General features: G+C 34.7%; 1 pseudogene; it reads right to left on the bottom strand.

Annotated features, from left to right (window-relative positions):
• Positions 1 to 18,704: 18,704 nt before the first annotated feature.
• Positions 18,705 to 65,457, bottom strand: LOC150021152 (ADP/ATP translocase 3 pseudogene; annotated as a pseudogene).
• Positions 65,458 to 72,089: the final 6,632 nt, after the last annotated feature.

Genomic DNA, 72,089 nt, shown 5'->3' with positions numbered 1-72,089 from the left:
TTAAATAAAGCATTAAAGCAAAGATTATGAAAAATAACTTTACACCAATGTAACCTTTTATGGCCTCATAAAGATTAAATTAGTGATCTTAAGAACCTACTGGAAAAAATCAATAAATTTAGTTTTGACTTAAATATGAAGCTTTTAATAATTCATTGTCTTCTCTCTTTAAATTCTTCTCTTTTGCGATTGAGAAGGGGATATTGTAGGAGGCCAGTGGCAAGAAAGCTATGGGACTGGATCCTGCTTGGACCCCGAATAGCAGCATACCATTTCTGCCTTCTATTAATTACAACACAATATCAGTAGTGCTGTGGAAAACAGAAAAAATGCACCAAGCTCAGAGAAGTCCAAAAATTGCACGTGAACAGGAGCTCTTGAGAGTGTCTTTGTGGTAACTTATGTTCATTGTAACAGTAAAAAACACACCCCTGAGTAGAGATTTACAATATTAATCAAGTATGCATTTGATTTTGGAGCGTGTAGCCAGCTCACCCAAGAGAGACCTGGAAGGACAACCAGGAAACAGGACTCCCCCAACACTATGTAAACGCAGCCCCAGCAGAGGCTAGGGAGTCATATCCATTTTCATTGTATGCTGCTTTGATGCATCAGGCTTTGGTCTCTTCCCTCTAACGCTTAATAAACGTTTTATGTTCTAACTCTTGTCTCCTCCTGTGGTTTCTGTCTGGGGAAAAACAAGAACCCACCCTTTGGTCTGTGACAACATGGCTCCCCTTGCCCTCTTCCAGTTATCAGGTGATATTTTAATTTTCAAGGCAGAAGTTACTGAGTGACTTTTTGTGGTACCTTTGAGTTGCTGATTTACTCTAACTGTTCACAGGGTACTTGCAATATACTTTTGAATCTTCTAAACAAGTTGTTAGCAGTTTCCAACAGGGTGGTATGCTCTACAGATTTATAATACTGTGCTCATTTTTATACTTTATTTCCTTCTAGGAGTTTTAAATGTTTTAGGAGTTGTTAGCATTATGTGTCTCTTTGTTCTTGTATTATGAACTAGATAAAGAGATGTGACCAGTGATGTTTTAACAACCTATGAATTATTGATTACACTGTTGAAATGAAGCATTTTCTCTCTCCTTTCAAGTTCTGGCTTATTTAGTTACTCCTAAGTTAAAGAGCTGTTTGAGAGGCTCTAATCACTCCCCATTTGGATAGTGTAGGGGAGGAAAAAATTTTAATCTGCTTCTTGTATCTTTCAGCTGATTTAATAATTAAATAAACATGAGAGAGTAACAGGAGAAAAAACAAAGTTAATTACATGCATATAGGGTCCCCATAAGAACATATGATGCAGAAAGGGCAATTTAGACTATTGAAGCTTATGTGCCAGCCTGAGCTAAGAAATTTGACAGGAACCTGAGATGTCAAAGGAGACGAGGGTAATGAACAAGAAAATAAGAAGAGCACATGTTTGGTAATTAGATGTTTTTTCCTGTTACACAAATTGATCATCCAGATAAAATGTTTCTCTGGTAATAGCCCCCTTTCTTGGCCAAACCTTCTGTCTAAATTGTTTAGGGAGTTAAGGGAGAGGTTAAAGTTTTTCTTAAATCTACTGGGTCTTGGTAGTGTTCAGCTCAAAAGTTCACTTGCCAAACTGCCATTTTGGGGAAGCTCATCCTGAAACCCTTCAATAGCTCATTTTTAGTTTTATAGAAATAAAACTCATTTTATTTCTATAAAATTACCTGTAAACTTATGTACAGGTATCAGCCATCTTTTGAAAATTTGCTTTATATTACTTCACTTACAAAGGATTTACATTTACAACTGTTTTTGCTAAGAAATTTGAAAAAAAATACTTTCATTTAAAAAAAGTGAAAATCAAAAATAACATTTGGCATTTGCTTTGCTGACTATAAGGGCAGCATACAGGGAGCTGTGAGAGTGGCATCGCCAACTCCCTCCAGAGAACCACACTCAGTATTTCAGCTTCAAGCCACTTTTCTTTGAACTTTGTTTGTGAGCATCTGTTCTTTTTCGCAATTTGTCTTGTGTATCTGTTAGTAAGATGTGTCCTAAGGTAATTGCTTCTTCACTATATGACATTTCAGCTTAGGAAAAGTTTCATAGAGATGCTCTAATTTTGGAGAGTGGAAGAAAACTATACCTAAAAATAAAAGAAAATTCTGAAGGTTAATACCAATCTGTTTCTTATATTTTTAGTTCTGAAATAATATTAAGATCACAGTTAATGATTAAGCAGTTTTTGTTTTCATAGGAGCAACCCTTAGTATTCCCAGTATCCATGTCAAAACATTTGCACCCTGTAATTTCCCTATGAGATTTCTTCTTTGGGATGTATTTTTTTTCACTTTTAGTTATTGAATATATTATTTTTATTAGTCTTCATTTTGGTAGATAGCTTTTGATGAGCCAAGTAAACCCTTCATATGATTGTGGATTATTGAGGAAGCTGCTGATATCAAAGATAGCATGTTAAAGTGTGCTTATACTGTTGTAGATGTAATGAAAAGTAAAAGAGATCACATAGTTCTTCACTGTATGCATTAGTAGGGGAAACAAAAAACAAAAACAAGAGTTTCTAGAGATTTAATCATCCTTCTGATCCTGGTATAGAGAAGGAGACACAAATGGAGATTTCCTTTATAAATGTAAAAGTACTTCCCCAAATGACAACTTTTTTGTTTTCAGAGATTCTCCTATGTCCCAGCCTCTGAAAAATAACCAGACAAAAATAATCTTTATAATAAAGTGGCATATTTTGGGATAGTATAGTCTATCTACTCCTCTTGTTTGTACACAGAAATCATTCAAAAAGATGAAAACTGAAATATTTTATAGTAAGATATGTGGATATCTTAGTTATAAACAGGCTGGATAAAAATACGATGCCCATGTTTCTGATTTTACTTTGATAATCCAGTCACATCATTGAGTTTTCTCTTGAAGAAGAGCCAGGAATGTGACTGGCTTCCCTTTGCTGACACCAGTAATGGCCATGCCATTGTTTTCAACTGACATATCTTACTAATCAACACTCTAAATGGCATAAGATACTTAAAAGTGTATCAGAGTTATTCTGAATCAGACAGGATTCATGCAGGATTGTTCTACGTGAGCTGCTTCAGAATCCTGACACACTACACCAAGTAAATTTTGATGTAAGAAATGTCCAAACCTGTAGAGAATTTTCATAAGAGTTTATTTGAGCCAAAACTGACAACATATGCCTGGGAGCAGAATCACAAATGATCGCTCAATAAGGTATTTTGATTAAGAGCACTAGTAATATTTCTGCTAAATTGACTTTCAATGACTTCCAAATCAACAGCATTAATTCCAAGCAAAAGGGATGGAGAGAGGTTTATATAACATACCTAAATGTGTTTTTTTTTTTTAATACTGTGTATATTGTTGGGAAAAGGGTAATATATCTTTTTAATCTTTCCTTTTCTAGAGTTATTAAGTTATTATATAGATTCCTAGTTAGTACTTTCTATAAATATTTTATATATGATATGTACAACCCAGTGGACTCCCATAGAATATTTTTAGAATCAGCATAAATCTTACTATTGTGATAATACATAGTTGAATAGAGTTGGACTACTGACTTAGTTTCTAGGTTCATAAAAACTAAATATATGTAGAATAAGTTGGTGTAAATGTAGCACCAGGGTTCAGGTTTTTTAATGAATACTTAAATTTCACTTTTTAAACAATTGCATTTTTAAGCCAGTAGAATCAACTCCTTTTAACATCCTACTGCATTGTATTATTCTGGTGGTCCTGGATCTACTCTACTATTAAAGTTGGTGTATAAATTATTCTTTTACTTGTTTATATTTTCTGTATTATTTTGTTCCTTAAAATTATATAATTAAATATCTTAATGAAAAAAAAGGAACCTGTAGAAATAATGAAAGGAACAATTTTGTTCCTAAATATAAAGAATAAGTTTTTCATTTATTCATTCTTTTGTTCACTCAAGTATTTTCTATTTATTTATTAACTCAATCCACAATTACTCACCATCTTCTATTTCTTTTTAGAAATTCATGGTTGGTTGGTATATTGCTACAAATATAAAGGAAATTCCCTGCTTAAAAAAATAAAGGTTGGCATTTTAATTTGTAAGTAGGTTGTTCTGGAAAGTAAGTAGTGGTTAAAAACATCGTTTTATTTGGAAAGAATAGACTATGACTGAACAATTTCAGAGTTCATAGGTTTCAGTACTAATGGAGAGTGTTGTTAACTAATCACAATGAAAAGTAAAATATTTCACTCAGAGAATACAGTTAGTTAACATGTGTAAAATTCCACTGTAGAGGCAAGTTTCTATCAGTGAATAGAGAACCCCAAAAACTGGCTAGGAAGCAAAATGAGTAAAATTAAGATGAACACTCAAAAACTGGTCTCCTTTTGTGTTCTTATGCCATGGTTACAGGGACACAGTTGAAACTGTGCCTAACCTCACTGTGAAATGTTCTGTGCATATTTGTATCTTTTTTCTCTGACTTAAAAAAAAATTATTCATTGTTTTTTCTATTACTGTTGTCCCACTTTTTGCCCTATTGTTTCCCCCCACCCCACCCGGCTCTTCTCTCACAGTCCATCCCGACCCTGTTACCCCATTGCCCATGTCCATGGGTCATTTATATTAGTTCCTTGAATAAACCCTTCCCCTTCTTTCGTCCCTTCTCCTCTCCCCCCACCCCGCTGGTCACTTTCAGTCGCTCCCTGTTTACTTGCCTCTGAGTCTATTTTTCTCATTTGTTTGTGTTCGTTATTGTCCCATGTTAGGTGATACCATATGGTATTTGTCTTTTGCTGCCTGGCTTATTTTACTAAGCTTAATACTCTCCAGTTCCATCCATGTTGTCACAAATGTAGGAGTTCCTTCTTTCTTTCTGCTGCATAGTATTCCATTTTGTAAACGTACCACAGTTTTTTAATCCCTCATCTATAGTCTGGTACTGGCATAAGAACAGACATATAGAGCAATGGAACAGAATAGAGAGCCCAGAAATAAACTCAGGTCTATATGGACAACTAATATTTGACAAAAGGGAAGGGACATAAAATGGCATGAAAATAGCCTCTTCAACAAATGGTGCTGGGAGAACTGGACAGGGACATGCAAAAAAATTAAACTAGACCACCAATTTACACCCTACACCAGAATAAACTCAAGATGGATAAAAGACTTAAATGTAAGCCGTGACACCATAAAAGTCCTAGAGGAAAACATAGGCAGGAAAATCTCACTTATCCCATGTAGCAATATTTTCACATATATATCTCCTAAAGCAAAGGAAATAAAAGGAAGAATAAACAAATGGGACTACATCAAACTAAAGAGCTTCTGTTCAGCAAAAGAAAACACCAGCAAGATGAAAAGGGAACCAACCATATGGGAAAACATTTTTGCCAATAATAACTCAGACAAGGTTTGATCTCTAAAATATATAAAGAACTTATAAGACTCAATACCAAGAAAACAGACAATCCAAATAAAAAGTGGGTGAAGGACCTGAACAAACCACTTACCAAGGAGCACAAACAGAAGGTCCAAAGATATATGAAAGAATGCTCAACATCGCTAGCCACCAGAGAGATGCAAGTTAAAGCCACAATGAGATACCACCTCACACCAGTCAGAATGGCCATCATAAACAAATCAACAAACAACAAGTGCTGGCGAGGATGTGAAGAAAAGGGAACCCTAGTGCACTGCTGGTGGGAATGCAGACTGGTGCAGTCACTATGGAAAACAGCATGGAATTTCCTCAAAAACTTAAAAATGGAGCTTCCTTTTGAACCAGCAAGTCCATTGCTAGGATTATACCCAAAGAATCCTCTCTGACTTTTGAGTCTAAGATAGCTCCTAACACATAATGATGCTCAGGAACTATTTGTTAATGAGTGAAATAAACTAAAATATTTTGTAAAATAACAAAATTTATGAAAACTAAAAATACTAAGAAATTCAATACTTTTAATAAATCCCAATATTTTCTGAGACATTTAGTAATAATTCTATACTAGATAGTGAACATTAAAATATTCTCTCAGACCTATGATATTTTGAAGAAGTCAAAAACTTTGATTATATTAGTCTAGTACCAATTTTAGGACACAAATACCTATAAGAAATCAATTTATTTAAAAGCCTGTTTTGTGGGGTGAATCCTTATAATACTAAAATGTTCTCAATACCTTTGAAGTTTTTAAAAATGCACTGGATATAATTCCTCCATTGAAAGTGACATTGCCTCAAACTTTCCGTTTCTGTTCAATATATTTAATATCTCCATTTCATTTTCTGTTCTTTTATTAAAAATTAAAAAAATGACATTTTGCAGTAGAAGGCAATCATTGCAAGATCAAAATAATAAGTATTACATTTAAAAACAAATTAGTTCAATGAAAACCTGTCCATATTAAGACTAGTACAAAGTCGATTGCAGCTGTATTCAAAATAACAAAAACTGATAAGCAATCAAAATACTTATGAAGAAGCAATAAAATGGGTTCAACTATTAAGCAATAACAAGCAGCATGCACAGATCCCAATGGCATTACATTAAATGAAAGAAACCAGTTACAAACCACTTCATGCTGTATGACAACATTTTCTTTTTTCATTCTAAGAAAAGAGAAAAACAACAGTGATGGCAGATCTGTGGGTCCCAGGATCTGGAGCTGAAAAAAGGAGACTTGACTACAAAGGAACACAGAAGGCAGATGTGATGACACTGTTGGAAAATACAGAGGTGAAAAATCAAACCCAATCAGGAAGGTTGCTGCCGGATCATCTGTCATTTTCCCAACAGGGTCTAAGCTCAAAGTGAACAAATGTTAAACAAGGAATGAGACATGCATCTCTCAACTTTTAGATCATGGGTAAAGAAAAACAGTGTAGAGAGGTGGCGTATGTCTTAAGGGGTCACTTAGTGGTCACTTGTAAACCTCCAAACTGAATTTTAGCAATGGCAGTAAAGAAAGAAAATGTTGTTATTAGAGGCATTGTTTACCCTAGCTAAACAATGGAATAACACAGTTCAGTTCAGTGGTTTACAAACTGTGGTCCAGGGTCAAAATTTGTAATAGTATAAAATCAGTATTATCAGTATGCTTTTCACTCTTATTCTCTTACAATGTATTGTGGGGAACTGAGAGACTACACAATGCAGTGACATCATTGCTTCAAAGGCTGTATAATCTTGGGTTTTAATTTTTTGTTTTAATTATTAATATGTTAATATTAGAATGAAAAACATAAGTAAAATTATGAAAATGACTCCTCAGATAAAAAGTTTGAAAATTGCTAGCATACTTAAATAAACACCAGTGGCCAAGACTGGGGCTGAATCAATCCTTCCCTCAAGTACAAAAAGCAGCATTTGTCATCATGTTCAAGCTGTGAAAACTACTTTATAACCACAACAAATTATTTTCATGGGGAGTTCATATGGTTGAAAAGCAGGATATAGCCATAGTCCATTGTCACTACAGACCTCTACAGGGGACATAGATGAAAAATTATAAAAACTGTATACTGCTTCTCATAGTGCTGCTCTCAAATATAAAAGCACAATAAAAGACTAACAAATGTTTGTGAAACAACATAAAAAATTTACTATGAAGAGTGAGGACAATTGGTCTAATCCAATGCTGAATCTATGAATCTGAAGACAGAAACATAATATTATGTAATCAGTATTAGGACAAAAAGCAAACACCTGTTATATTTAGAAAAAGTTATGAACTAACTTATCTGAAATGAGAGCAATCAGAAAATAAGAAATAATTATAGAGAAGTTACTATGTAATCTAGGCTAAGCAGAAGTCAGGTCTCTTTTTCATGGTGACTCAAAAGTGCTCAGCTACTTCAAGATGAAGCTGAACATCTCTTTCCCAGCCACGGGCTGGCAGAAACTCATTGGATGGGACAATGAATGCAAACTATGCATCTTTTATGAGAAACCTACAGCCACAGAAGTTGCTGCTGATGCTCTGAGTGAAGAATGGAAGTGTTATGTGGTTTAAGTCAGTAGTGGGAATGACAAACAAGTTTTCCCCATGAAGCATGGGGCTTGACCCATGGCCATGTCTGCCTGCTGCTGAGTGAAGGGTGTTCCTTTTACAGACCAAGGAGGACTGGTGGGAGAAAGTGAAAATCTGTCTGAGGTTGCCTGGAGGATGCTGATCTCAGTGTTCTCAACCTAGTCATTGTAAAAAAAAAAAGCAAAGGGGTTGGGAGTGGGGAGATATTCCTGGTTTCACTGATACTACTGTATCTTGTTGCTTAGTCCCAAAAGAGCTAGCAAAATCCTCAAACTTTTCAGTCTCTCTAAAAAGACAGTATCCACCAGCATGTTGTGAGAAAGCCCATAAACAGAGGAGGTAAAAAAACCTAAGACAGAGCACCCAAAATCCATGCGTCCTGCAACACAAATGTCAGCGTATTGCTCTGAAGAAACAATGTACTATGAAAAATAAGGAAAAGACTACAGAATATACTAAACTTTTGGCTAAGAGAATGGTGAAAGCTAAAGAGAAATGCTGGGAACAGGTTATCAAAAGACATAAGCTGTCCTCTCTGAGAGCTTCTTCTTCTAAATCTGAGTCCAGTCAAAAATAGGGTTTTATAAGAATAACAAATAAATAAGAACAAACATCAAAAATAGAAATAATTATAAATTAATATGTAATTCTATAGTTAAAACATCAAGAGAGTGCCTAGATGAGAGAATTCGTATGAGTGACTTGGAATTTAAAATTTGAAAATCTCCCAGAAATTTCAACAATAAATAAAAGAGATATTAAAATGTAACAGAAAATTTTAGAAATACTGTCAACAGGAGAAAGCAGAGAATACAGAGCAATAAACAGTAGTTGAAAATAATCCTGACTTGAATTAATCCTCACATTTAGATGGTCCACCCATTCAAGCAGAAAATTATTTTAAATAGACATATATGTGGACATATATTTATGGCATAACACAGAAATTAAGAGAAAAGCTACGATTTTTAACAGTAATAATTTAACCTCCAAATTAGCAGGAATACTGCCAGCATAAGATGTCTCAATAATATTTGAACATAATTAACTGACAGAGTACAAGTGCTGTGTCTTTTAAAAGTTTTGACTATTATTAATCCTAGAGTTAAATATGAAACATAGTCAAATATAAAGGCAAAATAAACATATTTTTATATATCTAACAACCCAATGGCTTATCTTCCTGATAGTCTCTAAAAAACTTCAATTTTTCTCATCAGTAGAATACATTGTTAAGATCTTTATTTTTCTAGTCAATAAAAATGGTTTCAAATGGGCCATTTGTGCTATGTTTGCTAACAAAACTAACACAAATATAAGTTAAGGAAACAAAAAAGATGATGAAGTTCACTGGAAAATGTAAAAGAGAGAGATATGATCTAAATATAACTGAGGAGTGCAATGGATAAATGTGCCATTAGACAAGAGTAACAGGCCAATAGTCTACAGGTTCAAATAGTGTTAGAACACATGAAAACTTTCTAGTGAAGTGACTAGAAATGACTCATGGTCCTGTACAATTGCACTGCATAACTGATAAGACCCATGCCTAAAATCTTATACTTAATCATTTATCTTCCAGGGTGCATGCACGGAGCAAACAAACCTGTGTGCATCTATTAGGAGAGTCTGTGATGTGCAAGAATAGCCCACTTCAGCAGTGGCTGGCAAAACCAACATGAGTATCTCACATGATAAATGTCACTGAGGGTTGGCTGGGAGCTCTGCTTTACTTTGTCTTCACCCAGGCAAAATAGGCTTCATCATTGAGCTTCTTTATTTGCTGAAGCAGGAGGGAGTACACATGGCTTCAACATTTTCAGGTGAAAGTAAACAAATTGTGTGTTTTAATTTTCAAAGCACAACTAGCTTTAGAAGCTGTATACAATAGTTCTGTGTCTAGAGGAGAAATAACCACACATTTTTGCTGAATAACGTTTATGACTATCATATCTCATGGAATTATACCTTTTGTTTTATTTTATCACAACACAATCTTTGACAAATGAAAATTAAATTTATTCTGTGAAAGAGAGGTATTGATATATTTAGTACACACAAGTGTGTCTGTATTTCTGTGTCATTGTCCAAGACTCATGTAATTAAGGGCAAATCTCCCTGTCTCTAAGATCTTCTATCTCTAAGATCTTTTAATTTCCTTATCAATAAAATTCTACATGGTTTTAAAGAGACTTTCTCTTCTTACTCAACATTTGCTTCTACTTCACGGATAAGAAAATAAAAAACTTAATGTATAGAAATGTTAGGTAAAAATGAATTTCACAGTGCATATTAGTGATCAATTTGAACTCTGTTACATTATTTATATATCTAATATTACATATATTTTATTTCAGGCACACACAGATAATCCCCACCCAGAAAAAGCAAATAAACAGCAAAAATAATCACAATCACAAAAACAAAATCTGTCAGGCCAAGGCCAACTTATCGACATTATTTTTCATATCTCCATTTGCATATCATATATTGGGCTTTTACAGGCTAATGTTAGTAATAGAATTAAAAAGAATAAGATGAATGTAAAATATGTCCTAAAAATATGTCATGTCATAGTCAGGACACTATCTAAGATGTATTACATAAAATATTTGTCAGTAACTTGCAATTTAATCTCTGCAACATTCTCTACACTTGAAAAAACAGATGTTCTTGTGTTTGATGGACTTCAGAACCACTGCCTTCATCAATGACAAAACAAACAGCAATGAAAGGAAATTGATATGTGGCAAAAGCAGCCACTTTGCAACAAATTTATGCCCTGACATTTCTGCCTTACTTGAATATTCTGTGAGGTTCTAGTAACAAAGCATCATGAAAATGTTCATTTGGTTGAATTTAAATTATGGATTTGCTTAATTTATTTTCCTCTTAAGATAGGAGACAGCATATTAAATATATGTGACAAAAATTTATATTTTTAATAATACAAATAATACATGAATGATTGCATCCTTCTTGTAAAAATGCAGGACTTGGAATAATAAATGTTAAAAATTAAAATTGTCTTTTATATTCTTCATCTCCCAGAATCAGTATGATTTTGACTTTTATATAAGTTTATAAGAAACAATGTGTGTTTACATGCCTGTTTGTAAATATGTAGATATATATGACATGTAAGTGAAAATGTTGGTGTTTATGTATGTTATATTCAGAATAGAAATAAACAGAATTACAGTGTGTTCATTTTTGGGGCACATTATATTATCTCTACAATAAAAAAGATATTTTTAGATCTGTTTAAAGTACAATACTAAGTTGATATTAAGTCAGTATGTTCTGGTATGATTAGACCGGTTCCTAAAGTGTAGGAATAATTCCCATACTAGTATGACAAGCAGCACCTACCTCAAGCCCTCCTACTTCCCCCAGGCAACTTGCCTCTCCCTAAGGAAACCCCTGATGCAGTAGCCAAAAGATTAACACTTGGCCAAACAAAAGGCCTTCAGACCTTGCTCCAGGACCCTGGGCAGCCAGCATCACTTCTGAATGGCCACAGCGAATAATTATTGTCAACATCGCCCCTGGATATTTTTAAATATAATTTGCCATTTCTCCATTGGTTACTTTTTCTCCCACTTTCTAATATTTCTTCTCTTTGTAACACTTATTACCGTCTAACAAATCATAAAATAAGAGGACATTAACTTCAGGAGGATGGCAATTATTTCTGTATTCTTTACTGCTGTATGTCAAATGCCAGGCATATAGTAGGCTCAATTAATGTTATTTAATTAATAATCTCATGCATACTGACATTAAAAAAATTATAATTTTTACTAATAAAGTGATTTGAAATCATCACATTGTTTTGTCAATTAATATTTCTTACATTACAGTGATATTAAACATCGCACTATTTATTTATTTACTTTTAGAGAGAGGGGGATGGAGGGAGAAAGAGAGGGAGAGAAATATTGACGTGTGAGACAAACATCAGTCACCTTATGCACACCTCCAACTGGGAACCTGGCCTGCAACCTCGTCAGGTACTCTGACCAGGAATCATACCCATGACCTTTTGGTTTCCTGGATGATGCCCAACCCACTGAACCACACCAGTCAGGCAACATCATATTTTCAAATGATTATTGTTTATATAAACATATATATTGTATAAATTTCCATATTACATATGATATCAGTTTATTATTAAGTGATCTATTGTTTTACATAATTTTCCAATAAATTTTTAAAAATCCTTATACTTTTTCTAAAGGCTACTTTGCATCAGGCATACTGTATTTCTTTATAAGTTATTACTTATTCCTTTTACTCATTTTAGTGTAATTTGAAGATTTAATGTGATTTTTTTTATAATTCTAAAATAGGCTTTTTAAAAGTTATATTTCAATTTTTTGCTTTTTTTCTTGTTAATGGCCTGTTATATGTCATTGCAGTAAGAAAAATGGGCTTGCATGATTCTTTATTTTTAAATGTATTTATACATTTTCAGTAAAAGATAATCATATTTAGACAGGCCAAGCAGGTTTGTACTCCTGTATTATACAACCTGCTCCTCCCCATCCCAAGTGACTCAGCATATGAACGTTTTTTATCACTCTTCTTTTCCACATGGTGGGTGTGGCGGTTCAGTTCCACACGGTCACTCAGAGACTTAGGCTTTTAGAGGCTCAGATAGTGGTAAGGAGAACTCAAATCACACATTTTGAGATATTGACTCAAGCTGTTTATCAAAAAACAAAAAACCCAGAAAGAACCTTTGACTTTCCCTTTCTGCCTGAAGGGATTTATGTAGAAAAACCAACTTCCAGAAGAGAACCATAGCATATTCACCTTAAAACATGAATTAGCACATGTGACAAACAGGACAATATCTAGTAAGACCTGTTTCCCTCTGTGTCCTATTGTTTCAGGATGGCCCAGCAAGAATGTTTGCTGTTTCTCTTTCTTGTGAAATACCTATGTCCCCTTGGAAATCCCAGACCTCTGTCCCTCCCTTTCTTTTATTGATAATGTCATATAAAACTTAACTGCTCACTGTTTCTTTGGGTTTCATATCTTATTACACCCACAGCATGTACATCTGTAATAAACTTTGTACATTTCTTCTGTTAATCTGTATTAGTTTGACCATTAGCCCAGCTAGTAGAATTTAGAAGGTGCAAGGAAAGTTATATACATATTTTTAGTTCCTGCATTGGCACCACAAGTAACATATAGTCTTCTCAAAACAGGGATAAAGTAGCTACAATGCCTGGCCTGGCATGCATATCTTCTACACATATATCATTGGTCAGAATTAGTAACACTATTTCTGTAGGTAGTTAGCTAACTATTAATAAGGAAGGAAGCAAAGGGAATTGGGCATTGTTAAGCATGACCAACTGGGAATACTTAGTCTGTTTGCTTCTCCAGGAAGCTATAACATTTACAGTCCAAGGGACTGCCTCCAAGGAAACTCAATCCTTGGAGTGGACAGGGATCTCCCCAAGCACACTGATGGCCTTCTGGTACCAGACTGGTCTGGATTGTTGTGGGAAGCAAGGGTGGGGGTAAGCTCAAATACAACAGAAGTCACAATGGTGCAGGGGCAGATGCTTCACCATAAAGTCTTGTCAGTCTAACTTGAAAAACGGATCAATTGGCTAGGGGTTGGATCCATCAGAAGCCTGCAAAAGCTTGGGAAATTGGTTATTTTGCAAAAGCTCCTGGTACTTCCCAAGGCCAAAATAATATAGTCCCATGGAAAAAGGAAGAACTCTCTCTCACTCAGGAATATGTGCCCGCCCCCTTTTGTTCACACATTCTCTCCATAGTAACCATGCCAGTCTATCAGCCCTGCAGCTGGAGTGAACTCTGAAGGCAGGCTCCAATCAGGAATCTGGGTACAGCAGTATAGCGCTACACTACCTGGGTGGGCACTGGGACCACTTTGTAGCCACCTGAAGGCTCTGATGAACTAAGCTTTAATATGAAACATGCTCTGGACACTGGTCTTTGTTTTGTCCTTGCTGAAGACACAGCTGAACTTTTCCCATGGCACAAGAGATGGAGATAGGAACAGGAAGAGCCTTCTACCCAGATAAATCTTGTCACACCACAGTCTCCTGTGCATGGGTCTGTGAAATGTTTTTCTTAGAATCTTGTGAAAGAGCCCCGCTATCCTGGGAACAACATGACCACGCCTCCCTATAAAGGGGCTGGCAACTGTGAGTGAACAGATGGAACACTAGGTGCATAAATTCCTTTCTTAGTGTTCTCTTCTGGTTTCCAAATATTGCTTTGCTCCTTTTTTTCTTAAATGAAGTAAAATCAAAACCTTCAAAAGAGAACAAGACACAAACTTTGACCACTCCAAATGTACAGTCTTTGGTTAATGGGTGGTAGTCCCTGCAGCATTTTGGAAATATCTCCTCTTTTTCTCTTCATATGTTTTATGCAATGATAAAAACCTTGAAGAGCCCGACTGCAATAAATATCTCCTTGTGGAAAGACAAAACAGAGGATAACATTTTTGATAACATTTTTGAAATTATAAGAATTGGTATTGTGAGGGCTCTTTTCCTGGGAATAATGTTTGTTTGTTTCTCTCTTTTTTTAATATATATATTTTTTAAATATCTTTTTTATTATTTTATTTTATTTATTTGTTTTTGGAGAGAGGGGAAAGGAGAACGAGAGGGAGAGAAACATCAGTGTATGGTTGCCTCACGTGCTCCCAACTGGGGACCTGGTGGGCAACCTAGGCATGTGCCTTGACTGGGAATCAAACCAGCAGCACTTGGTTCACAGGCCAACACTCAATCCACTGAACCACGCTAGCCAAGGCTTGTTTGTTTCTTAATTAGGCACTAATTCTGCTATTAGAAGAGACTTTTTCTTTATTTTCCTTTATGACCCCTGACTCTGTAGGAAGCTGTTATGGAGTGAACATTTTTGTGTCTTCCAAATTCATATGTTGAAGCCCTAACCACCAGTGTAGCTGGATATGGAGGAACCTTTAATAAGTAGTTTCAGTTAAATTAAATTATAAATGTAAAGTCCTGATATGATAAAATTAGTGTCCTTATAAGAAGAGACACCATAATATTCACTCTATAGCTCCGCAGTAAGCAAGGCCAAGAGAGGGCACGGCAAGAAGATGAGTTTACAAAAAGGGAGAGAGCCTTTTCCAGAAACCAATTGACAAGACCTTGATCTTGGACTTTTGTCTAACTGGTAAATGAGAAAATAGATTTGTAATTTAAGCTACCTAATCTATGGTGTTCTGTTAATGGCAACTCTGTTGAATATTACAGGGGCATTTTGTTTACCCTCATCCTTAATGGCCACATTCTCAGTGCCTGCCAAATAATATAAACAGCTTTTTCAAGTTCCCTGCAGACTCACAGAAGATTGGGGTTCCAAGGACTGTTTACTGTCAAGAGTCACAGCAATTTTTAAATCTAGACTCATGATTGGTTTAGTAGCACTGCTATTTCAATTCATATCTGTTTGAATCTAGTCAATTCTATGTGCCAGTTAGTTTTTGAAAAATAGTCTTTGGATATTCTATGTTTCTTTACTTTCTTGCCAAATTCTTCTCTCTCCCAAATTAAGCTCTCAGACTTCTCTTACAAAGCTATACCCATACTCTGATTTGTGTCCTGAATCATTTTATGCACTGACAGGTATTACTAGTTGTCATAACAGTATACTGATATGTTTTTCTTAAATCATCTTAATCAGATGAGATGTTTTAGCAATGAGAAAGAAGACTATACCCTTAATATGATTTTTTGCTCCAGGGCTGAATTTCAAAAGCCCTTCTGGCTCACATATTTTTATGATGTTATTTTCTAGTCTAAGGATTAAGTTATTGATTCATTTTGATCACTCTGAATTTTTCAGATTTCTTCATTAGTTTTTATTTTTTCTTGAACACAATTTAATTATTTTCTGAGCTCATCATTTTTATGTAATACTTGATCAAATCCAGTCAATCCCAATACACAGAATTGTAATAATTTAATTCTTCAATCTTCTCCAAGAATAGAAGTTTATTTAGCATATATGATCTAGCTTCCAAGTTAGGACTGATGAGCTATGCCTTATGTTTTGCTGCTGCATGCAATAGAATGCTATCTTTTTATTCTCAGGAATCGATTTCTTAATTGGCCATCTTTAAAATAATGCCACCTATTTTTTAGGCTTTTGTTATGGCTACCTCACTTCCAATGACTATATCATTAGTTGGGATAGGATCAGATGAGATTCATATCTTATAGTAGCAGCATTATTATTTCAAAGGCTTGAAACAACATATCTATTTCTAATTCTGATGGCATGTATGATGTGAACTAGCAGTGATTTCTGCTCCTTCAGAAGGTGGGAGCTATTCCTCCACCCTTTATACTTGGACTTGGTCTATGACCTGAATTTACCAAGGGGATGTTAAGAAATGTCATGCAAGCAAAGACTTGAAACGACAAGCCATTGGGGCTTTCCCTTGCTTGCTGTACTTGAAATCATAAGTAAATTATATAAACAAGCCCATAATACTGTACTAAAAGATAAGGGGACACAAGGAAGAGAAGTAAGCACCCTACATCACAATGTACTAGCTTCCAGAGATAAGAAGGCAGTTATTTTTGATCATCTATCTTGTCAGCTGTCAATAGTCATAGAGAGAACCCAACAGAAGTCATTTGAATTTTCTTAGACCAGAAAAACCACCTAGCCACTTCAAAAATCATGAACTAAGTGAAATAATTTGCTTTTTAAATTAAGTCAGATACCTTTTTAAGTTTTTACATTATATATATATATATATATATATATATATATATATATATATATATATATTACACAGCAAAGTCTAACTGATACATGAACTCTTATCTATGAATAGGGCTCTGTTGTAACAAAAAACCTAAACCATTACAATGTTTGGGTTCATGACTTGGTAATATCTGGAAAAGCAACAAGAAAATTATTCATAGAACTTAGAAAAGTGCCAAAAAATTTGCTATGTTAGGCTGGAAAAATGATCACCTATAGTCTATAATAGTGGAAAAATTGTTAAAATTGCTGCTGTGATAACTTGACATATAGAAATAGACCTAAGGAACTTGAGGATTTGGCTAAATAAATTGCTGGAATTTAATAAAGAGAATCCTAAAATATTTATGTCTTTGTACAAACAACATTACCATTTTTTTCTCAGATAATCTCGCTTTGCCTCTTTAGCTATAGCTTCTACCCTAGTCTTCTCTATGAGAGTGAACCACGTGGACAACAATTATTAGGCTGCACTACTCCCTGACTTGTATTCGATTAAAAAATTTAGATGCATTGGCACAAAATAGGGGAATAAGAGGACAGTGTAATTAGTGTATTTAATATCATGCCTCTTTTCCTGTCAAGACACAGATTGATGATAAAACTTCACTACCAAAGGTCATGATTTCTGTCCCATTAACAGCTATAGCTCCCTCTTCATTTTTTTTCCCTTTTCTGTCTTTTACCCAACTAGATGGTAACAGTTCCCACTGCTGCTAGCACAAGAATGCTTTAAATCATCGATGGATTTATTTTGAAATTTTCTGTTTTTCCAAATTGGGCCCTGAATGATATGTCAATTGAGATATTATTAATAATATTATTATTAAGTAATAAGACCATTTAGAAAGTCCTTAAGAACTGAATTCATTTTACAGGTCTTAGTTTGTACAATGCTTTGTAGTAAGCATTATAAAGACAAGTTTATGATGCTACATAATATTTATTTTTCTTGTAGCTGGTAGAGGAGATGTTTTCTCTATATATTACAGTGCTTTTTTTATTAAGCCATTAACGGAACCTGCAGTTTTCAAGGACAAATGGTTGAATTTTACTAATTAGCACAGGGAGAAAAAGTACTGGGCTGAGAAATCCAGTGAAGTTGCATTGAAAATAAAGGACAGAAAATGATTGTTAACAGATGCCCAAAATGTGGGCACATCTGGTTTTCCATTTAAAAAGCACTGATAAACTTTAAAACAAACAGAAGTAAATATAATATTTAAAAAAACCCATTTATTTGTATAAAAAATAGTAAGAAAAGCAAGGGACTGAAACAACAAATCAATTACCTCTGTGGAGGGAAGGGGTGTGACTTGGAAGGATTTCATATTTATATAAACATGTGTACTTAGGTATGTATAAATAACATGTACTCTAGAGAACACTAAAAACAGTTAGATAAATATTAACTTACATAGACTTCACAATTCATGCTGAACATACTGAACTGGAGTATTACTAAACAAGTTTAAATTTAGATCATTTTTTTTTCTTTTTTCTCCATCTGGCTTTAATTGTTTGCAGCATAATTTCAAACACAGATCACAATAGCATATACTCAGCTGAGCAAAAGAGGAGAGTGCTTAGGTACAAATGCAAGGCATGATTTCATTTAAATAAATAGTTAGAGGTTATAAGCACGTAGGTGTAGGTCTGTGTGTGCCCAGGGAGATGTGAGGCTTTCCCTTCTCCCTAATTAATGCATGGAATCAGGGTGCCAGCATCTCATATCACAATGAACTCAATCTAGAGACCTCCCCAGCCTTCTACACATGATATAGTTGGACAAGGACATTGGAATTTCTGGAAGAACATTGGTCTCTAACAGTTAATTATTCTATGGAACTTTCCTGACGCTGTGTGTAGGTGAGGGGATGGAGGGTACACACCTGGATCACTTTCTTCAACTGTTCCTACAGGACCAGCAGGAAGACACTGCCCACAACCTTGAGAATGTTGGATCAGGGGTTTTAAAGAAAGCTTTTTCCCCCTCATCCTTCAAGATTTTCCTCCAGCAGTGTATGGTCTCCCTGTAAATGTTAGCTCCTTTGTGCCCTGACTGCATCATTATCTGCCACCTCACAGTGTCAAAAGGATAGGAGAACAGGCCAGCCACCACCATCACAGTCTGGGTGGTCATCCAGTTCACCACAATGTGGGTGTTCTTGGGGGTCAGAGTATGCTTTTGACCATGTGTACAGGCTGAAGTCGGTCGCCTGGTAGAAGATGATGCCCTGGTACAGGCCCCAGGAGCCGTCAGACTTGGTGATCTTCCCCAGGCAGTCGCCCTGGCCTTGGAACTCCTGCTCAGTGCCTGATTTCCACACACCAGCCACCAGATAAGTTCTGGCAAAATCCAGGGGTAGATAAAGCAGAGGGAAGGGCCTAGCTGCACCATTGGAGGCCACATTGCCAGTGAAATATTTACTTACAGAACTGCCTGTGCTTGCCCACATCCTCCAGACCTGCTTGTACTTCTCCTTGAAGGCGAAGTTGAGAGCTAGCATGGAGAAGTAGCAGATGACCTTTGTCATGTCATCCCTCAAGAGGACAGCATGACTTTCTCCTTGGTGATGTGCACAATACAATCCAGGATGCCCCTATACTGCTTGTAGGCATGATCTGCTTACTGGCATGTTGCATTTGTATCAGCAGTTTGATCACTGGAGTGGGGCTAGGGCCATCTTGCAGATAAGGGCAGCAATGCCTTTAGGCCAGGATGCCTTTGGCAAAGGGTTAGTGATCCATTCAATCCTAGTGGCACAGTGGGAGGTGAACTGCTTTGGGTTTAGAGCCCAGTGGAGAGGTGAAGAGGCACAGGGCAGAAGGCAGGCTCTGTAGCCTCAGCAATGGCACCACCAGGAACAAAAAGAGATCAATCAATTTTAATGAAATTTTAAAGAGATTCCAGTGTTTACATGTAAAATTATAATTACATATAAATAATAATACTATACTCTGACAATGATTAAAAACATGTTTCCAATTAGAATTGAAAAGCATGTTTAATAATGAAAAATGCTACATATATTTTCTAGGAAAATAAAACAGTAGCAAGCAGATTGTCTGATGATGTTAACAAGTACTTTTACCCTCATATGTCTGAGCCAACTAAAATTTGGAAACAGACAAGAAAATTTCAACAAAGACAGATACTTGAATACTACATGCAGTAGTCAACACACAATTCACTTAACTAAAATGCATTTGTTTTCTTACTAGAGAGAGAGTGCACTGGGTTCTTTATCTTGAGGGTTTTTGTTTTCTAAGGGTAGGAATTTTAGGGTCAGTCTCAGAGGAGACTTTAAATAGAATATTCATCAGCTTTCCAGGTGTATCCTTTGATATGCTGATGCATCAAAATGAGCACATAGAAGGGTCAGAGTCATTGTCTGGTTAGTTTCACCTTCAAAGACTCTCACCAGAGAGACCAGGGACAATGTGGGTTGGCCCTGGCCTGGTGGGGAACGTGTAAACCACATTCTAAGTTTAACTGTCTGTCTCTGTTTTCCTCATGCCATTTGGCAAGGAATTCTCTTAGCATCTTACTAAGCTGCCTCAGAAACTCAAGGTGTCCAAAGCTAGTGTTCTGGTCATTCCACCTCCTCTCCTGCTACAAGCACAGCCTTTCATAAAACATTTAGTGGGAAACTCATTCTTTCATTTGTTCAGGCCCAAAACTTGGGAGATATCTTTAATCTTTTTTCTCACACCCAAAATCAACGTCGTCAGGAAATCTTGTTGGTTGTACCTTTAAAATATATTCAGTATTTGACCACTTTTCTTTCTATCACCACTTCTATGATTCTGATCTGAGTCCCCATTCTCTGACCTATTTCACCATGATGCCCTCCTACCTGGTTTCTATTTCTATCCCTGCTTAGCTATATTTTTAAAACATGTATGTTAAATCATGTCTCACTTCTGTTTGAAACCTTATAAGTAGTTTCTCATTTCACTAAAAAAAAAAAAAAAAGTCAAACTTTTCTTGTCTCTCATGCTGCTTAATTTACAAGGATCTCTTTGCAGCTTCCTGCTCAGGACAGATACATTCCTATCTTAGGACATTTGAACTGGCTGGAAATTTCTTCCAGAAATTAGCCTTGTTAATGCTATACCTTTCATGTCTGCTCAGTTGTCATGATCACATTGAGGCCTATGTTGTCCAAATTGCAACATGAACGCTGCATCCCTTCCACACACTCTTGAGCTCCCTTTTAGTCCTAAATGTGTGTGTGTTTTACTTTTTCAATAGCATTTACATACCGCCTGGCATGTAATAAGTGTTCAAATATATTTGTTGAATAAATGGAAAAATGAATGAGTAAATTAATATTTATAACTAATGAATTGTAAAACAGGTTAGAAAGCTAATATAATAAAATACAAAAAGGTAAACACTGTAATGTAATTTCTAATTTGAATGGATTAAGTAATTTTGAGGTTATCCTCTTCAGTAGTACTTAAATTATTAGAATGATATTTAGCTTCCTTTTTCCTCAGGCAAATCTCATTTTATTTATACTTCAAATGCCAATTTAATTTCCTAGTTCTTACTAGTGTTGTGATGGAAAAACTTTCCCCCTCCCTCTTTTAGTTCTATTGGCTGCATTAATAATTCAAGTGGCATACAGCATACAAACAGGAGAAAATCAAGTTTTAATACATACAGACAGGGAATTCACTTACGCATGAAAATTCCAAACACAGTACAGTAAAATTGTGTATATATGGTATCCAGTTGTGTAATATGAAAAATAGATATATTTATTGAAGAAGATGCAAGAAACATTGTACATTAGGACAATGACACCTCAGCCCCCTTCAAAGTAGGCACCGTGGGACCTCATACAGTTCTCTCAATATCATCAGTTATACTGATGTATTTCCCTGAGTATCACTGATGGTCTGAAATCTCTTCCCTTTCAAAGGAGATTTTAGTTTTGGGAAAAGCTAGAGTCACAGGGCGCCAAGTCTGGGCTGTAGCGGGGCTGAATCACCTGGGTAATTTGATGTTTTGTCAAAAATCTCTGCACAAGATGTGATGCATGAGCATATACATTGTCATGATGAAAGTGCCAGTTACCAGTTGCCCATAGCTGCAGCCTTCTGAATCACCCAAGTACTTTCCGTGGAGGAATGTTCAAGCTTCATGCAAAATCTGATGCAGCTTCATTGCTTTACTTGCTCAGTCACTTTGAATGTGACAGTCACACAGTACACATGCTTACTCAAGGGTGCCTATTTCCCCCACTGACTAGTGTGGTGAAGTCATCATTGTTCACTCATGTGCATTCCAGTCCACTTTCCTTAACTGCAAAGTTACAACTATGTCCCACAAACTGTTCTCGTTATATTAACAATGGCTGGACTTTTCTGGACAGACCTGGAGATGTATCAAGCAAAGTAGGTTTACAGTTGTGAGTACATGAAACATAGAGTTTATTCTGGTATTATTATTTTTTACTTATTGTATTATTTTCCATACAAACAACTGTAAACCACTTGTTGCCCACTCCTGTAATATATTATTTAGAACTAAGGAGAAAGAAGTAAGGCAATTCACAGGAAGAAAAAGTTATTATTCAGTAAACAGATGTCTATTGGACCATCTTAAAACAGGAGGACACTTAGAGGACTTTGATCAAATGGGCCTTTCTAGGTTCTTCTCTATCTGTCACACCTCATACTAAAATATTGTTATATATGGAGAAATTTTTGGTCTAAATTCTTTCAGGCAGTTAAAAAGAAGTTCAAAGTTTCTTTCTGAGCCTTCTGGGCCTTGATTGTTCGCAACTTGAAATTATCTGCATGACAGAGTGGCACATTTTGGGGTAGTTCTTTCTAAACCCCTAGACTAGCATTTTTATAAACAAAGATAATTTAAATTTAGAAAACGTATGACCACAAATTAAACCCTTTAATGGGATTGCTTTAGATCATTTGCATTTAATTTAAATATATATAAGGTTTTGTGTTACTTCCACTTGCTATTTGTTTTATATTTCTTCCAGGTCTCTGTTCATTTTTCCTCAACAATTATATATTTATATTTATACAGAAATATAGAGATCTAGCACAATAAGTAAAAATATTTTTTATTACATATAGAACTAACATAATAAAGCTATACTGTTGAATCCTATTAAGTTTAGAAAATTTTTATTTGTGTAATAAGATAATGATGGGGAGCAGAGTTTGCCTACCCTCTAAAATGCCTTTTGAGATATTATTTTTAAGCTGACATTTTAAAGAAAGAAAACATTGAGAAAAAAAATATGACTTTCCCTTTAATTGCCTAAAAAGAATTTGGATAGAGAAACTGTTTCAGGAAGGGAGCTATCATAATAGATAATTGTAGTTTAATAAAACTAGCATATGATGGACCTTAACCAGATGGCTCAGTTGGTGGGAGCTTTGTCACAAAAAGCTGCAGTTTTGATCCCTAGTCAGGGCACATACCTAGGTTGTGGGAGGCAACCGACAGATGTTTCTCTCTTACATTGATGATTCTCTTTCCCTCTCCCTTTCTCTCTCCCTAAAATCAATAAATATATCCTTTGGTGAGGATTATAAAACAAACAAACTTGTGTTTGATGTGCAGGGAAGAACCTATCTGAGCCCATTTGAACAAAGTCTTTTATGTGTCCCATTATTAAAAATGGGCCAGCAAACATTTATTTACTGAAAATTTGCTTTGATATCTCCATATGATTTGCTTCAATCACAATTCCCCCTTTCCCTGATCTCCAGAATGGCATATAAGCCCAAATACCTGATTTGCCTCAGGTCTCATATTCTTACAACACACCGGCATATATATATGTATTAAATTTAGTTTTTTTCTCTTGCTAATATATGTCATGTTAAAGTGATTATTAGCCCAACCAGAAGAATTTAGAAGGTGGGAAGAAAATTATGTGTGTTCCTACAACAGAATGGATGTTAACACTAATTTAATTTAGCATCCAAAGCAGTTTTGGTTTTGTGCACACAGTTAGCATTTGCTTTGCCTTATTACATTTAAAAGTTGTGAAATTAACTTGTCACATCTAACTCATATTTCACTTGACAATGATTATTCTTTTAGAACTTAAAAAAAGAATGTTAGAATATTAAGCATGAGATATGATAACTAAAGATGGACTCTCCTTCTTGTTCAATTTAGCATTAGAATTTGTGGATAGAGGAAAGTGTAAATTCTTTGTAGTTAAAGGTTCTTGGAGACTTCCTGGCTCTAAAGAATTAAATGGAGCTAGAAAGAGTGATAATAGTGAAGACTGAATTTAAACATATGGACATATCCATAGTCAGATTTTATCAACATAATTTTGTATCCCTTATATTCTTTCTTATTCTACTGCTTTAGGTCAGCAATAGAAAAGGGTGGAATTTAAAATTAAAGAAAAGTATATACAATTTACAAGTTTTTGAAATTAAACTTAACTCTCACAAATTTTTATCTTCTCCCTCTTCCTGAATATAGTATTAAAATATATATGAACTTTGAGTAAAGAAATAAAATAACAGTATTATGAATAATAAATAAAATATGACATTTTAAGGAGACACATGCTTGTTTCTTTAAAATTTACTAAAATGTCATCACTATAATAGAGTCAGATAATTTTATAGTAATTTATAATTATATAGTTTAACAATAAGAGATTTTCATTTAAATATTGCACTTTATTAATCATTTGGCACTATGACCCAGGCTATGATTAATATTGTCTTGAAATAAATAAGTGGGTAGAAATAAGAATGAATATGACTAGCATTTTGAACTTTGTATTCATCCTTATTATGTATTTATTTATTTATGTATACTCCTCAGCCACATTCAGTGAGCTAGAAGCTTCTCTTCCAGTCCTTTGATGGCAGCAACAGCTCTGTCACAATGATACACAGCAATGACACAAGGAAGGAGATAACAATTTCTTCTTCTTGGTTCCTTTTAAATAAAATAGATTTTTCCCCTATAAGTCTCTGAAGACATTTCTTTACATATCATTGACCAGAATTAAGTCACATGCCTCTGACCTAATCACTGTAACCATGTTGCCACAAATAACCTTAAGAAAAACTCCTTGAGATGGGACAGAGTTATCTTTCCATGGAGGGAAACAAACTGGGGTCTGTAAACAAAGGAGAAGGTAAATTTATGTTAATAGGCAACCATAAGAGACTGCTACGGGTGATAATATAAAAATGCCTAGATTTATATGAAATATGAGAGAACTTAAACAGTAATTTTATTGCTATAGCAGAATTTTGTAATTGATACAATAGTTTTGGAATGATTACTTAAAAATTAGCATAGTTATTAATGGTGAAAGGCACAAGATGTCCCTGGCAAAGTTTGACCTCAGTCCTTGAGCTTGGCTAAGAAAGAATTCAGAGCCAAGAACACAAACACAAACAAAATACTTACTTGAAAAGTCATGGATATAGAAGAAATGAGCTAGGCTGTACTGCGTGGCCTCAGGAAACCAGTTACAGAAGCAAAAGAAGGGCTACTGGAGCTTAAGAGAAGGAAAGCAAAGGTATACTCCTTGAAGGAAGAAAAGAAGAGGAAAGAGACAGGCATGGAGAGAGACAGAGAGAGATAGATAGATAGAGAGAGATACAGAGAGAGAGAGAGAGAGAGAGAGAGAGAGAGAGAGAGAGAGAGAGAGAAAGCTCACACAGGGTTCTTCATCTTAACCTGACAGAGGGCGTGATTGATCTGAGAGATACAAACTCATTAGTATTTTCCATAGTGGCTGGACCATTCTGCTTTCTCACCAACAGTGCAACAAGGGTTCCCATTTCTCCACCTTCTTGCCAACACTTGTTTTAATTTATCGATGGCAGCCATTCTGACAGGTGTGAGTGTTACCACCAAAAATATATTTTGTCTGATATAAATATTGCTTCCCTAGCTTTTTTTTTATTCACAATAAATATCCTTTCATATCTTTATTTTCTGTCTGAGTGTGCTTTTTGATCTTAAGTGGATCTCTAGGAAACAGCATATATATGGGTCCTCTTCTTTTTATCCATTCAGCTACCCTGTCTTTTGATTAGAATATTTAAGCCGCTTACATTTAAAGTGATTATTGATAGTTATATAGTTATTGTCATTTTATTATTCATATTTCTGTTCTTTTTCTTCTTAAAAAAAAGTGCTTTTAACATTTCTAGTAATTCTGTTTTTGTGGTGATGAACTCCTGTAGCTTTTTCTTGTCTGGGAAGCTCTTTATCTTTCTTTTAATTTTAACTGATAGCCTTGCTGTATAGAGTAGTCTTGGTTGTAAGTCCTTGCTTTTTATCATTTTGAGTATTTCCTGTTAATCCTTTATAGCCTGCAAAGATTCTGTTGAGAAATCAGCTGAGAGACTTATAGGAGCTCCTGTGTATATAACTAACTACTTTTCCCCTGCTGTATTTAAGATTCTCTCTCTGTCTTTAACCTTTGGCATTTTAATTATGATGTGTCTAGTGTGGGTCTCTTTATGTTTATTTGGTTTGGACTTTCTGATCTTCCTTAACTTGTATGTTTAATTTTTTGCCAGGTTAAGGACATTTTCCATTATTATTTCTTTAAATAGGTTTTTGATTTCTTGCTCTCTCTTCTTTTTCTGGTACTCCTGTGATGCGAATTCTGTTACACTCAATGTTGTCCCAGAGGTCCTTCAAGCAATCTTTATTTTTTAATTCATTTTTCTTTTTTTGTTGATCTGATTGGTTATTAATTTGCTACCTTATCTTCCAAACAACTGATTTGATCTTGTTTCATCTAATCTGATGTTGATGCCTTCTAGTATATTCTTCATTTAAGTTGTATTCTTCATTTGTGACCTCTTTTTAAAAAATTATTTCTATGTCTTCTTTTTATTCTTACTATGTCTTTGTTGAGTTCTCACTAAGTTTCTTGAGCATCTTATGACTAGCATTTTGAACTCTGCATCTGGTAGATTGCTTACCTCCATTTCATTTAATTCTGTTTTTGGAGATTTCTCCTGTTTTTTCATTCGAGACATGATTTTTTGTTTTCTCATTTTGGTTGCCTCTATGTATTTATTTGTATATATTAGGCAGATATGCTTCATCTTCCAGTCTTGGCAAAGAGACCTTATGTAGAATGTGTTCTGTAGACCCCGGTTTCCCTGATCATCTGAGTTGGGTGTTCCAGGAGTGTCCCTTGTATGGGTCATGTTGAGCCTTGATTGCTCTTGGCACATCAGTGGATAATGCTGACCTTCAGGTTAACATTTTTTTTTTGCTACAACCATAGTATATGAACTTTTGTGCAGGTGCTGACCCCATGGAATAGACTCCAGTGGGTCCTGCTATCTGCTGAGACCACTCTTTGAGTGTACTGGTTGCGGAGCCCACTGGGCAGACATCTTAGTTGTCTGAAGCCTTCCAGTGGTTGTGTTGGTTCTTGTTCCTTATGGGAGAGGCTCTGGGTCAGGCCAAGATCAATTGCTGCCTTGACTTGCCTGGCACTGTCTGGTAAGAGCTACCAATGATCCATGTAGGGCCTGGTGGTGCATTGGAGAGTCTGTGCTGAGAACTGAAACTGGGTACCACCTGTACCGGGCCTCTGGCCACTCTGCGAAAGGAGTAGAGCACCACACAGCCTGCTGCTGCCTGCGGGCTGTCCAGGAGGCTCAGCCACTGAAAGAACCTGGAGCTGGGTGGCGCGGGGTCTCAGGATGTCACCAGGGGGTGGTGCGAGTGGTGTTAATCAGGTTAATGCAGATTCGGATTTGGCCGTGTGGGAGGAGAACTTAACACAAGGACAATGACAGCTGGCCTTTCAGCCCTTGCCCTGGAGCCACACAACTGAGTGTCTCCTTGTATGACTCTCACACCCTTGGAACCACTGTCCTTTCACCAGAGCCTGGTGTGAGTGCCTATGAACAACTCTAGGTGTGGTTCTCTTGAGGATGCATAAGAACAAAAAACAAACAATGAAAAAACTAACAAAAAAGCAGGTAAAACTAACATATTACTGTAAGTCAGGATATCAGTTACCTTTGTGGGGAGGGACATCTGGGAGGTTTCTGAGCTGGTGGTAATATTCTGTTTCTTGACATGGGTGCTGATTACACAGGAGTTTTCTGAAAATTCCTTGCACAGAGTATATAGTGTGCACATTTTAGTATGTATGTTATCCTTCAATAAAACCTATTGAAAAAAACCTACGTGAAAGCAGAAGGGCGTACTGACAAAAATCTAATGTGTGTCATTAAATACTTGTCAAAGCCCATACAATGTATAACATGAAGATTGAAGCTGGCCTTGGGCAGGTGGCTCAGGTGGCTCAGAGCATCATCCCTATATGCCATGGTTGTGGGTTCAATCTCCAGTCAGGACACATACTTGAATCAACCAACAAATGAATAAATAAAATAAATGGGATGATAAATTGATATTTCTCTCTCTCTCTCATTCTCTGTCTTAAAAAAAGTGAACCTAATGTATACCATGGACTTTATTTAATAATATTGTACTGATATTGGCTTATCAGTTGCAACTAATGTACCATACTAATGCAAGGTGTTAATAACAGGGGAAACTAGGGGGAAGAGGGGTATATGGGAATGCTGTACTTTCCACTGAATTTTTCTGTAAGCTCCCCAAGTGGCATGAGGGATATCCACTGTCTTAAAGTAAGCCAAGAAATGTCTCATATGTAAGTTTTCCTTAATAAACTCGGTTATTTCCAGGCAGCAGTGGCCAGCCTCTTTCTTCAGTCTTGACTTGTGTTCCGCTTATGAAGTTAGATTTTTGGCCTCAGGGTTTTTCCCTAGGTTTGCATGTGCCAACAATGACACTTTGCTTTTATGAAATGCATACAGTAGTACCTGTTTTGTCAACCAAAAGAAAGCCAAAGAGAATATTCACTATTATGAAAAAAGATAAAAAGTACAAATAATGTTCCGAGTTTGTTTTGCAGCAAATTGTTACAGAGGCAGAGCACACCCTGGGTAGCAAGAGCGGCACTGCCGAGCTCCTTACCAGGGACTGCACTCAGCGTCAAGGTACTGTGGCTTTCAGCGTTGTCTGCATGCATTTGTGCTTTACTTCTATTTATTTTGTGCATTCATTCGCAAGATATGTCCTCAGTTTCTTACTTTCCACCATTTGGATTTGAAATATTTTATAGAAATTCTCTACTCTCAGATAGTGGGGAAACCTGCATATATATTCATGTCTATTTCTGGTGACAAAATTATTGGTATTTGGAAATCAAGTTGATTTTCTGTGAAGATGAAGAGTTCATAACTGTAGTACACACTCACCTGAACGTAATATTGATTTTATTCTGCACCAACAAAATAACTAAGTAAGATTTATTTCCCTTGTTGTGTGGGGGCATTTGCTTGATGCAATAGCAAACTCCAAATACACTAACAAGGAAACTTTTCCCATGATCATGAAACAGAAAGGTTCACAAATAAAATTAAAATACCTGAATCACAAAGTTTACTAAGTACATTTATACACATAGCGTGAAGCAAGGGGAAGGAGATGGAGTAAGTTAACACATTTAGTATAAAGTGAAAGTGAATTGGAAGGACTATATTACCTGAATCTGTCTTACACAATGTTTAATTGTCCTGTCTCTTTATTCTTCTAGGAAGACATGGTTAACAGAATGAGAGTTGAATTTCAAGCAAGGGAGCCTACTCTGTGAAGATGCCCAGGGCAAATGACATACTCTTGCTTTATCAGACAGACATGGCACGTTTGGCTGACTTATAGCTGTAGTTTGCCATTTAACTTGTTGAAAAATGATGGTTTTATATGACTTTCATGGGGATAAAACTGTCAGGGACAAAATGAGTGTCCAATGGGTGGCTCAATTAAGACTTCATAAATCATGAATGCTCTGTATGTCCTATGTATATTTAATGTATCTTGTTATTTAGTACCTCTAGTATCTCATGCATATTTAGTATCTCATGAATAATCAGTGTTCTTAGTCCTTCCATCCTCTTTATGTTTCACACATGCTCTACATTCTGACTTCTTATCTATATTTAGCTTATGAGATTCATCAATTTTTTCTTGCTCAAATCAAATATTCTCAAACAATACAACAAATTAATGCATATGTAACAGAAGAAAATGACCTAGTATATCTTATATGCTATATCTCTCTCCTTTTGCCTTTATGTGAAAATATAATATACTTTCAAAAAATGATGTATTTTTAATATTTAGGTCTCCAATCAATGTAGAGTTTATTAGTATATATGATATGAGATATATATATAATTTCATTTTTTCCCAGTTGCTACATTTTCCCAATAAAAAAAGTGGAAAAAAGTGAACTCTTATATATGTGTACATATGTATAAAGCATATAAAAAATATTCAATCCCATTTATAGAGAGACACAAATAAAAATAACACTCAAATACCATTTCTTATACATCAGATTGGGAAAGTCAAAGTATAACAAATTTTCTTGGCAATGTTATGGGGAAACAAATACTCCCATACAATGCAGTTGGGAATGCACATTACTATCACGCTTCTGGGAGGAAATTTGTCAATAACAAAACTATATATGTGTTAATCTTTTTAACTTAAGAATCTCACTTCTAATACTCTAAAGATGAACTATCAAAAATGCAGAAATAATATGAGTCAGGTTATTTATTTTAGTGTTGTTTGTAATTGCAAAATATTGGATACAGCCTAAATACCCTTAAGTAAAAAAATAATGAAGAAAATATGCTGCATCCACATAATGCAGTACTATGTGACTATGAATTGCTTTAGAGTGATTTCCAAAATATACTGCTAAGTGAAAAGCTATAGTGCAAAAGAATATGTATAGTTTTTATGAAAAGTGAAGGGGGTAGAGGAAAACAGAGCTGTATCTGTTCATTGGTACAAAAGAATTACAGAAAGTATAATCTACAAGCTAAAAAAAATGGGTGTGAAAAGGTGGAACCAAAAGTAATAAGATGGTTAAGGAAAAAAAAAAAGTTTCTTTGAGTATAACTTTAGGCAGCTTTTGATAGTTTCACATACCTTAAAATACAAAGACATGATTAAAATCAACAATATGTGAACAAAGCCAAAATAAGCTACATAGTGTATTAATCGGGGTTCTCTAGAGATGGAAAACAAAAGAACTAACCTATGTAACTTAAAAAAAATAGTACTTTATCTTGTTTGAAAATAAGAAGCATATACTAATTAATAAACTTCTTTTGAATGGGGGCATGGACGAGAAATTCTGTTATTATGTTAATTAATTTTATTTAAATAAGTCAACATTGTATACGATAAAAGTGAGTTTTTTTTAAAATTTGTTTGTTTTGCCACCAGATAAAGTCTTATACATAAGAACAGGAGGATGTTAAGAATAAAACTGTCAATTATTAGAGTTGAATAAATCAGTTTGAACTTGTGGTCTTTATGATAAATAATAGATGAGAGATATAGGTAGATGGATAGAAAGATAGATAATAGACATAGATACAGATATAAACATAATTGAGACTTTATTAGAATTACATATATGGGACTCCCCAAAATGGAATTTATTTATAAAAAATTGTGTATTCATTCTTATATGTTTAAAATTTAGTCACCTTCAAAGCACTCTCCATTTGATGTGACACATCTATCAAGACTTTTTTCCATTGCTCAAAAAACAGTATTTTAGCTAATTGATTTTGATGCCTTTTAGTGCTTCTGCCATTTTTTGTTTCGCCTCCTCCACATCGGCAAAATGTTTCCCTTTGAGGATTTTTATTAATTAGGGAAACAAAAAAAAACTTGCTTGGGGTGAGATCAAGTGAATAGAAATGGGGGTCATGCCATTTTTCATCAAAACCTGCTGAAAACTCAGAGCACTGTGGGCAGGTACACTCATAAATCACCCACCATGAAATGGGCAAATGCATTGAAAGAGTCTCCTAAAAATATTCACTGAAGCTGAACGCAGCCTCTCACAACAATGCCAGCTGGTACACTGATATGGGTGGTTTCCTAGAACACTCAGCCAGTTGGGGAAGCCTGTAAGACAAGGGGTCTGCCCTCCAGAAGATAATTCCATCTTTTTGCTCCCCCATATATATATATTATAGTTTGGTCTGCTGAGGGGGCCTAGAATTAGTGACATCCTAGTAGCAATTACCACACTTAGTCTCAAGCACTGGTTTCTAAATTTAATTCTTTGATAAAAGGGCTTATGACTCCTTGGAGAAATAGTTGATTCCCACAATTTGGGCAGAGAAGTATAAGGTAAGCTAGAAATATAATATGGTGCCAGAAAATAACAAAGTTTTTGAAGAAAACAAAGGAGAAATGGCAAAGAGAAACAAAAGCCAAAGTGATGGAGTGTCAGTGGCCAAAACTGTAACAATTCAAGCAAAAAAAAAAAAAAAATGACTGCAATATTGGATTGACAGAAAGACCAAAATTAATATCCATGAGTCTATTCTGATAAAAATATATCATTGAATAAATAAATAAATGAATAAGCAATAGACTTCCTCATAGAATAATTCTAGGAGAAATGAAGAAAATGCAAAAGCAACATTAGGCAAATATCAGTTTTTTTGCAGTGTGCTAAGACTCATGGCTAAAAGTACTTTAGTCCTCACTTATGTGTGGGAATATGTATTAAGACCCTCAGTGGTGACTGAAACCATGAATAATATCAAACACTATCTACTATGTCTTTTCCTATTCATACATACCTCTGAGAAAGTTTAATTTATAAATTAGGCCCAGTAAGAGATTAACAACAATAGCTAAAAATGAAATAGGACAATTTCTACAGTATACTGTAGTAAAAGTTATGTGAATGTCATCTTGTTACCGAACAAAAAACAGGGGTTCATATACGTGCTGTCACAAAAGCCAAACTTCTAAGGCAGGTGCTGATACAAAATGAAAGGCATTTTATTCAGATGCTCTGCAATCTGGAAGAATGGCAGGTTACCATTTCAGAGCTCATTTCTTCAGCAAAACCAAGACAAAATGGAACCATCCTCAGCAAGACCAAAACAAAAGCCTCAGCCAGAGTTCCTGCTCCATTTTAAAGTACCATCCTTTGAAAGCTACAGGCATCTGCTAAGCAATCGCCCCTATAGAATAGCTTGTTCCTGGCTGCCATCCACTTCAGGCTCTCTCCTGGAGCTCACAGGCCATGTGCCTGCTAGGGCGGCAAGGTTGCATACTCAATGAATGGGGAGATGCGTAAACGCACTGGTGAGCACATTACCAGGTCAGCAAGCCAGTGAGAGAGGATCTCTCCTAGAGGCCATGGGCCATACAGTTGATAATGCCACATGGCCTGTGGAGAGAATAGGCCAGTGCACCATCTGTGTGCAGTTCCTGAGCAGCAAGCCATGAGCAAGAAAGTCTTATTTGTTCCCCTGGATTTATATCAGCTTTGGATATGGGTGCTTTCTCAAAATGATTCACCAACTTCCCAAACTTGTACATGCTTGAGATGAGTTCACCTCCAAACTAATGTGTTCTTTCCCCAGGTTAGATTGACAGACTTCTTTGGTCCAGCACCTCCCCTGCACCATTTTGACACCTATGGCACATGTACCTGCTTTCCCCTGGTCCCAACCATCAATCTGGGACTGGAGGGGAACTTGGGGGAAGGGCTTTTCACATGCTCAGTGTAAGAAGCTTCCCCTGCCACCATCTTGTTTGGGATGGAGAGACTTCCTGGGCTCCAACTTACTGTTCACCAGTAACAATCTCTCTCTCAAAATATTGCAATGTACTCACCCAATTTCTGGTGTTGATGTGAGATGATAAAATGCCTACATGCTAAGATGCTAAGATGAGATAGTTTAGACATTAAGTTAAATAGGAGGACTAGAACAAAAGCACTGGGATCCTGCTATGGTTGATCTAATAACCTAGATGATAACTGTATGACTAACAGATGGGGAGTATATATATAGCATGGATACACTAGAAAAAGAAATGATTCACATTCTGGGTGGGACTGAGCAGATCAACAGGAGATTTCATCACACCACTCAGAAGGAAAGACACATAATTTAAAACTTGAATTATCTGTCCTGACTGGGTAGCTCATTTGGTTAGAGTATCCTACCAATATGCCAATGCTGTGGGTTTGATCCCAAGGCAAGGTACATACAAAAGTCAACCAATAAATGCATAAATAAGTGGAAAAACAAATCAATGTTTCTTTCTATCTCTTTATCTCTCTCTCCTTCTTTCTAAAATCAATCAATACAAATATTGTCTGTTTATGAATTTTCCCTTTAATATTTTCAGATCACAGTTGACTATGGGTAACTGAAATTGTGGAAAATGAAACCGTGGGTAAGGAGATTTACTGTATACCACATAAAATATTTTTCAATTACAAAGGGAAAAATAGTAAAACCTCAGTGGATAAACTCAGTTGTTAATACCTTAACCACATGAAAGACACATACAAGATTGTACATAGCAAGTTTATTCTACTGGCCAAACGATCCAAGTGACCGCTGATGTGAATAGATATACAGATGGTAGTATACTTATAAAATTGAATAATATTTATCAATTAGAAGGAAAATTTGATTTTTGTAGCCATACAGTTGAATATTAAATGCCTTATTCAACAGTGAAGGAGGCTAGGTACATGGTTATGTTTTAAACAATCCTGAATAAGGCAAAATCATAGTGATATATAGCAGATTTGTGGTTATGAGAGTGGAGAAGGATGGCAGAGAAGAACAAACTAATCATAAGTTGTACAGAACTTTGGAGTTTTACTAATATTTTATATCTTGATTAGGATACTTGTCAAAACTAGATATTTTTCGCAAAATTCATCAAATTGTATTATTAAAATGGATGGATTTTATTGTAAGTAACTTTTACTCTAGAAGGCAGAATTTTTAAATTGCCATCTATTCCACTGATACTGCCTTGTCAAATGATACTAAATAAAACTACTTTCCAAAATAAATTGATATGAGGTTTATTGAAATTAATTATGTACATCTGGAAGTTTCTTAAAGTTTTAATTTTTCTTTACTTACCGGTGAAAAAATCCACCTACATTCCCACCAGCCACATCATTGTGTGGAATTTTTCTGAGGATATCTAATTCCACTCATTCATGATAATATTAGTATAGTCATATTAGTATTAGTTTTATTCACCTAAAGGAAAATAAAAATCTAGCTTTTTAAAGAAAGGTGAAATATAGAACTGGAAAGAATATTGGGAGCTTATTTGGTGTAATGAAAATTTTGTAAGCAGAAAACTGAGGTTTGGAAATGTCAAAGGGTGGGCCAATGGGCACCATAGATATCAACAGAATTGTCAATGAAACTCATCTTTGATGGGGTGAAGAGTTAAACCATAGTGGAAGAAATTATTACAACCACAAACAAGTGGGCACACTCACTTAAAAGCTCCCTATGAAAGCCATAGAACCTAATATTTATAAAGTTTCTCTCCTACAGGGATTCTTTTGTGTCTATTAAGCCATGATATATTACTTAAGCTGGTACCACATATACAAAGATTCCTCTCCTCTGTGGTTTCTCCACTGGCTATGATGACCTAAACTGCAGATAAAGCATTACCATACTTATCAGATTGATGGGTTTTCTTTACTTTGTAGACATTTTCATAATTAGTAAGGTCAGGGTCTTGAGAGAAATATTTATTACTCAGAATTCAGTTATAGAGAATTATCCTTATTTGATTTGTTTGATAAATAATCAGTCGTCATTTTCATTGGAAAAAATAACTATAAGATGTAGGTCACAATTTTGCTATTTCATAAATTCTCATAGTTGTCTTGGCAAGTGAAGGACTTGACATACTGTATCAAATAGACATTGAACCAAATTTTTTCTATATGCACTTTTTTGTTTTTCTAAGTGCATCTCTGTCATCATTACCCCAGATTGTAAAATGGAATTTTCTTCCAAGATAATTCTGATTCATTCAAGCCATCTGACTTAAGGTCCTTATAAGACACTATTTCAAAGGCTCTTCAGGTCTAGCCTTTGCATTCTTTAAAAAATAGTTCATATTTTTTATTTAAATATTATTTCTGTCTTTGTTCTTGAACTCTGATAATTTTTATTGAAAAATCACTATATACTATTGGATTTTCTCACATTTGTAATCAACTCTTATGAAGGTTTTAGAAATAAAAAACTCAATGGTGTTCACATATAATGGTACTTCTAAATTTCCCCATAAAAATACAAGCCTAATTCTGTGCAGTGTTTTTTTTAAATCAATATTCTACTTCTATGGATATTTAATGAACATTACTTATATGCTTTTGGGTAAATATTAACGTGGAAAAAGTATCCTTTCTTCCAGGGGAAGACTTTATCTTATTTTCCTGAGTATATGGCATTAAATTTTCAAGTCAGAAAGAGGGGACCTACATGGATCAGAATATATTCAAAAGCTACCTTTTAACATTATCCATATATAAACATCATTATAATTATTTCAACAACTTAAAATTTAGTGTTCTAAGAAGATAGCAAGAAATCATCAAAGGATCCCAAAATAAGAAAGAAAAGCAGCTGCTGTACTTATAAGAATACTCAAAGAAAGCCTCCCTAACATGTTAATCCCAAAGGGTAAACTGTTGCTGCTTTCTGCAAGGGAATGGTATATTTTGGATCTTTATGGAAAAATATGAAAAATGGCTTTTTATAGTTTCTCATCTCTGATTAGATATTGGCAGAGAAATTAAATGAGGTACTTTTTAGTTTTTTTCTCAGCAGTGTTCTCTAACTGTCCTACATGACACTGGTTTCACACAGATAGAATGATGAAAAAATCAGAGAAAAAAAAAGCAACAAAAAATAATAATAATTAAGCCTTGGATTTCCTTGATATCAGGGATCATTTGTAATTAGAACAAAGAAAGATTGTGCTATCCTTATCCATGGGCAGGACAAAATGATTCTATAGCAATTTAAGAAATAGAATTGAAATAGGGATACATATAAGAGGAGGTCTGTCCAGAATGTATCCAGTCATGTAATATGAAAAATAGAGACATACACTGAAGAAGATACAAGATACAAGAAACATTGTACACAGTATAATGACGCTTCAGTGCCCTTCAAAGTAGGCACCTTGGGACCTCACACAGATTTCCAGCATCTCTTTGACTGTTCAAACGCTCTGCAAAATCCTTTGTTGGAATTGCTATCAGCTGCCCTATTGTATTTTCCTGAATCTCATCTACAGTCTGAAATCTCTTCCCTTTCAAAAGTAATTTTAGTGTTAGGAAAAGCCAGAAGTCACAGGGTACCAAATCTGAGCTGTAAGGAATCTGTGTCACCTGGGTGATTTGATGTTTTGCCAAAAAACTCTGCAAGAGATGTGATGCCTCAGTGGGTACATTGTTGTGATGAAGCTGCCAATCACCAATTGCCCATAGCTGTGGCCATTTTTATCATATTTTATATCTCAACTGACAAAGAGCATTGATGTAGTACTCCTTACTAATTGTTTGGCCTGAAGGGGAATACTCATGGTGGACAACACTTTCCCAGCCAAAAAACACAGTTAACATGGTCTTGATCTTGCTGTGTCTTTGCCACAGCTTCTTCAGGCCTGGAGAACCAGGTGACTTTCATTGAGATGACTGGGCCTTCATTTCTGGATCATAGCCATAGACCCATGGTTCATCTCTGGTTATGAGCTTCATGAGGAAATCTGGTTCATTGGTAGTGGTTTGAATCAAGTAATTAGCAATTGTAGCACCTTGTTCCTTCTGCTCTTGTAGAAGAAGCCACTCAACAAATTTTTGCCATGACACATTTCATGCCAAGATCCTATGTCAAAATCTTGGACACAGTAGACTTTGGACTCCCCAGATCAGCTTCTAGTTCTCACACTGTCCCCAGTCTTTGTTGATTGCAGCCACTACACATTCAACATTCTCAGGTGTTTGGCTTGTTGCAGGCCTTCCAGAATGTGGATCACTTTCAATAGACTTTTTATTGTCTTTGAAGCATTTGTGCCACACTTTTATTTGTGCTGCACTCATTGCATCACTCTTGAGAGCCTTATGAATCATCCAAATGGTTTCTGTGGAGAAATGTTCAAGCTTGTCATAAAATTTGATGCAGATTGATTGCTCTACTCATTCAGTCATTTTGAATGTGGTGGCCACATCGTACACATGCTCACTCGGTGGCATCTACTGTACCCACTGACTAGGAAGTACAGTGAAGTTGTCATTGTTCATGCATATGTATTCCAGTCCACTCTCCTTGGCTGCCAGGTTACATTAATCATGCAAACCGTTCCCATTATGTTAACAATGGCTGGACTTTTTCTGGACAGACCTTGTATTCTTTCGAATTATGCTAAGTGAAATAACTCGGTCAGAGTAAGACAAATACTAATTGATTTCACTCAAATGTAGACTCAAATGAACAGACTGAACTAACAAGTAAAATAGAGAAAGACTCATAGATAGAGAGCAAGCTGACAACTTGGGGGCAAGGGTTGGGTGTTGGATCGAGCAAAAAAAAAAAGAACTCATGGACATGGACAACAATGTGGTGATTTCAGGGGGAGTGGTGGGTGAAAGGGAAAGAAGATATAGGAGGTTATATGCTAAGGGAAATAAAATGCAATAAATAAACTATTTAATAGGAAAATAAAAAAATAAAATTGAAAGAGATAAAACTAGGACTCTTGGCCAAAGATATGATATGATTATATATATGTATATGTATATATATATGTATATATATATATATATGAATATATATAGGAATTTTAAGAGATACAACTGATAAAGTATTAGGAATTTAAAAAATGTATTTGAATTTAAATATGCTATAAATATATAAAAATAAATAGGTTTCTTGTACATCAGAAAATAAACAAGTATAATTTGCCAAAGCATAAAAATGCATTCAAGGTAACAAAACTATTAAAAATGTTTATCAGTAAATCTAATAAAATGCATAAAACCTTTATCAAAAAGCAAATGTATAAATTTAATAAAGGATATATAAAGATATAAATGATGGTTTATGTTCACAAATAGACTGAATAAATGTTATAGTGTCAATATTTCCATCAAAATAATCTGTAAATTTGATACATCTCAATCAAAATTAGTCTTGAAAATTCTAATCTTAATATGGAAAAATAAAAGAGAAAGGATAATCAAAGTGTGCTGGGAAAGGAAGAGGAGAATTTGGCTACCTGAACCATAAACAAAATCTAATGTTACTGATCATAATGGTATCAAATGTTACTAATTAATTATAGAACTAAATAAAGAGTTAAGAAAGAAAAACATTTGTGAGGATGAACTTCATGATCAAGGTGGCATTTAAAATCAGTTGAGAAAGAACAGACTATTCAATGAAAACTTTTGTAGAATTTCACTATTTAGAAATTAAAGGGAGAAAATAATCTCAGATAATTATTTTGTAACAATTATACACAATAATAAATATCTACTTGGACTAAATACTTGTCTATGTAAAACAAAGCTAAGAAGTTATTTTTAAAAATTGAATTCTATATTTACAACCTTCGGTTGAAAGGTTTCTTTGACAAGCTTACACACACATATACTGATACACACAAATAAATATCAAAAATGGGAATATTTGATAAGTTATTAACAATGTATTTAAAATTTATCATTGACAAAATAAAATATAAACAAAGTTGAAAGAGAAATAGGAGGAGGTGAAAATTTGTCAACTCATATAGCAGACCAAAATTTACTATTCTGAATATGTAAGGAGTTTCTTCATCCCAAAGAAAATAAATTTAAAAAATAGAAAATTACTTAGGATATAGAATCATTTAGGAAACAATACTAAGGAAAGGAGATAAAAATAGGAAATAAGATGCAAGAGGAATACATTTAAAGTGGTAACATGGGAAACAAAATATGAATGGGACATATATCACACATCGGATGTTGAATAATTTTAAGGTGAATAATGCCAAATATTGTCCTGGCTAGTGTAGTTCAGTTGATTGGAGTGTTAACCTGTAAACCAAAAGGCAGTGAGTTCAATTCCAAGTCAGGGCACATTCCTACGTTGTGGGTTCAATCTCTGATCAGGGAGCTTACAAGAGGCAACCAATCAATATTTCTCTCTCACATTGATGTTTCTCTCTATCTCCTTCCTCCTTCCTCTCTAAGAGCAATGAAAGTTATCATTGCCAAATGTTTTCAAGTGTGTGCACAGGTATTGGTAAAGAGAGTGCAGACTACTACAGCTAGGATGTCCAATGGAAGTTTGGTTGCATCTGTTAAATTTAGAAATACACATTCTCTATATCTCAGCAATCTTTTTATATTTTTAAAATCATCTAAACCAGAACCAGTCAGATCTGAATCAACTACAATATTAGGTTATTAAGCATTTTTAATTAAAATATCGATTGAATTACTGTACTAGTTAAAATTTTGAAACTAAATACCTTGCTATAGAGACGTGTCTAGTGTAATATAAACATGACAGAGCAGCATGGAACTTTTTTAAAGAATAATATAGCTCAGTATATTAAGAGAAGTTCTTTAAGAGACATTGTTAAGTGAGAAAGTTAATAGTATAAACATACACAGAGCATAGTACTCTTATATATTTAAAATATTACATTTTTTCTCCACATTTTAAAACATAATTCTGGACTCTAATATAGGAACCTAAGAACAGTAATTATGTCTGCCTAGGGAGTGCAAAGAAAGAGAGTTAGCAGTGGGGAAACTAAATGAGATTTTGCCTTCTTTGCGATGTTTACAATTTTTTATTTAAGGACTTTTGGGTTTGAAGAAAATTGGTAGAAATCTAATTCTCAATATCTTTCTTATACTCCCCCCCCAAAATGTAAAATCAGTAAGAACAAGTAACATCATAGGCAATAACTTTATCCATACCAGGAGACAGAGAGCACTTAAATTATTTATAAAGAAAGAAAAAATAAATTTTAATATACCCTGCAATCCTTTGCCTGTCATCTACTGTAAACCAGTAAGTGCAGTAAGCAAGGGAGAGGAGTCTTTTAAAACTCAGTAAAATACAATGGAGAGGGAGAATGTAGAGAAAGCACAAAGAAAACCTCCAGAACATGAAGTGTTCAGGACTTGAAGTGACAGCTTCCTAGAAGTTTTGTTTCTGGAAGAGAATGAGATGTTGAGAGGTAAATATTAAAAAAAAAATTGCTGTGCATCTTAAAGATGAGGCCATAAATGTAAGAAGCCTATAAGAGACAAAAATTAAAGATCATGCTGCAGTAACGAAACAGAATCCACACACACCAACATTTCTCACCCCCTACCATTATCAAAATACTCTCCATAAAGAACCCACACAGAAGACCCTTGAGCTGGCCAGAATGAGTACTCCCAAACTGGAAACATGACCTCAGATGAATAGGAGTAGAAAGAAGCAGACCATATCAATTAACAAACAATACTGACAAAAAAGCAAAAAATATGAATAAAAATGTTTTTATTGTTGAAAAATCTTGACAAAATACTATCAATGAAACTGAAAATAACTGTAATAGTGCATTCCAAAATGAAATAATTATCTCAAATAAGATTTTAAAACATTAAAAATAGTTAACAGTTTGAGATTACTTAAAAAATAGTTTAAATCAGAGATCTAAAAATACAGAAAAGTGAAAAAAAAAACAAGAAAAACTGAAACAAGAGTTGAAAAACTTAGGAAACTAATATAAGAAAAAGGCAAAATCACATCAGAAAAGAAGACAATTATAAGCTTCCCAAGTGGTAAGATGTTAGGGTGGATTCAAAAAACTTAATAAAGAACTTGAAATAACAGGAAATCAGCTAAGAAAATAAAAATGAGATAAAGAAACAAAACAATCCAAAGTAAAAGTGGTTGAAAAGGAATATGGGCAGATCAGGTTGAACACATGCAAAATTGTGGCTATAATGAACAAAGGCAAAACAATGTATTAGAAATAATACTGAAAAGATAGAATTAAAGAAAAATCTCCAGAGAAAAAGACAATACGAATCTTCACTTTGAAATAGCCTACTTGTTACCAAGGGAAATTGACTAAGAACACACCACTCTAAGATATGAGGTCTGTCCAGAAAAAGTCCAACCATTGTTAATATAACAAGGATAGTTTGTGCAATACTCATGTAACCTGGCAGCCAAGGAGAGTGGACTGGAATGTACATATGTCAACAAGGATGATTTCACTCTACTAGTCAGTGGGGGCAGTAGATGCCATGAGAAACCATGTGTACTGTGTGGCCATCACATCCAAAGTGATTGAGTGAGTAGAGCAATGAAGCTGCATCAGATTTTGTATGAAGCTTGAACATTCCTTTGTGGAAACTATTTGGATGATTCAGAAGGCCATAGGTACGGGCAACTGGTGATTGGACGTTTCATCATGACAATGCACTCGCTTATGCATCACATCTTGTGCAGAGATTTTTGGCAAAGCATCAAATCACCTGGGTGACTCAGCCTCGCTACAGTCCAGATTTGGCACCCAGCCACTTTGGGCTTTTCCTAAAACTAAAATCACCTTTGAGAGGGAAGAGATTTCAGACTGCTGATAAGATTCAGGAGTAACACAACTGGGCAGCTGACGGTGATTGGAAGAACTGTGTGAGGTGCCAAGGTGCCTACTTCGAAAGGGACTGAGGTGTCATTGTTCTATGTACAATGTTCCTTGTATCTTGTATCTTCTTCAATAAATGTCTATTTTTTGTGTTACATGAATGGATACATTCTGGACAGACCTCATACATTACAGTGACTATAAGATTTTAAAAGTTAAAACAATCACAAGGCCTCAGGCAGAGAGAGAAAATAGATTGCAAAATCAAAAGAATCAGAATGACATCCTACTCTTTTTTGAAGAAATGCACTGAGAGGCAGTATGGAATAAAATGTTCAAGAAACTTAGACAATAAAGTAAACACCAAAACAAAACAAACAAAAAACTTTAAATAGAGTGTATACCAAGCTGTTTTTCAAGTTTCAATGGCATAAAGACCAGTGTTGAATGTGCCAGAACTGAGAAAAGACTACCAATGTGTCTAAGGAAGTTACTAAGGGATGAGCTTCAACTAACCAAAAGATGATTGAGAAAACCATGTAAAGACCTAGTCGGTATGTATTTCCTACATTTAATTGCAGAGCTAAAATTTAAAAAGGGTAAGTTCTTGGATTAAGTAACAGTGTGCCAATATTAATAGAACTTTTTATTTTGTTGGACAAAGAGGAAAAAAACAAATAAAATGCAAAAAAGAAAAAAAAGTGAAATAGGATTCAAAGGATATATTGAAAGCTTTTGGAAACTAAAAGTTTAAATAAGAAAAAGGGGTTTAAGCTTCTGGAAATAGTGTTTTAAGATACAAAAGCTAGAATGGAAAGACAAAGCTTTCTAAAATCCAATGAGAAATTAGAGGAATAAAACAAAGAAAACCAAACAGATAAGCACAGTAAATATAAAATATGAACAGTACTTAGAACATAAGATAATGTGATGAAATTAAGTCCAAACATAAGACTCATATCAACCAATAGAAATGGGTTTAACTTGCCCATTTAAGGAAAAATATTTTAGAATTGATTCCTAAAACAAAATGTAACTCTATGCTGTGTATGAGAAACACACTTATTATATAATAATTTGAATTAGGCTTAAAATAACAAAACAAATAAAGATTTACCAGACAAAATGAAAACAGAGCTTGCACATCTGATATATGGATGGTAAAGCGACATCAGATGAAACATGACAAGTTCAGGGAGGCCTTCATGGTGCCTTACAAAGACCTAGAGTAACCATGTAGAATGATCTGAAATAAAATTTCCTAACTATGAGTGATAGCCACCAGTCATGGTCCAGGTCAGTATCTTCCTGGGCAAAAGTTTATCTTCACCTTAGTTGAATCTGTCTATTGTCTTTTTGCATCTATAATAACATAACTTTAGAATGCCAGAGTAATTCCCTTTTACCTGACCTCTCATGACACAATCTCCCACCAGAACAGGAGACCACAGAGCCCCTCATTGTTATCTTGTTCTCCTGCATACCATCTCTCTGTGCTGTAAATGTTGATTGTTAATTATCCTTTACTCACTAATGTAAAAGAAGTATGTGTCTATCATCTTATTTTTTATCCAATCTCAGAGACTTCCCTACTTTGCTTTCTCCTGCCTCCGTTATCTACCACTAATGGATCTCATGTAACCCTACTATGTCTCCTCTTTCTATTCTAATGTATAAAATAAGTGGTAAAATTGCCATTCTCTGGAGAATTTTCTCAATCTGCTGAGATTTTCCTTCCTGGCAATTGTCATCAGTTTGGCTCAAATAAACTCATGAAAATTTTCTACAGGTTTAGACATGTTTTTGGTTTACCGATCCAAGGTACATTCCAAATCATTAAATGAGACAAAAAGCATTAAATAAGACAAAAAAGATACTTTATAATGTTAAAAACCAAATTTTAAAATGAAGATAGCAACTAAACTTATTTATTCAGTAAATAATACAGAAACTGTGATGATTAATTTTAGGTGTCAATATGACTCGCCATGGACTACCCAGAGTAAACATTATTTCTGAGTGGTCTGTGAGGGTGTTTCTGAGATTAGCATTTGAAGCAGAAGACTCTGTAAAGTAGTTGTCCTCCACAGGGTGGGTTGGCCTCATATAGTTTGTTAAGGGCTTGATTAGAACTAAACCAAGTTTGTCTCCCTTCTTCTCTCTCTGCCTGCCTGAACTGGGGGACTTCAGTATCCTTGGACTGGAACTTACACCATCAGCTACCCTGGTTCCCAGGCTTTTTGACTCATACTGGAATTATACTACTGGCTTTCTTTGATCTCTTGTTTAGACATAGAAGATTGTGGGACTTCTTATTTTCCATAGTCACGTGAGCCAATCCCATTGCAGTTCTGGAATCTGGGGAATCCAAGATCAAGGTCCATATTGGTAGTCTGGTGAGAGCTAGCTTCCTCACCGACACAGTCTTCTCACTGTGTGCTCACATGATGGAAGGGCTGGAGAGCCTCGTGGGGCCTGTTTTTTAAGAGTACCTATCCCATCTGTGAGATCAGCCTAATCACCTCCTAAAGGCCTATTTCTTAATACCATCACCTGTGGTAGTTAATATTTTCAAATATGAATTTTGGTGGGACACAAACTTTTACACCATAGCACTTGTTTTACTCATTATGAATAAAAATTGTATCAAATAACTTTGGCATTAATCTGTTGAGCCCCACCTCCACCCAATGATAATAGTAGTAAACAATCTCACTTATTCCCTACTAAATCACGTCAGCTTTCTCCCATCTTCACATTCAAGAATTGCTGCTATTTATATATCCACAGCTCTTTAGAATCATTATAAACCAAAAATAATGTATAAAAAATCACAGATGAGGAGAAAGGCAATACCATTGACTCAAGATGTTGGCAAAATTTAAATGAATGCATACACACACATACTGAGCATTAAGCAGAACTGAACAAAAATCCATTTTATTTAAAGCAATTCAACTTTCCCAGATGATATGCTAATGAACCAAGTGAGCAGTTCTAAGTCATTGATACATTGTTCTGCACACAATTTCCAAAAACAAGTTAATGAACCAGTTTTTAAAAATCATTTAGAAGAAATACAGTTTGACACATACAAATGAAGCCAGTTTTTTTGTTTGCAAAAATAGACTTTATCTTGGGTACTCTCTAAACTAAAGCAATCTCTTTATCAGCTGCCATTATAAATGCTACAAATATAAAATGAATAAGTGTACCCCTAGGCTCTTGACAGAGGAATTATTTTATTGAATAGCATAGGTAAAGTATATTCAAATGACCAAAATAACACCTTTAGAACAAAATGGCTTACGGAAAATTTGAAGCTGGACAAATATTTCTTATTTCATTAAATGTTCTTGAAGTAATTATTCAAAGCACTTGGATAAGGAGAACACACCCTTCTCATTCTGAAGTACCTGTGTGTCATTTGGTTCTGTCTGTGCTTGTGTGTTTGTGTGTTTTTCTGTGTTTATATAGGGACAGAGTACACTTGGAGTCTTTTAGTCTGTTATTTCAGATACACATTCTCTGAGACAAATATTCATATGTATATTTCATGACTCTTGGGAGTGAATTAATTCAGAGTTTATACTTGAAATATTTTTAGATAAATTCAGCAAGAACTATGCTCTGAAGATAGAAACGCTTTTAAGAACATTTTTCTCTGGTCCATCATTGTCTCCTTTCTTTCACACTTTGATGCCTCTAAACTGCTACAGTCTATAAACAATATTTCGAATCCAAGCAATTCCTATTAGTTCATTGGTGGACCTTGATTCACATTTATCAACATATATGGAGTCTTCAGAGCTTTCATCTGCAACGAAATTCTGGGTCGATCTGATACCTTGTGCTTTGTTGAGGAAAACCTTTTCCCAGAAATTTCTCTTACTGTTTATTGTTCCAAAATGATATATAATGGTATGATGCATTAATGTTTATTGGCCTTTTTATGTTATTACTTTTCCATTTCATATTAAAATGTCCATTTTTTAAATTATCTTTATTTCCAATATTGTGGATCTTTGTTTCTAGTACTGTGCATACAAGAGTACCCTTCATTGCTGCCTACTCATCTTCTCTGTTTCATTGTTCATTCACTGAGGAATTGTGTGATGGACTTCAAGTTCTCTACCTTACTCTAATTTCTGCCATTACCATAAAAGATATACATATACATATATGTATATCTATCCATTTATATACCTTATCTAGAAGAACTTTTTCAATATTATTTAGCCTTTCAACTCCAAAAATTGTCAACTTTAGTGTATATCAATAAACCATACCATGATAATACTCTAGAATTTATCACAAAAAAAGATCCCATCTCTGAAATTATAAACATTGCATGTTCTGACTCCAAATTTCTTACTTGTACCTCTCTCACTGATTTTATTTATATTATATTTGTCTTTTTTAAAATTTCAATCAGATAAAAATATCCATTTATAGATGCTTCTTTGTTATCACATAGCTTTTAGTCTAATGAAGGACATAATTATAGAAAATTATTATATGATTAATTGATGTGATAGGCCAGCACTTTAACAGACCCTGTGGATTTTATTTATTTAATATCTCCCAAGTTCACTCAGTTATTTTTCATCTTTACTACATGTTTTAAAAAATGGACCACAGTCATTTCTTGCCTGGATGACTTTGGCATTTGCTTAGTGAAATTCCTTGACTCATGGATTATATGTGTTCAATATATTTCTCATAGGGCAGTCTGAGTAACCTGTATAAAATGAGTGTCTTATATTCCTTTCTTGTTTAACCTATTTCAGTAGCCATGCTCTTGAGATTGGTTGGATTCAAGAACAAATTGCATATCATGAATTATAAGACCCCTGGGATATTTTCTCTGCAGTCCTTTCTTTTTGCTTTTACTTTATTTCTTTACATGCAATCTACAGTCCAGCCATATGCCACATGGTTTCAAATGCATTATGTTTATTTAAATGCAGCAACTTGGCACCTGTATTTCTGTGATGGGAACACACTGCTATACTCAGTTTCCCTAACTTCTTCTTAACTGACATTTTCTTTGGGGAGAATGATTTTGTTGTTGTTGTTCTTACTGAATTTTTTCAGCCAGGTAGAAAGTCAGGACTGTACACAACCTAAATGATGCATGGATTTATGCCTTGAAGTAAAATATACTAATAATTAATCATGTCATCTGTGCCTCTAAATAGGAAGTTCTATAATTAGTGAGAAGCATTAGGTTCATATCTAAATTTATAATTTCCTTTTTTTTTTTTTACTTTATTTCCAAGTGAAGGAACTAAACTGCGTGGACTGTTTGCCATCTGCCACATGGATCTTACTTAGCTGTGCATTTATTAATCATATAGGCTCTACTCTTGAGTTTAGATTTCAGAGACCTAGATTGTGACTACCACATATGTGGTAGAGTTTACCAAGGAAAACCTGAAAAAAAGAACAGGGGGTCCTAATTATAAAGAGAATATACCATCTTCTTGGATACAGTAATGAAAAAAAAAAAAAAAAAACTTCCTGAAATCATTGTAAACCAAAAGCAATGAAAATAATTTGAAATATATGTGCCTGGTAAACTCTCTTTCCATAAATCAGATTTCCATATGAAATCAAAGAATAATTAACTTTGTGTCAAAGATATGCTTCTTTAGTTTTACTTTCAAAACAGAAGAAGTGTGAAGAAGTGTGGGTATGGAAGAATTATAAAGGGAAACAAGCTTGTTAAACTGGAAGAACAGAGATAATTTTTTAAGAGAACATTTAAGATCTTAAGAAACAAAATAGGCAGATTAAAGGAGGAAAAGAAATAAATCTGAGTCTAGCTGCCTTTAAAGAGAAGATTTCAAAAGAAAGATGTTTAAGGTATTACTAGAACCAAAAGGGTACTTACTGAGACAAATGAAGTGAGTTTGGGTAGAATGATTTATCTAGATCTAATTAATAAATCAAATAAGTACTGAGAATAGTTGGTAGACAAGCCCTTGAAAACAGAGAACTTTGAAAACTGCTTACATAAAAGATGGATAGATTTAAGAGGCAAAAAATATAAAAATATTAAAAGTCTGTTAAAATATTATTAGCAGAGCTTCATGGACATACTGAATATGGACTATGAGATATTCTGCAATTGATCTTGGCAGGGCCATGACACATGGAACAATTTCTTGGATTGGTTGTTAGCTTAATTGGAAAACACCACTGGGTGCAATTATCCTACTCAGGGAAATAAAGGTAGACAAGAAGATTTGAATAGCAGATATGTTTTGTCCACTTGGAAGTGGTGAAATACATATTTATTAATCAGAGTGAGCTGAAAAGAAAAAATCTGGAGGATATATCAGATTCCAGCCTACAGAATGATGAGAAGTTAATGTGTGTTGTTTAAACCTTCCAGTCAGAACTGACTAAAACAGTAGGCAAAATAATGGCACATCAAAGTTCACCTTCTAATCCCAGGAATTTGTTAATATTATAATATATGGCAACGGGGAATTGAGGTTGCAGATATTATAAGGTTGTCAATCAGCTGACCTTACAATAGAGAAATTGTCCTAAACACTCTGAGTGGACCCAAGGTAATGACAGAGATCCTTAAATGTAGAGGCAGAAAACAAAAGAGGTCTGAGTGATGTGATATGAGAAGGGCTCTACTTGCTGTTGATTAATTTAAATCTGGAAGAAGGGTCATGGACCAAGAAATTCATACAGCACATAGAAGATTAGAAAACACAAGGAAACAGATTTTCCCTTGGGGCATCCAGAAAGAAATTTAATATTTTTGACATCTTGATTTTAGGAGTGGTGAGACTTGGATTGGACTTTTAGCATAAAGTAAGAAAATGAGTTTATGTTGCTTTAAGCTTATAAATGCATCACTCCAGACATGTGGCCATCCTCTCCTTCTATGTGGTCATTCCTCCTTTATATGTGGCCACCTCCTCCATCGAGGTCTTCACATTGTCTTCACTCTGTGCCTGTTCTGTTCCCAAATCTCTTTTTCAGAAGTCACATTGAATTTGACCTAATGACATCATTTTAACTTGATTACCTCTATAAAGACCTATTTCCAAAGAAAACCACATTCTGAAGTACTGAGGGTTAAGACTCCAACATATATTCTAGAATACAAAATTACACTCCCCAAATTTTGACATAATTTCTCTACCCCAATCTGATAGATAAAAAGTTACCCTCATTGTTTTAATTTGTATTACCTAAATTATAGTGATATTGAGATAAACTTGTTTGTATTGGGTCTTTTTCCTGATTAAAAAAACAAAAGCCAACCCACTCTGTTTCCTCTCAATTCATTTTTGCATATTTTTGTTTTAAACTTTTGTTTATTTCTTTTTGCTTCCCACAAAAGAGTGTGAATTTTCATTGTTTTTCCTTTTCCTACCAGTGTTTCTCAGTGTTTTCACAGTCCCTGACACATCATGCATAACTAGTAAGCACTCAATAAATAAATAAGTAAAAGTATCTCTTTAAGCATTTGTGTATTGTTTGTAGTCCCTCCTCATACTTCCTCAATTGTTAATCATTTTCTTATTTATTTGTAGATTTCTCTTCTTATTTTTAAAACTATTTATATATTTGATGTATTTTCTTCAGTCTTTCTTTTACCCTGTAACTGCTTTGATAGTAGGTTTGGGGCTTTTTGGTCATATACAATACTTGTGAAGTTGATATAACAAAATTTACTGAAGTTTTCACTTATGTGTTTGCTCTTTTGCATTTTTATCTCAAAATTATACATTTTTTTCATTTTATTTTTTATATCTTTATAAATTGTTTAGTCTATCTTAGTATCACAAAGTGCTCAGTGCATAGTAGGTCTTCAAGGATAATTGATGAATGAGTAACTCAGTGGGAGTACAGACTGGTTATTATTAGCAAAGGTGAAACACCTACCATCTGCGATGATCAGGGTATTCTCTGGTCTGAATGATGAAAAAATAAAGTAACTGGGAAAGAAGTGGGATGTTCCATTGAATAAAAATTGGAAATATCTTTCAGATGTGAAAAAAAAAAAAACACAATTCCTAGACACCAAATAATACTTTAACTTAGATGAACAACAGAATGGTGACTGAATATTCTGTTCAGTTTGGAGTAGCATTCTACTCACGGTTTGCGTTACAAGTTAGTACCCATCCCTGGGAATGCTACTGTGAAACTATGAAAAAAATTCTGAGAGAACCAGAGAGCAAGGAAATAAAAGAGTGAGATACCTAGTCATAGGACTCAGGCAAACATAGCAGAGGTTGCAGAAAAGACCATGAGTTAATATGCGGATAGGCACATGGGGGTCAGCAAAGCCGCCGGCGTGCGATGAAGGGCAGCACCCAGTATAGGCCCCTGATGGAGATGGACTGTGTCGGAGACCACGGGGACCTCTGTGAAGAAACTACAAAGTGCCCTCGGACTCACAATTATTAAAATAAATATTGTTATTAGGAAGAGAGGAAACAAAGCATCACAGTATTCAAAAAAAAAATTGAATTTTAGGCAAGCATGTTACCTGGTAGTGAATTAATGTTTAACAAACTTGTTTTTAGGTCAGCTATCCTGTTCATAATTATATAATGAGCAATTTTCTTTCTGCTCTTCATGTTTTATGGTTTAGAAACATGAGAAACAGCTTAAATTCAAGGACATTAACACCTAGGAAAATACATAGCAAATAAACACAAATTCAACTTATCTTTGCTGCTAATGATGAATCCTGAAAGTATGCAACCTTCATTCAAACCTGGTCTATACTATGTTCCTCCAGACAATAGAATTTAATTTCTGAACAACAAATATGTTGCAGCCAAAGCATTTTTTTTTTAATATGAGGAAAGAGGAAAATAATTTTAAGACATGTTTATGATTACATTGAGCAATTTTAGTCCACTGTTTTTTTTAAGACTATTTAATGCAAAAATTATGCATAAAGCAAATAATAAAGGATGTGACTGGAAAAATGAAAAGTTAAACAAACCTGCAGAAATTACAGCATAACAACAAATTCCAGATGGCTGCAAAATCCCCTGGGTTCTTGAATAGTTTTGAAATGGCAGGCTGTGTGTCATGCAACAGATTTTCATCCCCGTAAGCCCATCAAGGAAGAGAGAAATGTTCCTGTGCATACACAACTTTAAAGAACAACTGTTATGAGCTTAGTGTGGGGCTTGACCTAATTCACGACCCAGCCACCCAGGGAAGCCCATGGCAAGGGGTCAGAGGGCTTCTAACAAGACTGTGCCTTTGCCCTCAATACTATTCATGTTGTGCGTGTGTCCAGAGACAGTTTTGAGATTGGATCTTGCATTTTCTTTACTTTTAATAAAGGTCATAGGAAAAAGTGGGATTGGGTAATGCAGGGAAATTCGGGACCCCCAAGTGAAACTTGTGCTCCTGATGCATGGAGAACCAGGACTTCTAGAAACATTTAACACTTGTCTTTATGGAACATCATAATTTTGCAGCATGAAATATGTGAAAAGCATAGTCTTTGGAGAAAGGCAGATTTTGAATCTTGGATTAGTCACTTTAGTTGTTTTCTTCTGCTTTTAAAAGAGAAATAACAGGCCCTGGGCAGATAGCTCAGTTGGTTAGAGCATTCAGCCCATACATTAGAGTTGTGGGTTCATCGCTGGTCAGTGTGTTTACAAGAATCAACCAATGATGTATAAATAAATGGAACAAATCTCTCTCTCTCTCTCTCTCTCTCTCCCCTTTCCCCCTCTCTCTATAAAACCAATAAAAAAAGAGAAAAGAGGGAATAACAACTCCTATTGTAGGGATTTTGTGAGGACTAAATGAAACATGCCACTCATAAAGCACCTGACACATTGTAAGCACTCAGTAAATGTATCAATGCCAATTTATCTCTTTTTGGTTATACCTGTGTGTATATGTGCTCCTGCACACTTCGTCTCTAAAGTTTTACCCTGGTTCAAAGTAGTCTGGCATATGCAATTGAGAATCAAATGTAACATACATACAATATGCCTGAAGTCTTCTGTGCCCCACAACACATAACATGCGCTAGTTACATTTCAAATAGTAGCTACATGTAGCTACCACCTACTTTATCACTTTATCTGAAAGGTAGTTTAGATCGAGTGTTATAGATACAAATTTAAACTTTGTAGGGAAACAAATCTTTTGTTATGTCAGTGCAGAAAAAATATTCCCAATATCTTTACAGTTAATCTTACCGTGTTGCTTGGAAATTCATTCTACCTTACCCCAAGCTATCGATTTCATATTTTTCTTGCTTTTAATGCTAGCACTACCTTCACACCTCATTCAGCTAATGACCTTGCTTAGTAAGTCATAGAAATACAATATCAATATGTTCCCTTTTCCATCTTCCCAGTATCATTAATCACATGTTACCAAAAGAGAGAGAGAGCGAGAGCGAGAGCGAGAGAGAGAGAGAGAGAGAGAGAGAGAGAGAGAAAGGGTTTGCCTGTTTGTTGCCACGAGAGTCAAACTCATGAGGCAGTTGCTGGTGAAAAATGAAAGAAGTTTTATTCAGACGCTGTGAGATTTGGTAGAATGGTGGACTCTTGGCTCCACATCTATTTCGTTAGCAAGAACAAAACAAAAGACAGTGTCCAGAGTTCCTGCTCCAATTTAAAGTACAGTCTTTTGGAGTCCACAGGTGGCTGCTAAGAGGTTCATATTCCACATCCAGGCATCCAGGTAGCTTAGTTTGTTCCCAGCTGCTGTTTCAGGCTCCCTTCTGGAGTCCATGGGCCACACGGCCGCTAGGCAGCAAGGCCATGTACTCCCAGACAGGAGAGCACGTGAGTACACCAGCTTGTGCATCACCAGGAGGATGTGAAAGCAACAGAGGCTCCCTCCTGGAGGTGTGGCCATGGAGAGAACAGGCCAATGTGCTGTGCCAATGCAGGTCACAAGCTGACGAGCCATGCCCAAGGCAGCCTTCTTTGTTTCCCTGAGTTTATATTAGCTTGGGTGTGGATGGATCAGATGCTTTCTCAAGATGACCAAGCAGTTTCTTTTGCACACTTCAGGTGAGTCCACCTCCCATTTAATCCCTTCTTTTCCCAGGCTAGACTGGCAGGTTTCTTTGGTCCAGCACCTCCCCCTGCACCATTTTGACTTCTATGGCGCATGTGCCTGCCTGATCCTGGTCCCACCTCCAATCTGGTATAGTGGGGTGGAGGGGAAGAGCTTTTTTTATGCACAGGGTAAGAACCTTCCCCTGCCGTCATCTTGACCTGGGGGAGACTCCCTGGCTCTGACCTATTATCCACCCAGTAACACATGCACAACTAAATCTGCCTTCTCTTCAATTAAAACACATGAACTGCTTGTGCCATCATTTTAGATAAATTTCACCAGCTTTTAAATGGGTCCTATCTCCTCCTGCCTATGAATAATTCATCTCCTAACAATCATCTCCTCTATCTCCTTTAAATTATTTTTTCTCCTCTGTACAGAATCATTCTCACCAGCTGTTCTCTTAAAAGCTGTTCTCATAGTTTTTCTTTTAAAGAAAATAAAATATCTAAGCCCTGACTGCTGTGGATTGAGCATTGGCCTGCGAACCAAGTGTTGTTGGTTCGATTCCCAGGTCAGGGCACGTGACTAAGTTGCACACCAGGCCCCCAGTTGGGGGCGCGTGAGAGGTAACCACACATTGATGTTTCTCTCCCTCTCTTTCTCCTTTCCCCTCTCTCTAAAAACAGATAAGTAAAATAAAATAAAATAAAAAGTAGAAAGTTAGATCATTAATTAACAAAAAAAGAAAATATCTACGATCACACATCCCATTACAGTCATTGTCATACTTTTCTGCTCCCCTTCACAGCGAAACTCCTTTGATATGTACTACATTTTCTCTCATGACCCCCATTTAATTAATAGTAAAATTTTATCATGTTTACTTAAAATATATAGCATGAATCCAACCACTTTTTACCTCTTAGTTTTTTCTATTACCGGGTTAGCGACAGTCACCACCACCTCTATCTTAATAATCATAGTAGCCTCATGTCTAGTCTCCTTGTTTCCATCCTGGCCCCTACAGTCTCTTACACACACACATTTATCTAAAAAAAAAAATTAATTATATCATATGACTTTTCTTTTGTTGACCATCCAATGGCTTCCCATTACACTTGAAATAATATCCAAAATTCTGATAAAGCCCAACATGACATGCCTCTTGCCTTCACCTCTGAAATTTTCAATCACTCTCTGCTCCGACATCACTGCTTGCTTAGCTTTTCTGGTGCACAGAACCCTTTTCCATCTCAGTGTCTTTGTGCCGGCTCTTCCCTCTGTCTTCCAGTGCGGAGGCTCAAACATCAGGGAGGACATCTGTCACCATGCAATTAAAAATGTTATCCCCTGCTCTCTGTAATCCAGGAGTTGAGATAGTAAATATTATTTGGAATGATGAGGTAGTAAACATTTGTAGTATCACAGGCCACCACGCAGTCTCTGTTGCATTGTTTTTTATTTATTTTCACAACACTTTTAAATAGGGGAAAAGAAAGTGTTCTCAGTTTGCAGGATGCACAGAATGAGGCTGCAAGCTGCATTTGGTTCTTTGGCTGTCATTTGGCTACACTCCTGCCCCGTTGCAGTCCACTCTCGGCTGTACTTTTCTTCACACCAGTCATCACTGATATTATATATACTCAGCTACTTGATTAGCTATTTTTCCCACTGCACTTGAAGCCCCATGAGGGCAGGTACTGTGTTCTGTTTAATGTTATAGTCCTAGCACCTGGATCAGAGGTTGGAAAATAGTGGGTAGAAGAAAAAGAAAGGCTGTGAATATTCAAATTCCAGGCCTTGCTGGATTTGGCTCCTACCCTGCTAAGCAGTCTCATTTCTTGACACATCCTTTGCTGCTTACGTTCCATCCACACCTGCTTACCCTTCAGTCTCCTGTCTCAGGGACTTTTGCACAAGCAATTTCCTCTGCCCAGGATGCTCTTCTTAGTGCCTATAATTCTTAATCTTTTCCAGTTTTGTTTTGAAATGTCATTTCCCCAATGGCATTTACATCATTAAACTAAAATAGCTCCCCTCCCATTATCTTTACTTAAAATGTGCTGTTATATTTTCCTTCATGAACCTTATTAAAATTGTGACTTTATTGTTATTTGCATGATTATTTATTGTACATATGCCTCCCTTACTAAACTGAAATGTTCATGAAAGCAAGGATTAAGGGTTATTTTATTTTTCTTTGCACACCAAGCCTCCAGGATCATACTTGGAATCTAAGAAGCACTCAATATTACCCTAATAAAACCTGTGACTCCTTATTAATTACTTAAAAGTAATTACTGTTATAAAGTAATTTAATTCTTTACTGAAGTTTCTGGAAGAGGCACCATATGAGCTTTTTCCTTTCATGAACATATCTGTCTCTGAAGTCTTCACAGCAGTCACTCCAAATGTCGTATCTCTCTGTCCATCTATCTGTCTATTTGTCTATCTCGCCTCTATGTATTATTATTTAGCTTCTCAATGAATGGATACATTTTTTCCCCTTCAGGATCTTTTTAAATATATTAAAATTCTAATCATCATAACTAATATCCCAAACACTTTCAGATAAATATAAAATTATTCTTATCAATCACCAGGAAGGAAGGTATATAAATACTGTTTTATTTGTCTTTTTCAGAAATGGGTTATTGGGTAATTGATGGTTCCATGTTCTGCATGTGACTGTATATCAGAGTGGACAAACATGGGTTTCAAGTCAGGCTGTCTTGGGTCAGATCCCTTCTGCAGCACTTTTAAAAGTCATTTTTTATGGTCTATAGAATGGCAGTAAGGACTCTTCCCATGTGTGGAGTATTGTGAGAATTAAATAAAATTAAATAACCAGCAGATTAGAAATTAGATCACAGTAGAAACTCAATAAACATGCTATGCTTTCTTTTTAAAAAGGCAAATAACCCCATAAAAATTGTGTTTTTAGTTTTTAGCACTGGGTGCTATTTCAACTTTTGGAATTTGTGCATAAAATACCTCATTAACTAAGAATGCAGTACTAAGAAAATTTCGTTTTCTCTCTTGAAAGAGAGGTAAGAATCATCAGCTGTTTCCTATCACCGATCAAGTCAGTTAATTCTCTTTCTCAAATGCCAAAAACCACAATACAAATTTTATGAAAACTCTGGATAAAAGGGTTTTTTGGTTTTGTTTTTACTTAATTGTAATTTATTCTTACACATTGCCCTGGTTAGGCGATACTTTCTGTGACTTGATGAAAGAGGCATCTTTATTCTTTTCTTAATTCTTACATTTATTCTTTAGTGTCTGAAAAACATATATAAAAATATCCAAGTTGTGTCTCTCCCTGCTGTTGGGAATAGCCAGGCTCTGAGAGAAGACTAACACCTCTTGCCAGCTCAACATCACACATATACTCATTTGAGCCTAACTTGAGTCCTGAAGTGCTGTTTATTTGTATCTGAGATGTCATCTGATGGTTAATATTTTTTTCTGTGGAAAAACATATCTTTAGGGAAACAAACTTTGGATGCTTGACAGTGACTTGTGGCATAGCAACAATAGTCCCATCTTATTTTAAAAGTTTTAACAACAAAAACAGATGAAATATATGATTTCATAAGGTATGTATTGTAACATGATAGTCATAGAAGGGAACCACGTTGTATAAAAGAAAATCCAATTCACTGTCTGCTGCATTCATTATTAATTTGACATATGCTCAGTCTTGAGCTGTATTTCAATGCAATTCATTTATCATTTGGATCATGTGCTATAATGTCTTCTTTAGGCAAATAAAGCAATCTTTTCATTTTATGTACTAAATATACTCATGTATATTTGAGCTCAAGAGGCACAGATATGTATAAATCTATTTCACTTGATAAAAATCTCTTTGCAGTGTAAAATCAACCTTACTTTATTGTCTATGTTTAAAACTACTGATTGCATCCTTTTTTGTCTGACGAGAAACATGCACACCAAAATAATTTCTATATTTAGTGATCCATATCAAATTTATTTAAACAACTTCATCAAGTCAGTGTTAATTATTCACCTTAAATAATTTAATTAGACATGAAAACAAAAATGCCTTATGGGCTTTAGTTATTCTACAATTTATGTTTAAAACCAAGAGAAATATTTTAACATAGGGTCATGAAATGTTAGTTCTGTTGCCAAGTAAAATAGACAACACTCAGTTAAATTTTAAAATTAAATAATTTTTTTTGACACAAATATGTTCCTTATATTGCGTGGGGCACACTTGGTCTAATTTTTTTTTTCTTTTTTTGCTGTTTCTCTAAAATCCAAATGTAACTAAGCACCTTCTAATTTTATATACTAAATTCCCAATCTACTCTGAGAGTTTGGTGAGAAGTAGGGTTAGACCTATATATGCATTACTTCAAAGTGAGTATAAGAAACACTATAATCTTGAGATCTACCTTCCCGCTTCACCCACAAAGGAAAAACCCCTCCTGCAGCCCAGAAGACATTGGAAATCTACCTCTAGAAAAACTGACCCCAAAATACCGGATTTGAGAACAGGTACTCTGTATGGCAAATTGGGGTAGCTCATCATTCTGAAAATTTTGCGATTAATTGAAAGTCTAGATAATGAAGAGTGAGACCTTCAAGCATGCTTTCCCCACACAGGTTACAGATTCTAGAAGGCAGAATTACAAATCCTCACTCCCATCAGCCAAAGGTTAAAGAAACCTTTAAGGAGCAGGCTCAAGAGAATAGGTTTGAAGATATTGATATTTGAGGGAAATTCAACAAAATGGTACAACTCTGTCCCTGTGACCACTCCATAGTAAAAATGAGATGTAGACCAGCTGAAGCCACGTTCATATAAATTCTCACGAGATTTTCAATATATCCTTTTTAAAGAGAAAGACTGCTGAGGACTTCCAGTCAAGAAGTTGAAGTAGGCAAATGCTATGCACACCTCATCCCACAATCATATCAAAATTACAACTAAATTATACAATAGAATAGCCACCCTTGCAAACCACATAGATAATGGAAAGCCTTCTTAACCTGGTGAAGGAAATAGACATACTAGTTCAGGAAATGCAGAGAATCCCAAACAAGATGAATCCAAAGAGGTCCCATCAAGATACATTGTAATTAAAATGTCAAAAGTTAAAGAGAGAGAGAATCTTCAAAATAGCAAGAGAAAATCAGTTCATTACCTACAAGGAAACTTCCATAAGACTATCAACTGATTTCTTAACAGAAACTTTTGGGACCAGAAGGGATTAAAATGAAAATTTCAAAGTGATGAAAAGCAAGAACCTGCAACCAAGATTATTCTACCCAGCAAAGCTATTTAGAATTAAAGTAGAGATAAAGAGCTTCACAGACAAGAAAAAGCTAAAAGAGGTAACCACCACCAAGTGAGTATTAAAAGAAATGTTAAAGGGGCTTATTTAAGAAGAAAAGGAAGAAGAAAAAGATAAAAATATGAAAAAGAAAATAATACACAGAGAAAAAAACCTCCTGTTGACAAAGGCAAGCACACATTGAAAGCAGTGGATCAATCAGCACTAAGGATTGTACTATGGTTAAAAGGGAAAGTAAGATCATTTGTAGTTACAATAGTACACACATATAAATACAAAAAGGAAAAAAAAATAATGACAGAAACATAAGCATGGAGGAGGTGAGTAAAAATGGTAGCTATTTTAGAATGTGTTCAAACTTAAGAGACCATCAACCTAAAGTAGAATGCTATAAGCACAAATTGGAATATATAAAACACCTGGTAACCACAAACCAAAAATCTACAAGAAATACAGAAGAAATAAAGAGGAAGGAATCAAAACACAATATTACACAAAGTCATCAACATATAAGAGAAGAGAAAAAAAGAGTAAAAACTGGAACAGAAAAGATCCAAAACAAAAGTCAGAAAACATTAATAAAGTGGCAAAAACTACATACTTATCAATAATTATGATAAATGTAATGGATTACATGCTTCAGTAAAAAGGCATAGGGTGGCTGAGTGAATAAGAAAGCAAGACCCATACATACAACGCCAAAAAGAGACATACTTCAGACTGAAAAATGAAAGGGATGGAAAAATATTTCATACAAATGGAAATAATAAATATTAGGGTAGCAATAACGTAGAATAAATTTATATCAGGAAAAATAGACTTTATAACAAGAGACAAAGAAGATCATATTATAATGATAATGGGGTCAATTCAGCAAGAGGTTATAACCCCTGTGAACACTTATTCACCCAACATAGGAGCACTTAAATATATGAAACAAATATTATCAGACATAAAGGAGAGAACAACAGCAAAATAATCATAGTAGGAGACTGTAATGCTTCATTAACATCAATGGATGCTACTGAAAATCAAAAGGAAACAGTGGCCTTAAATGACACATTATATCAGATGTATTTAATTTATATTTTCTGAACATTTCACCTAAAATAATCTTTATGTGCACCTAGAACATTTTTCAGGAGAGACTGCGTGGTAGGCCACAAAACAAGTCTCATTAAATTTTAGAAGACTGTAATTACAGCAAGCATTTCTCTTATCACAATGATATGAAACTAGAAATCAATTACAAGAAGAAAAGTAAAAAACACACAAACACATAGAAGTTAAATAACATGCTACTGAACAATAAATGGGTAAACAATAAGATCAAGGAAAGAAGTCAAGATACCTTGAGACAAATGATAATAAAAATACAACAACCTCGAATCTATAGAACACAACAAAAGAAGTTCTGAGAGGAAATTCACAGCTATACAGACCTACCTAAGAAACAAGAAAAATCTCAAATAATCAATCTAACTTTACATTTAAAGAAGCTAGAAAAAGAGCAACAAACAAAGCCCAAAGTGAGCAAAAGAAAGCAAATAGTAAAGATCAGAGCAGAAATAAGTGAGATAGAGTCTACAAAACAATATAGTAAATCAATGGAACCACGAGCTAGTGGTTGAAAAGACAGACAAGATTGATGAACCTTTAAGCAACTCTTCAGAGAAAAAACAGAGAGGGTCCAATTAATTAAAAATCACAAATGAAAGCAAAACGAAGACTGACACCACAGAAATACAAAAATATTTTAAGTCTATACTTCAAACAATTTTATTCCAACAAATTGGAAAACCTGGAAGAAACATAAAATCTGAATGAACCAATTACTAACAACAAAATGAAAGCAATAATAAAATAAAACTCCCAACAAATAAGCCTTGGACCAGATGGTTTCACTGGTGAATTTTATCAAACACCCAAAGAAAAAAAAAATAACACCTATCTTTCTCATATTAGTCTAAAAAACTGAAAAAAGGTAAAATTCCCAAGCTCATTTTTAAGAAAACAGTACCTTGACTCCAAATCCAAAGATAACACACATACACACGAAGAAAATTTAGGTAGGTATCACTGACATATGTAGATGCCAAAACCCATTATAAATTATTATCAAGGAGAATTCAGAAATATATTGAAAAAATCATAGAGGAAGAATTGATCATTCTAAGAAGCACCAACAAACAAAAGGAATCACAAAAATGGGGAGACAGAGAAACAACCTCCCATCAAAAGGAAAGTTAGAATCACCAGAAAGAGTGCTAAATGAAATAGAGGGGAGCAAAATATCAGATATGGAATTTAAAACATGGATTATGGAGAAGCTAAATGAGATCAGCGGAAACTACAAAGAACTCCAGAAAAACTACAGTGAACTCCAGAAGAACTATAAGGAACTTAGTGAGAATTATACCAGCATCAAAAAGGACACGGAAGCTATCAATAAGAGCCAGGAGGAAATGAAGAATACGATCTCTGAATTGAAGAACACAGTAGAAGTAATTAAAAGCAGGCTAGAGGAAGCAGAAGATCGGATCAGCGAGCTGGAGGACAACGTACACAAAAACTCCCAGACAATGCAACAAAATGAAAAAAGACTGAACAAGACTGAAGAGGTTCTAAGACAGCTGCAGGACAACATGAAACGTAACATTTTCTCCCTATTTGATCCCTCCAGAGTTTGGCATTCTAAACAAGTAAGTAATGACAAAAAAAAAAAAAAAAAAAAAAAAAAAAAAGAAAAAATCATATGTGCAAACCACAAAAACAATTAACGTAATGGACCACATAAATGAAATGAAGGATAAAAACCACATGATCATATAAATGGATGCAGAAAAAGCATCTGACAAAAGCCAGCACCCATTTATGATAAAAACTCTCAGCAAAGTTGGAATAGAGGAAACATACATCATACTAAAGGCCATATATGACAAACCACAGCTAACATCATACTCAACGGTGAAAAGTTAAAAGCATCTTTCTTAAGATCAAGAATAAGACATGGATGTTCACTTTCACCATTTTTATTCAACATGGTATTGGAATTCCTAGCTAAAGCAATCAGATATGAAATAGAAATAAAAAGCATCTAAATTAGAAAGGAAGAAGAAAAACTGTAATTATTTGCACATGGCATGATACTATATGTAGAGAGCTCCCAAAATTCCACCAAAAAACTATTAGAACTAATATATTAATACAGTAAAGTAAAAGAGAATACAAAATTATTGTTCAGAAATTAGTAGCATTTTCATATGCCAATAAGAAACTATCAGAAAGAGAAATTTAAAATAACAATCCCAATATACAATTGCTTCAAAACTATAAAATAGTTAAAAATACATAGTAATAAATTTATTTAAGGAAATAAAAGACCTGTAATCAGAAAAGAAGTTATTGAAGAAAGAAACTGAATAACATACAAACAGATGGAAGGATGTATTGTACAAGAAAGAATCCACATCATTAAAATGTTTATACTACCCAAAGCAATCTGTAGATTCAATGCAATCCCTATCAAAATACTAATTTTTTCCCAGAACTAAAATAAATCATCCTAAAATGTATAAGAACCACAAAAGAACTTGAATAGCCACAGTGATCCTGAGAAACAAGAACAAGTTAGAGGGATCACATTACTTGATATCAAACTATATACAAGGCTATATCAACTAAAACAGCATGGTTCTAGTATAAAAGCAGATATATAGATCAATGGAACAGAATGGAGGGCCCAGAAATAAACCCAGGTCTATATGGTCAAATAATCTATGACGAAGGAGGCAAGAATATACAACGGGGTAAAGACAGTCTATTCAATAAATGGTTTTAGAAAAACTGAAGAGATACATGTAAAAGAATTAAACTAGATCTTTTTCTTACAGCATAGAGAAGAATAAACTCAAAATGGAATAAAGACTTAAATTTAGGCCCTGAAAATATGAAATTCCTAGAAGAAATCATAGGCAGTAAACTATTTGACATTGCCCTGGCCAAGTGTGTTCAGTTGGTTGGAACTTCATCCCATGCACCAAGAGGTTGCAGATTTGATTCCCACTCAGGGCAGAGTAGCAGGTTCAGTCCCCTGTAGGGGCATGTACAGGAAACAACCGATCAATGTTTCTCTCTCACATTGATGTTTCTCTCTCTCTCCTCTCTCTCTAAAATCAATAATAAAATATATGCTTGGCTGAAGATTAAAGACAAACTATTGGACATCACTTTTAGTAATATTTTTTTGAATATATTTCTTCAGGCCAGGGAAACAAAAGAAAAAGTAAACAAATGGAACTACATCAAACTAAAACATTTTGCACAGTGAACAAGTCCATTAGCAAAACAAAAAGAAAACGTACTGAATGGAAGAAGATTCTTGGCAATGATACCTCCAAAAAGGGGTTACTATACAAAATACATAGAGAACTCATACAACTCAACACCAGAAAAACAAACATTCTGATCAAAAAAGGGCAGAGGATTTTAATAGACATTTCTCCAGAAAAGACTTGCAGATGGCCAAGAGACATGTGAAAAGATTCTCAGTGACACTGATCATTGTAGAAATGCAAATTAAAACCACAATGTACTCTCACTATTACCAAGCATTTTTTATAAGTGCTATGTATGAAGAGACAATATTCTCTGCTTCAGTAAAACTAACATTCTAATGGAGGACAAGAGGCCGACTATAAATCAAATAAAAAATAAATTACCTATTATGCAAAGATGAAGATAAAATACAAAAAGAGGACTAGGAAAAACAGAAGGATATTTCAATAATCCAATCAAAATATATTGATGGCTTGGCCTAGGGTAAAGTTTGGAGTTGGAAGACAGTAACAGGGTTATTGTAGGGTTGTGCAAAATTTTCAGAAAAGGTTTCTTAATTAGACCATTGTTAGTGGCCTGCATTCAAGGAAAGTGTTTTAGATGAGTCCATGTTGCTCTTAGAGTTAACTTTTAGAATGAATTGATGCTGATATTAAAAATTTATCCTGCAGGTCAACATTTCTAAATTTCTTAAGTTTCCACCAACAAATCTATAGTCAGAGAATTTACTTAAGCCTTTCATGAATGAATTGTTAAGCTTGGCTCTACTACCATTACTAACTTTTGTATAAAGCAGTATTTCCAAGTCTTTTGGGTCTTGACTGCAATAATACTTAAATAATATGTGCTTCTCAGTACATTACATCATAAGATAGCATACCCCCCCATTATAAAGAAACAGAAAAGTTATTGGGGGTAAGACCATGCTAGCCTACCAATGAATGGCCATACTAGCTACCATTAGAATCCTCATCCTTGTGCACCACTCCCATAATTTATTTCTATTGTAGCTATAAATATCAAGGAAAAACTTCTAACCTCTAGCCAAGTGAAGGGGTCTCTTAAAGGAAATCACTCTCAGAGCCTAGAGTTACCTGAAAATAGAATAAATGGGCATTTATTCCTGCCTGTTCTTCTGCCATGCAATAAACTGTCTGTTTTTCCTGGACCAGCAGGGAAAGAGGAATGCAGTAGGTAGTCTATGGAGAAAGTAGGGGTGCTAGTGGACCAGCTGACACACCCCATTTTGGGGATGGCCAGGGTTTCTTGTGGGTGAAGTAAATATCAAGGGGGATAACCAAATTTAGGGTAATTTGTTGGCACCAATAATGTCATCAGTAGATAAGGAGACCCCTGAAGCAAAGATCAATGTGGTGACTCATATTGAGACAGATCTTTTCCCTGGAGCAGCCTCCCACATGGTCTCATTCTGCACACACACACTTCACTGTGGGGCCAACATTTGGTTACCTGCACATAAGAGTCATTGATGTTCATCCAGCATAGCCAAAGAAGCATTACCAAAAAAGGACTAGTATGATACACCAGGTAATTAAAACAACAACAAAAACAACTATGCCTAATTTTCCAAAATCCCTTTCCTAGCACAACACCAAAAACAAACAAACAAAAACACACACAACAATAACAAAAACATAACTGAAGATTGGCACAAGGAAAAGAAGCAAGTTGATAACAGACTTCTTAACTTTAAGTAGCTTGCTCTGAAATATGGTCTGTGGTGGGAATTAGGAAGTCTTGAGCATAAGCTAGATGTGAGATGGAAATTTCAGATAGGACAGGATTAGTAGATTAGTAATAATGGAATGGGTAAACAAAAAATTAGGGCATCTTCCTAAATTAATAAGGGACACATGGGGCAGTTTAACAGAGAGATCTTCAAGGCTATGATTGAAGAAAATAAACTTGTTTTATGTTTTCTACTCTACTGAGTTTAGACTATTCAATAGAATGGTTTATTTTGTAATCGAGATTGCCTTCTGGCTTTTGAGGGCTGTTCTTCCTACCTACTTTCAGGTGTGTCTGATGAGAGTCTTTGATATTTGAGAGATTCTGTTCTTCCTGATTAAGACTCAGTCAGGTTCTACCATGTCTCGCTGGCAGAAGGTTCTTCTTTTTCTCTTTCTTTGACAAGAACTTCTCCTTCCCATAGTACAATCTGGCAAAAAAAAAAAAAAAAAAATCAGAATGTGGAGAATAGGAGTACAGGTGAAGCTGAGGTGTGTGTGAGTGAAATGGGTTGTCACTCACAGGTGGGCTGGTTACTCTTCCACCACCCATCATCAGTCTCATTGCTCCAGGACACCCACGAGCAATCTAAATCATTTGTCTTAATTTTACGTATTGTGGACCACTCTCAGAATGTGAAAGAAGCCTTTCTTGCTGCATTTTGGATTGAGTCTTTTTTATATTGCAACCCCATATTTTAAAGAGCTCTAAAAATTATCTTTCACTCTTGGCCTTACTCTCTCTCTCTCTCTCTCTCTCTCCCACCCTCTCTCTCTCTCCCTCTTACTGTTAGGTTATAAACATTTCTAAATACATGTTTGTAAAAAAGTTAAAGATATGTAAATTCAAGAGTACATTTGAAAGTGAATTATGTCACTGACCTGCCTGAAAATAACAGTCCACACTGTACTTGAGAAAACACTCAGTTATCTTACATAGACCCACAGAGCTAAGGATGAGTGACCTTGGTGGGCTCCTCCCATCTCACCTCACACTGCACACTTCTATCCTCTAAAGAACCCGGATAGTGTTAGAACTCAGAAAGCACTAAAATGTCTCACTTGAGAAAATGAAGAACTAGACCCATGGAGCTGGTCCATTCCATCCTCTTATGGGAGTTTTTGACCCCCCATATAAATATGTCATAAAAAATAAGAGGATAATGACAGATAATGAATATCTGAATCAGATATGTATAAAAATGAAGACATCAGAAAAAGATGAAAAGATGACCAAAAGCAGTGAGAATACCATAATAAAGAGCTGAAGAATATAGAAGTTGTGAAATTAATTGGGTAGGTAGGCAACAAAAAGTGTATATAGAAAGAGATCTGATGGATCTTGGAAAACAAGTAGAAATAACATTTTTAATAATTCAGATATGAAAGCTCAACTAGAGAGAAAATGGACATCAAAAAAAGCTGTGATACTATTTCTTCTTAATAATGTTTGGAGTGAGAATATTTATTGTGGGCAAACATCTATCAAAGCAATTAAACACACAAACAAATTACCATACCAAAGGAAGCAATTACTTTTTAATGAATGTACCGTTTTTGTTGACAATTAGAGCCCTATAATTAAGGAACCACTTAATGACAAATAATTTGTTGGGATTACTTTTTAAGGACAGTAAAATGAATGTTTTGGGGCTAACTGCTGATACATGGCCTGACAAAAGAAGAGACATTACAGTCAAGAAATGAAAGACTCAGGAACTATCCTTTATATATATAAGTGAAATGTTTCTTTTAAGAAAGACACTGGCCTCGGCTATGCTGGACTGTGGTTTAACAATCTGATTGTGATATCCTATGCTCCTCCTAGTTTGACAAAGTATCTGCTAAGACATCAACTTCAAGCATTTCAGAAATTCAGCAGGACCAAGATAAGGCAAATTCTCTGTCTTCAGTACTCCAAGTCCCGGAAAGAGTAAAAATACAATAACAACTATGATGTATTAATCATTTCCCAATTTCCAGGTATTTTACCAATCATTTTATATAACGCAATATATAATGAGGTGAGGTGGTAGTTATTTTTATCATTGTGTAGATAAAAACATTAACAACAAAGTTAAGTAACTTATAGTAAAATAGGTTTATTTTTATTTATTCAGTTCCAAAATCTAAGGTGTTACCTATTAAGCCACACTGCTACCAGAACATTTCAAATTGTCTTTTCTACTATATTCTGTCTCAGATTGAATTTTTCATGGTAAAACTCTAAATTTCAACATGCAGGATGTAACAGTGGTGGGACTCTCTTGTTTTTGTGTACCATATCAAACCTTACCTGACAGTTTTTTTCACTGCAATATAAAAATTATGTAACATTTTAAATAGTATTATAAAAAGTGCTGACATACTAGAGAGTAATTTTAAGTCAATACAATCAATTCAGATTAGATAAGGACTGCAAATAACTAAATGCATAAAGCCACTTCACTTTATCACTGCTTGAGCAGAGCTGTGTAATGTAACAAATTAAAATAATTGGAAGTTATGCAAAGCATTATTTTTACTTATAATCAAATTATAAGGCCTTTATAATGTTTTATAATTGTATAGTATTTTTAAAGTTATATTTACTGTTTCATTGAGATTTATAATTGTAAGGCAAATGGAGACCTTATAATATGACTTAATAGAGTCTGTCTTAAATGTATTTTGTAATATATATTGGAATATGAGATTCTATAAATAATAAAAGTTCATTGCTGAGAGAAAAAAAAGTCCATGCTTTATATATTTACTTTTATTGTAAATACATACTTTGTAATTTTAATTATTCCTTATAATTTCTTAAAATTTTATGTTTATAGTTCTATTTATATGGAAGGTAATTATGCTTCACATGGAGATCTGTCAGAATTAAATATCAAGCTTCCATGGATTCAGACTTAGCATTAATGGAACCCCAAGTAATTTTAATCACTGCATATAACTAATTATGGTAAGTTCCTACTTAAAAGGTGTTTGGTTGGTTGTTTGCACAGCAAGAAACAAAAGCCATATATTTCTAAAAAATCAATATTCCTAAACAATTCATTCCCTTATAGGACCAATTTCAATCATCTCAATATTCAGCACATTAAATGGTAGTGTCACTTCCCAAGGTTTTCCTGATAGACATATCACAATGCAAGTTTGAAAGGACATGAAATTTACTTTAGATTTGGATTTGATAAATAAGGGACCTTACAGGCAGCTGACGAAGTCACATATAAGGTAAGAAAGTGAGCACAGAAGTGTGGAAATCAGAGGGTAAGTAAAATTTAGAGGTGAAAAGATTATATCATATGTAATATATTCTATAACTTTCTGTTATGCAATTAATTTAAAGTCAGCTAAGCTCAATTTGAACGTAAACTGCTGTTATTTTCTGGCTGAATGATCTTTATCAAGTTATTTAAGCACTCCAATATTTAGAAAATTTACCTATTATGTGACAAAAGTCATATAAAAACAAGACATATTTTATACAAAATCCAACATGGTCAAAAATACCTCCTTTGCAAAACTAAATTTTAGAAGATTATGGAGAATCATCAACATTGTTTTTGAACTACTTCACTTAAACTATATTACTTGTAGTCTATGGTTAATAATTATTTACTTGCAATTTATCTTTCATTTGTGTAACATTAGAAATTCTATTTCAGATGTAGGGATAAATTTATGATTTAAGTGAAAGAAAAATTATTTGAAGGTATACATTAGGAGACTGAGAGATGAGTCAACACTAAGGATTCAACAAAGGGAAATTTATGGTATCAAATGATTTTTAATTGTCCAGTAAAACTATAGTTATTCAAACAGTTATCTGGTAAAGAATACTGAGAAGCATATTCACTTAACAAAATTACACATGGTGGGGTTTGACACACAATAAACTTACGAGAGAAATTGATGCTCTACTGACTAATGGATAACAAACCTAAACTGTTTTATTATAATTTGAAATATTTTATTGGATGAATAAGTATGTTTTAAGATTGAAAAACTGTCCTGACCTAACAATGGATTTCATCATTAAATTTAGAGTTCCAAGATGATTCATTTTTTTGAAGGAAATAAATAACAAACAAAACCATTGTGTCTAGAAAAGAAGTTCAAAAGATGGCATGTTAAAATATTCATGTGTTGTTGTTTTTTTAAAGATAGACTAATGATACTTTTATTCTTTTTTATTTTATTCTCCTAAAGTCTCTTTAATGAGCTTTAGTTTTTAATATAACTATTTGAATATATGAAATGTATAATATATTACATAATTATAAAGAATTTATCATTTAAAATAGTATTTAATTGCAGGCATAAATACTTACTAGAGTGACTCTATTATATATTATTTATTGTGTCATAACTGATTACACACATATACAGTCACCTTTATTTCAATTTAAAATAATATAAATTTTCCTGTATTTTCAATCAGAAAAAAAATCTCAACCCTTCTCTTACACATATTAGTCATATCCCCAGCCAATTCATTTCTGCATTTATTTGTTCTTGATCCATACCCTAAATTAAAGTAAAACAATCTTTCTCATTCAATTCAATACATTGTTTATAAAAAATTTTGTTAATAGTGATATCAAACTTAATGATTAGGCATATTTATCATGTATACAAAAATGAGTTAGACTGATTGTTATGAAGAAGCCATAGTTCACACTTGGTAATATAAGCTAAACAGCTGAATGGTTTTATTTTGCTGAAGATTGGTAAGCAAGAATTTATTATTTATTTTTTCCTTCTTTTCCTTGTCATTGAAAGGTAAAGAACCAAGAGATTTAAGTTTATACACAATAATTATTAAAAAAACACAACTCCAAGGAAATGAAGGTATTAAATAAATTTAAACTAAAATATTTGCTTCATTCTAGTTTCTTATATGGATTATATTTTAGTTGTAGAAGAGACCTGGAAATCAGAGAGCATAAAATCTATTCAGTCAGCTCACCTATGTGCTTCCATTGAGAAATTAAGTTTCTCATTTAGCAATATAATAGTATAATATACCATAAATTATTACACACTATTGGCGAATTACTCCTCCTCACTTCAAAATTGTCAAAGTACACGATGGGATCATATGGCCCTCTACACAGAAATATGTACTTTTTATCTTGCCAGTAATCTCTTTTACTTAAAAAGTATATAAAATAGTGCAAGGCACTGAAAGAATAAACATGAAGAATTTGTAAACTATAGAATTCAGAAACACTAGGACTGATAGGAGAAAATAACAATAGTAAATAAACCACAGATGAAAATATGCAAAAGATGAAATTGTTCTAAAAGTGGGATTAAGTTCCTTTCTCAGACAATAAATAAATGAACAAATAGCTACAAGCAGAGGGGACCCTGAGTGAGGACACATCACTTAATGAGCAGGCTCTTGTATTCTAGAATCTGGGTATAGAGCTCGTATTGTGACTTTGTTGTGTAGCAGTCGCCTATGGGCTTGTTAACCTAAAAACAAAAAGCCAAATGGAGATGCAACCAGCACTTATTTGAGATAAAAAAGAAGTGCAGACTGGGTAGCACTGATTCAGGCAGAAACCCAAATAATATTACAACTATGAGGTGAAGGTAAATTCTATTTTTATGTGGTATTCTTGTTTTAGAATTCTATGTTAACTTATCTGTTAGGGTTTTTATTTAATTTATTCATTAGCTATTTTTTAGTGGTTGCTATAGGAATCACACTATACATAATTAATTTTTCAGTTAACAGAGTTAATATTTTGACACTTCATGTAACAGATAGGAACATTTCAACCATAACTGTTCATTTACACTATCCCTCCCATCATTATGCTATAGTTGTCAGGTGAATTACATCTAATACACTATTAATCTCAGAATACATTGTTAAAATATAAAACAGACCTATTTATTTTATAGAATTGAGGGGAATAATAGTCTTATATTTACCCACGTGCTTACTGAATAATAGTCTAATATTTACGAGGCAGTATATGCAGTGTTCTTTATTTGTCTTTGAAGATCTGAGTTTTAATGTGGTATTACTTCACTTCAGCCTGAAGAGTTTTATTTAGCCATCTTGTAGTGCTAATCTGTAGAGGTGAATTCCTATTATTTTTTGTTTGTTTGGTTGTTTGAAAAAAGTCTTTAATTTACCTTCATTCTTAAAGTATATTTTCAGTGTATGTAAAATTTTTAATTGATGGTTTTTTTCTTGCCATACTTTAAAGACGTTTCTCTCTCATCTGGTTTTCATTGTTTCTGATAAGTCAGAACTTGAATGATCATTATTCTATTTTGTTCTTTCTGTATCCTGCTTAGCCTTTGCTGATGAGCTTGTTGAATCTGAATATCTTTCACTAAAAAGAATGGTAAAATTTTGGTTATTATTTCTTCAAATGTCTTTTCTGCCCCATTTTTTTTTTACTTCCTTTAGAAATTCCTATTCCTTGTATTTTAGATATTTTATTACTGTTCCACAAACCCTGGCTGGTTTGGCTCAGTGGATTGAGCGTCGGCCTGCGAGCTAAGTGTTGCTGGTTCGATCTTCCAGTCAGGGCACATCAGAGAAGGAAAACTCTGATTCCAAAAAACCTCCGCTGCCTTGCGGCATACCTCTTCAGGGGAAAGACTAAGGGAGTAAACCCCGACAGAAAATCCGGAGCCGGAGTCCCTAAGGCGGTTTGATGTTGTAGTCAACACCGGCAACTCCTGCGGCGCACCTGAAGCCAAGCTGTATTGACTCCGTCTTTCCCTTGGACCCTTCAGCTGCGAAGAGAGGGAGGGTCTGCTGCATGGGCAACAGCAGACCCTCCATATCACCCTGCGCAGGCTCTGTAGCTTCAGCTCTTAAGAAGCTACACCATCGTCTCTCGAGACGGACGGCTGCCGACGACGACGATGAGGTGAAGGCAAAGTATCTTTATGGGAGAGGGAAGGGAAATAATTTCATGAATAGATGGGAGGAATTCCTACTGGTGCTCACAAGTTAAGAAAGGAATTTCTATAGCTACTAATAAACTAAGCTATTCTTCAGCAGTTAATGGTGCTGCTAGTTCTAAAGAATGCCCTTAATTTTCAGTCCTCCTAATCAGGATGTTAGCTTTATGAACAATTGTTTGCAATACACTGTTGCTTTAGCCCAGTCAAAGGTTATTTTGCCTAGTTCAAACATCCCGAAGGTTATAT

Source organism: Furipterus horrens, unplaced genomic scaffold, assembly GCF_987537825.1.
Source record: "Furipterus horrens unplaced genomic scaffold, mFurHor1.1.pri manual_scaffold_1, whole genome shotgun sequence".
Classification (NCBI taxonomy): Eukaryota; Metazoa; Chordata; class Mammalia; order Chiroptera; family Furipteridae; genus Furipterus; species Furipterus horrens.
Note: the sequence above shows the minus strand (reverse complement) of the source record. Positions and strands in the feature narration are given on the sequence as shown.